At 42.1% G+C, this 54320-nt stretch overlaps 1 pseudogene; it reads right to left on the bottom strand.

Moving 5' to 3' along the window:
* Nucleotides 1-30077: 30077 nt before the first annotated feature.
* Nucleotides 30078-49413, bottom strand: LOC109916975 (annotated as a pseudogene).
* Nucleotides 49414-54320: the final 4907 nt, after the last annotated feature.

Raw genomic sequence — 54320 nt, 5'->3', positions numbered from 1 at the left:
CACCCTCTGTCTCCTACTGTAAAACCAATCTTGTATCCAATTAGCAAGTTTACTTTGAATCCCATGTGATCTAACTTTAACTAATTCAACTACCATGTGGAACCTTATCAAAGGCTTTGCCAAAAGCCAAGTAAACAACGTTTATTGCCTGCCCTTATCAATCTTGGTTACTTCCTCAAACAACTCAGTCAAGTTTTTGAAACACGGGTCCCCTCAAAAACAAAACTATGCTGACTATCTCTAATCATTCCTTGCCTCTCCAATGCATGTAAATCCTATCTTTCTGAATCACCTCCAACAACGTACCACCACCGACGTCAGACTCACAGATCTGTAGTTCCCAGGCTTCTGCTTATAACCTTTCTTAAATAAAGGCATAACATTAGGCACCCTCCAGTCCTTCGGCACCTCACCTCTGGTTATAGATAATACAAATAATTTTGCTAGGGGCCCCGCAATTTCATCCCTAACTTCCCACAACATTGTGGGATACATTTGATCACATCCCAGAGATTTATGTTTCGGCTGATCCAGTACTGACTATTTTACATTATCGGGCAAAGTCAAAATCGCCTCTAATAAATTTAAAATTAATAAACTTAACCAGAACATAAGGAGCTGCCTAATAAACAAGAAACGTCAATGTCCATATCTGTAGCGGATGAAAATAAGTTATGTTAGACACACATTTTCCTTTGATAGAAAATAGATGCCAATCTTCTGAAGTTTCCTCTCGTTTTCTGAACTTAATTTCATGTGATGCCTAATGTCTTGTACATACCCGTCTCCTCAGGATTTATGGTACAGTTTACCTGTACCAAGTTTTTTACTTTGTAGCACCCCATGGCCTTGATATGAACCCCTTTTCCAGTTAACAGTGGGAAGAGGGCAGGAGGTGTTAAGCTGTCCAAAATGTGAAATGGGGACAACAACATACATATTGAGACTTGCTGTCATTTTAATGGTGTTAGGTTGTTATGTAGGTCCCATTTGAGAGGTTTGGGCAGGACATTTTCTTAACATATCTAAGTTGGCTTACCACAGTGCAATGATTTAGGAGTCAGATTTAGATTTCATACGTTAACCATGTGCCCCTAGCTTGGGAAACCCATCGATGAAGCTGCCGGTTGGCTCCCACATCGAACTGTATTCTCTTTTTGGAGTAGGACCAGGAACGCTCTGCACAGATGGACAAGGAAGACTCCAGGTTCCCCTCTGCCAATTGGAGTCCCTCTCTCCCTCCTGCTAAGATCTCTGACTTTCCCCTCACCCAACAACCCCAAATTGCAACCCATACCTCCAGTCGGATCACCCGCATCTCCAACTTTGCTGGGTTCCTCCCTGCATCGGCTTGTTCCCCATATCCTCCTCATCTCCCTTTAAATATCATGCCCTATATTTCACACACGCTTCTCCTGTACCCAAAGTTAACCCCTGGTTTCCCTCAGGAGATACTTTACTGGTATCTACTCTTCGCTTCCTGAATCTCTTGTAAACGTGACTCACTTTTAGTGGTGAAGTACCAGTGAATGGCTGCACCCATTGGTATATGGAGGGGTTAGCCTACCACCTGCTGGTCAGTTTATGGAATTGCAAAACATTCTTTGGTGAAAATCTCTTGTGGAGGTACAGTACATGCTGTTATGTGGGGGAATAATACAAATAAACAAATTGACCAAATGATCCCCAGATAACAAAATAATACCAAGGTTTCCGGTCTTGTAACTTTTTCTTTAAGATAATCAGCATGAATTAAACAAGATTGACAGGCAAATGATACTTCAAATAAAAAGGCAAATTTCACTTTGAACGGTCAATACAACAAAGGTCTATCTGAAAGTGCCACAAGCACCCACATCACTCCCCACAGACATGTGTTACTTCATTGCTATACAGTTCCACAGTGACCAGTTCTTTATTCGTGCGCAGTAGGTCCGAGACCTATCCAGTATCAGCTTTCACCTTCAGGTTTAATGAGTACAATTATTATCATAGAAAAATAGAAAATAGGTGCAGGAGTAAGTCATTCAGCTCTTCGAGCTTGCTACACGATTCAATATGATCATGACTGATCATCCAACTCAGTACCCCGTTCCTGCTTTCTCCCCATACCCTCGGATCCCTTTATCCCTTAAAACTATATCTTTGCCTTCTTGAAAAGATTCAACATTTTGCCTCAACTACTTTCTGTGGCAGAGATTTCCACAAGCTGACCACTCTCTGGGTGAAGATATTTCTCCTCATCTCAGTCCTAAATGTGACCCTTGATTCTGGACTCCCCAGTCATTGGGAACATCCTTCCTGCATTTATCCTGTCTAGTGCTGTCAGAATTTTGTTAAGATGCCCTCTCATTTTGTCTAACCTCCAGTGAATATAGTCCTAACCGATCCAGTCTCTCAGCATATATCAGTCCTTCCATCCCAGGAATTAATCTGGTAAACCACTATTGGACTCCCTTCATAGCCAGAACATTGTTCCTCGGATAAAGAGACCAAAACTGCACGTAATACTCCAGGTGTGGTCTCACCAAGGCCCTCTACAATTGCAGCAAGACAAGACTGCTCCTGTACTCAAATCCTGTTGCTATGAAGACCAACATACCATTTACTTCCTACATCGCCTACTGCACCTGCATACTTACTTGACCAACTGACTAATAAATCCCAGTTAATGGTTTGGTCCCATCTGGGAAAACAGCCAGCTCTTTAGGGTCTATGAGCTGGTCACATGTTTCCCAGGTTTTAGACACTTTTATCCAACTCTGCACAGTACTTACAAGAAATCTACTGTTTCACTGAAGAGAAAAAAACTCTCCCATTCTGGGAAGGACCCAAACTTAAGGAGACTTTAGGGCAGGCAATGGCCTTGTGGTATTATTGCTGGACTGTTAATCCAGAGACCCAGATAACATTGTGGAGACCTGGGTTCGAATCCTGCTATGGCCGATGGTGGAATATGAATTCAATAAGATATGTCTGGAATTAAGAATCTAATGATGACCATGAATCCATTGTCGATTGTCAGGAAAAACCCATCTGGTTCACTAATGTCCTTTAAGGAAGGAAACTGCCATCCTTACCTGGTCTGGCCTACATGTGACTCCAGACCCACAGCAATGTGTTGACTTTGAACTGCCCTCTGGGCAATTAGGGATGGACAATAAATGCTGCCTAGCCAGTGACGTCCTCATACCGTTAATGAATAAAAGACAAATTTCACCATGTAGAAGACTCTCCAAAGTGGCAAAGCATTACCTACATGGCAAAAAAGCAAGACTCCTTACAAATCCGTAACTTGCCACCAAGCACGGTATCCCCATTTTTACCAGGGTGCTAATGAGGTTGACTTGGGATTCACTTTTGCACAGATTACAGGAGCCAGCTGGTTATTTAAAATACCTCAGATAATAAGAACTGCCGATGCTGGAGTCAGAGATTACACAGTGTGGAGCTGGAGGAACACAGCAGGCCAGGCAGCATCAGAGGAGCAGGAAAGCTAACGTTTTGGGTTGGGACCCTTCAGAAATGGCTACACTGGCACTATCCCTCATCTCCTCCTCCACTACTTCGATGACTGTATTGGTGCTGCCTCGTGCTCCCACGAGGAGCTTGAACAATTCGTCAACTTTACTAACGCCTTTCACCCCAACCTCAAGTTCATCTGGACCATCTCTGATACCGCTGTCTCCTTCCTGGACCTCTCTGTCTCCATCTCTGGTGACTGCCTTGAAACCGATATCTATTTCAGCCCACTGACTCCAGCAGCTACCTACACTACACCTTCTCTCACCCACCTTCCTGCAAGAATGTGATCCCCTATTCCCAACTCCTCCACCTGTGCCGCATCTGCTCCCAAGATGGGGCGTTCCATTCCCGAACATCCCAGATGTCCTCTTATTTCAAGGACTGCAACACCCCCCCTTCAGTGGTCAAAAACGCTCTCAACCGCATCTCTTGCATTTCCTGCACCTCTACCCTCACATCCCTTCCCCCCCCAACAAAAACAAGGACAGAATCCCTCTTGTCCTCACGTATCACCCCACTAACCTCTGGATTCAACGTATCATTCTCCGCCACTTCCGCCAACTGCAATCTGACCCCGCTACCAAGGATATATTTCCCTCCCCACCCCTATCTGCCTTCTGTAGGGGCCACTCTCTCTGCGACTCCCTCGTCCGCTCCACACTCCCCACTAGCCCCACCACCCCCGGCACCTTTACCTGCAACCGCAGGAAGTGCTACACCTCCTCCCTCACCTCCATCCGAGGAACCAAAAAAATCTTCCACATCAGACAGAGGTTCACTTGCACATACGCTGATGTGGTCTCCTGCATCCGCTGCTCCCGATGTGGCCTCCTGTACGTTGGTGAGACTAAGTGGAGGCTCGGAGACCGCTTTGTATAGCACCTGCGCTCTGTTCGCGACAAACGAGAACACTTCCAGTAGCGAACGACCTCAACTCCTCCTCCCACTCCCTAGATGATATGTCCATCCTGGGTCACCTCCAGTGTCACAGTGACGCCACCTGCAAACTGCAGGATACAACCCAATGGTCTCAATGTGGACTTTACTAGTTTCAAAATCTCCCCACCCCTGGCCTCATTCTATGACCAATCCTCCCTCGCATCCCTGCCTCCTTGACCTGACACAACCTGTCCATTTTTTCTCCCACCTATCCGCTCCTCCCATCTCACTGACCAGTCCCCACCACTGCCTATCTGCACTCACCTATCACTATCCCACCTACCTTCCCCAGCCCCACCCCTCCTCTCTCTCTTTATTTCTGAACTCCCTTCCCCCTTCCCCATTTCTAAAGAAGGGTCCTGACCTGAAACGTCAGCTTTCCTGCTCCTCTGATGCTGCCTGGCCTGCTGTGTTCCTCCAGTTCCACACTGTGTTATCTCTTATTTAAAATACCTGCTGTCTCCAATGTTGAGGTGCGGGATTTTGATGGGTAGGTGTCTGAAGTGCGAAGTGTGCAGATTAGACGAGGGGTGAGCAGATTTGAATCTTGTGGATTCATTTAGGTAACTAAGGTGCCCTTTTGGAGAAATAAGAGGCTTTTTGGTTCTGATCCTGGGACACATTTAGATGGTGGGGGAAACATGTAAGTACACTTTGGAGGTAAGTCATCCTTTGGGAGAAGTCAAGTGTCCTTTGGAATTGTTAAAAGTAAATATGTTTATAGATTAAAAACTCACTGGGACTAACAAGCTGCCAAAGAACTGTTAAAGCTGCCAAAGAATTGTCAAAGAGACCTATCAAGATATTTAAAACTCCAGGCATTTATGTCTTTATCATAGCCTTCCTTTTTCACAGTTTGATTGACAATGCAGTTTTGGACTCATTGATGTGGGACTGGGAATTATAATATTCTTTGACTTTAGTTACATATTTGTTTTTATAAGGCTTTATTGAGACAAAGGAATTTAACCAAATACTAGTGTTTTTCTCAACATAATGAAATTTTCAATATGCTTGCTAAGTTATTAAAACTTTAGCTTTTCTCATTTAAGAATAGACCCTGAGGTCTGCCCTTTGTTTTATTCAAAGAATCCCTACAATCTGGAAGGAGGAGGCTATTTGACCTATTGGGTTCACACCAACCCTCTGTAGGGTATCCCACCCAAACCCACCTCGCTACCCTATCCATGAAATCCTGCATTTCACATCCCTGGACACTATGGGCAACTGTGGGAGGAAACCCATGCAGACATGGGGAGAATGTGCAAACTCTACACAGACAGTCACCTGAGGGTGGAATTGAACTTGGGTCCCTGGTACTGTAAGGCAGCAGTGCTAACTACTGAGCCACCGTGCCACTCTATTCTTTCGTGGGAGATGAGCATTGCTGGCCGAACCATCATTCATTACCCTCCTTAATTGCCTTTATTATGGTGGTGGTAAGCTGCCTTGTTAAACTACCATAGTCCATGTGATATAGGTACATCCACAATTCTGTTGGGAAGGGATTTCTAGTGACCACATAGGTACTGCCGGTGGTGGAAGGAGCGAATGTTTGTGGTATGGTGCTGAGCAAGTAGGTTGCTTTGACCTGGTTTTGTCGTGAACTGCTCTTATCCAGGCACGTGATCTATCACATTCTCAGCCATGGGACATCTCTACAGGAGTTTCTCAGGGTAATGCCGTAGGCCCAGCCATCTTCAGCTACTTCATCAATGACCTTCTGTCCAACATAAGGCCAGAAGTGGGAATGACTGCATAAAGTTCAACACAATTCTTGACCCCTTAGAAAGCTGAATAGTTTGTGCAAAAGCAGCAAGAGTTTGACAATATCCAGGTTTGGGCTGACAAGTTCTAGAGCAGTGCAAACACATTTAGTACCCTTTATTTAAGAAAATATGTTATTTAATTCTAGGCAGTTCAGGGGTTGCCCTCCCCCTCCCTCCATATGGAGGAATTGTCTTATGAGTAAAGATTAAAAAGGTTGGGGACTCTATTCATTGGAATTTACAGGAATGAGAAGTGATCTCATTGAAACATATAGGATTCTTAAGGGGTTTGACAGGATAAGTAATGAAGAGTGGGAGAGTTTAGAACCAGACAGCATAGTCTCAGAATAAAGGAGTGCCAATTTATGACTGAGAGGAGGAGGAATTTCTTCTGTAAGAGGATTGTGAGTCTTTAGAATTCCATGCCACAGAAAGCTGTGGAGGCAGAGTCCTTGTGTATATTTGAGACTGAGATAGGTTCTTGATCTGTCGGGGAATTGAGGCTTACAGGCAAGATGCAGGAAAGTGAATGTGAAGAGTGTCGGATCAGTCATGATCCTATTGAACAGTGGAGCATGCTTGAGGGTCTGAATGGCCTACTCCTGTTCCTATTTCTTGTGGTCTTAAGCAGCAAGTGGCATTCGTTCCACACCATTGCCAGGCAATAGCCATCTCCAACGAGGGAGAATCTGACCATCACCCCTTGACATTTAATCACTGAATTATCATCACTGAAATCCCCCCTTGTGGGGTTGATTAACAACAAACCTGGGGGATAACATTGAACAGACACTGAGCTGCATCAGCCATACAAATACTGTGGCTACAAGAACAGGTCAGAAGCTTGGAATCTTGCAGTAACTCACCTCCTGACTGTGCAGCATTGTAAAGGCACAAGTCACCCACTTACCTGGATGAGTGAGCCAACAACTCTTGAGAAGCTTGACATCATCAAGGACAAAGCAGCCCGCTTGATTGGCTTTTCATCCACCACCTTAAGCATTCTTTCATTCAACCACCAATGCACCGTGGCAGCAGTGTGCACCATGTACAAAAAGTGATGGACTAATTCACCAAGGGTCCTTTGGCAGCATCTTCCAAACCTCGACCACCTAGATTGACAAGGGCAGCAGAAATATGGGAACACAACCACATGCAAGTTCCACCCAAGTCAGATGTCATCCTGGACTGTAGTTCAAGAAAGAAACTCACTACCACCTTCTCAATGGAATTGGTGATGGGCAATAGATGGTGCCCCAGTCAGTGATGCCCAAATGAATGAACAAGCAAGTATCTATCTAACTCATCTTGAACAAATTAAATGACCAAGATGCTGAACTTCTTAATATTTTTCCACTCACTATGTTTTTTCAGCCAAAAGATCTCCTTAACTACAGCATCCACAACATTTCTCCTTTACGTTTTGAAGACAGATACAAAGTATTAATCAAGAATTCCCACCTCCATATGTAATTTACCTTTTTGATCTGAAATAAGCTCAAGGTTTTCATTTCTTATCCTCTTGTTCTTGATATATTGGTGTTTTGTTTGATCTAATTGCTAATATGTTTTCTGTTCCCTCCTAGACTTCCTTTACTTCCTTATGAATTGCAGCCCTGCACTTTCTAGGCTTTCTGTAATATTGAGGATACTGCAGAATTTGAGATGTCTGGGTTGTGGAATCCTCCCACTTCCAATTATGTTTTGGAGACTATCAGTTGGATTTTAACCACACCAGGTCAACTGTTCAGCACACAAAGGCCTTCTAAATATTGCCTCCTTTACCACAGCTACCTGCTCCTGATCTGCTGCATTCTGAAGGGTGCATATTAAACTAAGAATAAGCATTAGTGCTTCAGGAAGCCTTTTCTTATCCCTTACCATTGATCCCAAGTTTAAACCAGTTTGACCCAATGAAAGAAAAGGGTATAAACATTTAGATGAATCTTGGATGACGGATATCTGGCAGTTACTTTCAGCAATAGGCTAAATAGATGCTCACTGTTCATTTCCTGTTCACTGTTGTTTTATTCTTTTTATCATTTTTGGTTGGGAGCTGAGAGCGGAAAAATGACCTTTGGACTGTGAGCAGAATTTATGTTGTAAAAAAAGAATCAAATTGCTATTTGCTAATGAGGCCAGGCCTGAAAGTTCTTTGCCGGTTGATTCTTGTTAAAATATGCTCACTAAATGCTTCAACTCTGAAGAGGCCTTATACTCAAGCTGATGGTAGATGTTGAATTTTACTGAGACCTTGTGGGGAGACGTTCAGTCTGGCAGGGAGAAGTCAGAGTTTCAACTGGTTTTTGATCTGGGTTTGGATCAGGAAGATTCTGTTTGCGAAAGCTAGAGGATGGAGGTATGATTGCTCCTTGGTTATCCTGTCATTATCAACTCACTGAAAGTTTGGAGAATAGAATCTCAGTGATAAGAATTAAATGAATATTCCTTAGAGCCTACTGCAAGCCAACTGCATACATTGGCGTCGTCAGAAACCAAGTACAATATGCTGGAGATGTTTTGGATCATAGAAACAACTTAAGTGAACTGGCCAATTACATCGCATTTATTTTTCCCTTTTGATTTATTCTTTAACTGTGTCATTTGTCTGTCTTTGTGGAGATTGGGAGTCAAAATTAAAGAGGGTTGCGTTTGTCTTCGACATTAATTAGATTACCTCATGGTTTAACTTTGCCCTGCTAAAGCTACTGCACGTATGTTATTGATACATTGGTAAACCTTTTATTTATAGTAGAAACCTAGTGTCTGGTGTTAGTTGTTCACAAAATCTGGGTACAGGTTGTTCAAAAAAGTCTGGTTAGGAATCATTGGAGTTAGTTTTGAGATTTATTGAGTATTTTAGTTTTAGACAGAGGCAGGGGGGCTGATTTGATTCAGCTGTCTGTCTCTGTGTCGTAACAAATAAAGGACCTTGTCCTCTTCATCTGGTCACATATATGGCAAGTTTCATACACCATAGAGTGTTGCCAGTTAGAGTCATAGAGTTGTACAGCATGAAAACAGACTCTTCAGTCCAACTCATCCATGCTGACCAGATATCCTAAATCATCTAGTCCTGTTTGCTAGCATTTGGCCCATTTCCTCCAAGCCCTTCCTACTCATATACCCATCCAGATGTCTTTTAAATATTATAATTGTACCAGCCTCCAATACTTCCTCTGGCAGTTCATTCCATACTTGTGCCATCTTCTGTGTAAAAAAAAATGCCCCTTAGGTCCCTTTTAAATATTTCCCCTCTCACCTTAAACCTATGTCCTCTAGTTTTGGACTCCCCTGTCCTTGACTATTTACCCTATCCATGCTCCTCATGATTTTATAAACTTCTATAAGGTCACCCTTAGCCTCCGATGCTCCAGGGAAAATAGCCCTAGCCTATTCAGCCTCCCTCTATACCTCAAACCCTCCAACCCTGGCAACATTAATGTAAATCTTTTCTGAACCCTTTCAAGTTTCACAACATCTTTCCTAGAGCAGGGAGACCAGAATTGCATGCAGTATTTCAAAAGAGGCCTAATGTCCTGAACATCTGCAACATGATCTCCCAACTCCTATACTCAATACACTGACCAATAAAGGCAAGTGTACCAAACCCCTTCTTCTCTGTCCTGTCTGTCTGGGACTCCACTTTCAAGTAATTATGAACCTGCACCCCAAGATCTCTTTGTTCAGCAACAGGCCTCAGGACCTTACCATTAAATGTATAAGTCCTGTCCTGATTTGCCTTTCCAAAATGCAGAACTTCACATTTATCTAAATTAAATTCCATCGGTCACTTCTCGGCCTCTTGGCCCATCTGATCAAGGTCCAGTTGTACTCTAAGGTAACCTTCTTCACTGCCCTCTACACCTCCAATTTTGGTATCATCTGCAAATTTACTAACCACATCTCTTGCATTCACATCCAAATTATTTACATAAATGACAAAAAGCAGTGGACCCAACACCGAATCCTGCGGTACACTGCTGGTCACAGGCCTCCAGTCTGAAAAGCAACCCTCCACCGCCACCCGCTGTCACCTACCTTCTAGCCGACTTTGATGGCTAGTTCTCCCTGTATTCCATGTGATCTAACCTTGTTAACCAATCTGCCATGCAGAACTTTGTCAAATGCCTCACTGAAGTCCACATAGACAACATCCACCGCTCTGCCTTCATCAGTCCTCTTGTCACCTCTTCTAAAAATATGCTGCCAATTTCTTAATGATCTATACTATTACATATTATGTTACATTGATGACAATGCACAGCAAATCTCGAGGCACAATGCAAATTCCACCTATAATTTAGAATGTACGCACCAGCACAGTAAATTACTATTTCAAATTATTATTTCACAGGACTCCATCCACGCTTTCTTCACATTGACTTTGCTCTAACTATTATGGTGAAGTCTGGAGTATAAAGAGCAAATAGCTAAGAGTGTGTCATCAGTGAAGCTAGATCACATGGAGCAGGGACCTGAGGGAAGAAGGTTATGAAGCAGATCTCTATAAATAGTTAATAGTTTGCACCAGTCTATTTCCCAGTCCTCATCTGGGAAAAGGATCCAGAATCCCCCAGTCTCACACAATGACAGACTCCAAGACAAAATCTGCCATAAAGCGGTGTTATCTAGTTGTCTTCTTTTTAGCAGCCTGATTTCAGACCAGCAATAAGTTTCTGTTATGATCTGTACAGAATACAGCTCTAAATAGTTCTGTTGAAGAAATTTTTGTTATTATACGTGCACTGTGGTGGAAATTTTGTCCCTCTGGCAGTATAACGTGCTGCTATCATGACACACATCACTCATTTCAAATGCTGATTTTGTCCTCTCTCCAACCATTGCAGCCAGGATCTGAATCTGATTGAACCATTCTGTCCTGTAGTGTGTTTGTAATGAGATTTGTTCTGAACAAAGCTTCAATATGAATATCATGGTTGGACTTTGAAAGTTTAGACAGTGAAGCACCAGGTTTGGATTTCCATTGTGTTCCGTTTTTAGTAAGAATCATATTGGAAACATCATTACAACATAGGTATAGTGATCCATTGCATTAAACAAACAGTAGAAAGAGAGACTGATTCACCCAACATTACTGCTCCAAACTATACAAATATGCCAAAAAGATATACGCTTTTTTTTCTTTTGATATATCACTACTTAAATAATTGTTTAAAATTTACTCTGTCTGATTTGTCTTGTTGGTGTAAATTTAAATCTGTAAATTCCTGAATACTTCAACAGAAAAACGGTCAAAATGGTGATTATCCAGATAGACACAAGCAGTTTTTCAATAACTGGGCAAAGGAATAAAATTAGAATAAGATATGAATCCAGAGGCAGAGAATGAGTACAATGAAATTTGCCAGAGTTTAAATGAAAAAGATTCTAGAATTGTGTTAGTTGAAAAGATAACACGGCTACCTATGTTTCTAGAAAAGTGGCCTTGAGACAAATAATGTATTTGAAAGTGACAGCACAAAAATTAGATATAGATTTTAAACTAGGAATTAATAAGACAGAAATTGTTGTTCAATGCCTTAACATTGAGGAAGAGAAAAGTCCTCCTTACAGCACACAGGTTGTGTTATCCAAAATTCAGGTGCAAATGAAACAATTAAAATTGGCCTGACATCGGCACTAACATGAAGAAAAAAGAGAAATGAAGAAATTGAATCCAAGAAAGAAATGAAAGAAAAACTTGAATTCAAAACAGAGGGAATAAAAGGAAAAGAAGAAGAAATTAGACAACTTGTTGAATGCCAAAGATAAGATAAAAGGAAAACCTTGAATTGCAATGAGAGATGGGAAGAAGCCAGGAAATTTGAACTAGAAAGAGAAACGTTTGATTACATGAACACAGGGTAGCAGGCAAACTTAACGATGTGTCCGATTTAACTCAGTTTTTGGCTTGGCAAGCAATATTCACTGAGTGCCTAAATTCATTGAGGAAGGAGTTGAAATTTGTTTTGTGTGTTTGAAAACATTGCTAGCAAGTTACAATGGCTGCAGGAAAGCTGGACAGTTTCAATGTAAAATATGTTCATGGGGAAACTATTAGAACTGTACTTGTGTCTTTTGCATATGCAGAATGGTGATTACATTATAGTGAAGAATGCTCCAATGCCTGGAACTTATCAAGAGACATACCAACTGGAAGTTTAGAAATCCAAGGAAGAAACAGAATGAGACATTTGTCTAGAGAGAATTAAGTGATGTTTGAAGGGTGGTATAGAGCTATGAAGGTACAACAAGACTTGAAAAACTTGCAGAGAATGACATTAATGCAAAAGATTTGAAATAGTATCTCAATAGGAATAAGGCCCCACCTAAAAGAGCCTAGGGTTTCTAAGGTGAGAGCAACTGTTATTATGTTGATGATTATGAATTAATTATCTTAAAAACATGTTAATAACAGCCAACCATTGTTTGCAAACCCACAGGGAAACTGCAGAGAGAGATCTGATAATGAATTCAGCACCGTGAGCGACATCGTAGAATTGAAAACACAACCTCAGAGTAGTAAAAAATTAAACAGGGGATGATAGATATAATTCAAGGGGATCAATATATTGTCTTTGTTATCAGAGATGACATCTGAAGGCAGATTATTGAAAATCAAAAATCAAGCTGCAAAGACCAAAACCACAGGAATTGTCACACCAGTAGGGGGCACTTGTGACAAACCAACAGCTTTGAATGTATTTACCATTGGAAAACACTAGAACGCAACGGATTGTAAGAATTTTGTGTTCAAAGGGAAAACTGCACATTTTTGCCAGTAAAGCAGGATGACAAATTAATGTTGTTGAAAATGTGAATTAGCTCATTCACTAATGGTGGTGACTGAAGGGAAACACCTAAAAGGTGCTCTATTTAAGAATGTATTTATTAAGGATATTAATGAAACTATAAATGTTTAATTTTTTTATTCATTCACAGGATATGGATGTCATTGACCATGTCAGAATTTATTGCGTGCCCCAAGTTGCCCAGAGGGCAGTTGAGAGTCAATCATATTGCAGTGGGACTGGAGTCACATATAAGCTAAACAACATAAGGATGGCAGATTTCCTTCTCTAAAGGACATTAGTGAACCAGATATTTTCTTTCTGACAATTGGCAATAGTTTTATGGTCATCATTAGATTCTGATTCCCAGATTTCTTTTTTATTGAATTCACATTCCACCATCTGCCATGGTGAGATTTGAACCCGGAACTCTATTGCATGGAGTTTAGTTAAGATGTTGAATGTACTGTTCTATGTTCTAAGAGTTGTGGAAGCAGATGACAACAGCAGCAGTCAAAGCTGGTGATGGAACAAAAGAAGGCAGAACTTTAAAACCAAATGATTTTGCTGTCATTAACACTGACAGCATGAAGCTATGAGAAAAGATAAGTCAGAGAGTCATACAGCAGGAAACAGATCCTTCAGTCCAACCAGTCCATGCGAACATAATCCCAAACTAAACTAGTCCCACCCACCTGCTCCTGGCCCATATCCCTCCAAACCCTTCCAATTCATGTACGTATCCAAATGTCTTTTAAATGTTGTAATTGTGCTCACATCCATCACTTCCTCAGGAAGTTCATTCCACATGCTAACCACCCTCTGTGTAAAAATCTTGGCCCTCGTGTTTTTTTTTAAATCTCTCTTTAACCTTAAAAATGTGCCCCCTAGTCTTGAAATCCCCCATCCTAGAAAAATGATAACCACCATTAACCCTATCTATACCCCTCATGATTTTATAAACTTCTATAAGATCACCTGTCAACTTGTTATGCTCCAGTGAAAAAAGTCCCAGACTTTCTTTATAACTCAAACCTTCCATGCCCAGCAACATCCTGGTAAATCTCTTCTGAACCTTTTCCAGCTTAATAATTTCCTTCCTATAACTGGCCAACCAGAACTGGACGTACTCCAGAAGAGGCTTCACCAATGTCCTGTACAACCTCAACATGACTTCCCAACTTCTATACTCAAAGGACTGAGCAATGAAGGCAGTCGTACTAAGCACCTTTTTAACTACCCTGTCTATATGTGATGCAAACTTCAAAGAATTATGTACCTGAACCCCTAGGTCCCCCTGCTCTACAGCACTACCCAAGGCACTACCATTAATTGTATAAGGCCGACCCCAGTTGTACCAAAATGCAATACATTGCATTTATCCAGATTGAAGTCCATCTGCCTTTTTTCAGCCCATTGGCCCATTTGTGCTTGAAGTGCAAGATGCGTTTGAAAACAAATAAAAACTTCAAAATCGTAAAGCTGTTGCTGTTGTGAAAGAGAAATTGAACAAGGTTCATGCTGAGTGGAAAAACAAACCTCAAATATTTGAAAGCATTTATGAATTAAAAACAAGTATTATGATTTTCTGACTATCACTATAACCTTGGCAAGGTTTTTCAAACAGCTGAGGCAATAATGTGGTGAAAGAAAAACACTGAAAGTTTAAATCATGGGAATGATCTTACGCATAGAATAATCCTGCGTTGAAACAGGAGGAGGACAATTCAGGTGTTTGGCTGAGACTTTCTTTACAGGCATGAATATTAAAACAACTGTGTTGAGGAGTTAAAACTGGAACAGAATTGTTCAGATACTGTGTTAAACCCTGATGATAATGCTGTTGTTCGTCACAAAAACTAATCTGACCAAACCAAGTTTAGTTTTCTAACCCAGGACAAGAAAAAGCTGTAAACTTAACATAACAGGAAAAAGAAGATTTGCTACAAAGAATGATGGAAAACACACCCACCAGCAGCAAAACAAACTCACATGGAACAGAGTTGAAATTCCCAGAACTTGTATAAACTGAGCGGTAAATCCTAGCTGCTACATGAAATTGGGTGTGAAGGGTTATGTCACTGTAATACTGTCACAAAAGAGCAACTTAATGATGAAATGTGAAGAGAGAATATTATCAGTATTGTATATCGTAAGTTAGTTAGTGGAATGTATACAGTGTTACGTTCCATACGAACATACAAATTCCGAGCAGGAGTAGGCTATTCAATTCCGTTAGACAGTTCCATCATTCAGCAAAATCCTGGCTGGTCTGATTGAGACTACAGCTCCACAGTTTGACCTGAACACCTCTGACTTCTTTGTTAGTCAAGGATCTGTGCTATCTCTGACTCTCAGGTTCCTTGCGGGTATACATTTTCTGTCAGACAAAAGGGAGAGCGTTTGAAAATTACACTGGCCATGGCTTGAATGGAAATGATCCCATCTCAAGCAGTCCAAGTCTGTTCAGTGAAATGTCCATCAATTGCAAAGGAAGCAAAACCCTCACCCAATTTCAGTCAAACGGTTGGGAAATTGGTGTACACAGGGCACACAGAAGAGGTAAATCAGCAACAATCATCTGAAAACAAGAAAGAGGATTTCCTTTGCATTTCCTCACTTCTGGCATTTTCAAATTCTATGTTTAAAAATCCGGCCTCTTCCACAATTCGTGTCTCCAGAGTTTCCCCAGCCTAAGGTCCCTCAGTGTCAAAAGTGAAAACTTTCTCTGCTCTTTCCACCAATGGCTGTATCTTGCAAAGACAATATCTGCAGGGGTAAAACAGTCATAGGGATTTATTTATATTATTTTCTATTTTACTTGTTAAGATACATTTGAAAGTGAGGGAACTGGTTAGGTTTACAAAATGTCTGTCGGAGTCAAATTACAAGCTTTAATTTGTAAGTTAAGTACACTCACAGAATCTTACAGGAGTCTGAGTGATTGGGCTCTGGTGAGACATGGGCAGAATCGGGCAAGAAGTGCAGTGAGATATATCTCTCCATCACGATTATGTCACTCCATCTTTTACACTTTTCACAAATAGGATGGCAAAATTTTCAATGGGCAGTAATGAGTTACCAATTAATGGTTGTTATTGAATGTTAAATGCCTTGTTAACAGCCCAACTCACCTCATTAATATTCAGCCTCCCAAACTCTTAACAAACCTTACCAAACTCTCAAAATAGGAAACCCCGACCTGGAAGTCAGAGCAGGTTGCTTCAGCTCGCCATCTGCTCTGAATGACCTCTATGTTGGACACCAGGAGCAAACCTCCCTGGGCACCAGCCACACCCACCCCACAGCTGCAGACATTGGCATCCGACATGTGCCTGTGAGAAACCCCAGGACACTATTCCGATTCACTTACAGATTGCTTCTGCCCTTTACCATTGCACTACAAGCTGCACTGGTAACTCTCACTGGTAAGGCAGCGGCAAGGACACTGTGCACTCAGGACATGCACCCAGCTCATGGGATAGACCATGGAGACAGTAACAGAAGGGTGAAGAGAAGAGAGTGTGTTGATTATCAAGAGATACGAATAAAGTAAATTAGGAATGTTGAATTAGAGCCAACAAAGATGGCAATTCAGTTCAAATAAACCTTCCCGTCCCCTGCCCCAGTTCTGATCCTGTTTCTGAAGATTGCTACACAGAAACCTCTTCTTACACATATATTGCTAAGTTTGGTCGATCAGCAAAATCTTCTGATTTCTTCTCCAGGGCCCATTTGAGAGCTTCATAGCTATTTAGTATCACTGTGTTTGTCCATCCAAGCTGTATCCACACCGCACTGTCATACTCCTTCCACAGCTTACAAGTAAAGAACACAATTAAGTGGAGGCAAAATTGAAGCCTATTATTTTTTGGTTTGACATTGATTACATTGGTCAGATACAGTGTTGATCAGAAATACCACAGTTTGAAATGATTTCAAATTGAATCTCTCAGTATTATTCTGTACTCTGACCCTAGCTAATGCAGGCTTCAGCCTGTGTGGCGTTGTCTGTATGCTAAGAAGTGTGGGACTGGTTTCTTCATCAGCAGTGATTGATTCCATTGGCTAAGCACCAATCCAATCAACCATGAACTGATCACGAATCTGACAAATGATATCATTACCTCAACAATGCAGCTAATGGATGGTGAAGTATCTGAAAGTTGTTAAAGTAATGTGTCACATAAAATTATAACCTTGGAAGGACCCTTGAAGCACAGTGATAATGTCCCTATCTTTCAGCTAGGAGGCCTAGGTTCAAATCCCACATGTTCCAGAGCATCTCTGACAGGCTGGTAAGGAAAATGTAAAAAATTGTAGCATTATAATAAACATAGGCAGAAGCCCCTTGAGTCTGTTTGCTGCTCAGTAAGAGGATCTGTTCCAGCAAGAAATCACCATTCTGCAAACTATGCTCATCTGTTCTACAAGGGAACATGCTGACCCATCTGGTTACTGGAATGAGGATGTGAGAATTTTCACAGTCTGTCCCAAACTGATGCTTAAAATCCTCACTGCCCTGTTTCCATCCGCTGTCCCTGGATTTTGAAAAGGATGTAATTAGCTAAAACTGACCATGTCGTCCTGGTTTGCTATTATTCAGCCTGCTGAGTGTGAGCATTGAGATTACACTGGATTTCCTGAGAATGAATAAAGCATAGTCACTCTGCAGTGGCATGAATAACAGGGGTGTCTGGTACCATTGACTATCTAGATATTGAGGGAATAGATCCCTTCCAGGCTAGGAATTTATGGGGTTTGTGTCTTCATCATGGAGATCGGTGGCTCCTTCCACATGTGGCCAATCATCTAGTCACGGTGGCCACAATACTCTGTTCATACTTGAGCTGATATCAAGTGGGATGCGGGCTGATTGTTGAAACAGGGATATTAAAGAGGTGGCTGTGGAGGGAGAGATGAATCACTCGGGCAGCACGGTGGCTGAGTAGTTAGTACTGCTGCCTCACAGTACCAGGGATCCAGGTTCAGTTGCACCTGTGGGCAACTGTGTGGAGTTTGCACATTCTTCCCTATCTGCGCAAGTTTTCTCAAGGTGCTCCGGTTTCCTCTTGAAGGCCAAAGATGTGCAGATTAGGTGGATTGGCCATGCGAATAGTGTCCAGGGATATGCAGGTTAGGTGGATTAGCTCTGGGAAATGCAGGGGTACAGAAATACGGTGGAGGATGGGTCTAAGTGTGATGCTCTTTGGTCAGTGTGGACTTGATGGGTTGAATGGCCTGCTTCCATACTGTAGGGAATCTGTGATTCACTGAGGAATTATTTGGGGGGGGTTGGTCAAGCGGAGGGTGTGAGTTATCCAACAATGGCTCCCATTGTGACCTCATGCAGCATACTAAGGCAGGAGCACTGACACTTGGGAATCTCATTCAAGACAAAGTCAAGCCTGGGCCTAAGATGGTGATAAGATGAAAGGTATGTTGCAGATTCTGACCCTTGACTGACTTCCAGAATGTGCAGAAACAGCCTGCAATTTGCAGGTAATACATGAGGATGGATGGAGAATTGGTTAATTCGCAGGAACAAGGCATTTTCAAGTTGGCAGGCTGCAATCGTGGAGTATCTCAAGAATCAGTTCTGTGACCTCAGCTCTTTACAGTCTTAATCATCTAAATGAAGATTTGTTTATGATACAAAGGTGAGAAGACAGGGAGAGGGCAAGGAGAGGTAGACAGGTTAAGTGGGCACATGGAGTTTAATGTATGGAGGTGTGAGGGGATTCAATTTTACATAATAATAAAGCAGAATATCTTGTAAAAGGTTTGTTGGTGTTTAGAGGGACATGACTGTAAATGCATAGGGAACACAAAGTTAATATGCAGGTACAACAAGCAGTTAGGTGACAGCAGATGTGGAGAGGATGTTTCCATTTATGGATGAATGTAGAGCTAGGGTTATTGATGAAAAACTAGGGCTCACCCATTTAAAACAGATGAAGCTAATTATTTTCTGAGGATTGAGTCTTTGGAACTCTCTTCCTGAAAAGCTAGTAGAAGCAGAGTTCATAAACATTTTTAAGGCAGAAGTAGATAGATTCTTGTTAAGCAAGGAGTAATGGGGAGAGCAGATATTTGTGGATGTGTTCCAATCAAACAGGCTGTTTTGTCCTGGTTGGTGTTGAGCTTCTTGAGTGTTGTTGGAGCTGCACTCATCCAGTGGGGAGTATTCCATCAGACTGCTGACTTGGGCTTTGTAGATCATGAACAGGCTTTGGGAGTCAGGCAGTGAATTACTTGTAACAGAATTCCTAGCCTCTGACGTGGTTTTGTAGGCACGGTATTTATGTGGCAAGTCCATTTGAGGTTCTGGTCAATGGTAACCCGCAGGATGTTGATTGTTTGGAATTCAGCAACGGTGATACCATTGAATGTGAAGCACCAGTTGGTTAGATTGGTTGTGTTGTTGGGGATGATCCTCGCCTGACATTTGTATGACATGAATATTATTTGCCACTTGCTAACCCAAAACCTAGTTCTGGTCCAGGTCTTGCTACATTTGGACATGGACTGCTCGAGTATCTAAGCAGTAATGGATGGTCATAGAATCACGGAATCCCTACAGTGTGGAAACAGGCCAATCGGCCCAATAAGTACTCACCGTCCCTCTGAGGAGCATCCCTCCCAGACCCATTCCCCTATCATTTTCCCTGCAGCCCTGTATTTCCATGGCCAATCCGTCTAACTTACACACCCCTGGACACTACGGGCAATTTAGCATTGTCAGTCCACCTAACCTGCATATGTTTGGACCATGGGAGGAAACCGGAGCACCTGGCGGAAGCCCACGTAGACATGGGGAGAATGTGCAAACTCCACACAGACAGTTGCCCGAGGGTGGAATCGAACCTGTGTCCCCGGCACTGTGAGGCAGCAGTGCTAACCGCTGAGCCACCGTGCCACCCCAAACATCCCAAATTCTGGCCAAATGATGGAGAGAAGATCATTGATGAAGCAGCTGAAGGTAGGGCTAAGGACACTATCCTGAGGAACTCCTGCAGAGATGTCCTGGAGCTGAAATGACTGACCTCCAACAACCATAACCATCTTCCTACATGCCAGAAATGACTTCAATCAGTGGAGAGTTTGCCCCCTGATTCCCACTGATTCCAGTTTTGCTGGGGCTCCCTGATGCCACACTCAGTCAGATGCAGCCCAGATGAGAAGGGCTGTCACTCTCACCTTACCTCTAGGATTCAGTTCTTTTGTCCATGTTTGAACCAAGTCTGTAATGAGGTCAGGAGTTGAATGGCCCTGGCAGAACCCAAACTGGGCACCCCTGAGCAGGTGGTGCTTGATAGCACTGTTGATGACACTGAAATAACTCATCACCAAGTCACCCTTTGTTTACATGTGAACAGTTCTTGATTAGTACTGCCTAACGCCAAGTCAAGTATCTCTGACGCTCACCCTTTTCGTATGTCAGCCCGGTATCCCTAATTGGACCTGACTAACTGCCGCAAGCAAGGAACTCATTTTCTATGAGGTCCAGCAGGCTGACCTCGTTACAATCACTCCAGACACCTTCCATCACGACTGGTGATCGGGAGTAGACTGATGGGCTGATAATTGGCTGGGTTGGATTTGTCCTGCTTTTTGTGTACGGGACTATCTGGGCAATTTTCGATGTTGTCAGGCAGATGCCAGTAATGTGCACTGTGCCATCATTGCAAGTTTGCTCTGGGGTCCTAAAGTCCTGACAGGTCAAAGGGCATACTCTGGTTCTGGGCGGGGTTGCGATCCCACGCCCAGCACTCCTAACTTGGATCACTCCATTATGGAGATAGGCACAGTCTACTCCTTCATAATTTTTATGGCGTTGGTCCAATTTTAAACTGTCCTGGCTCATGGCATCTCAGAGATGATAGATGGTTGAGTTCTATTCCATCAAGGCCTGTGCTGAAATTGTAAATGACTCAACATGCCAAAAGACTTTCTCCTCATCCAATTTCTCCTGCTCTTATCGTGCTATTATGCTTTTACAGTCCATAATCAAACTGTAAAACTAAATGATAACCTTGTCATAATACTGAAGTTTTATAGCTTTTCCAAGGCTGTGGGTTAGAGATCTACTCTAGAAGTTAAACACAAAACTCAATGCTGACACACCAGTGCAGAACTGAAGGAGTCCCACACTGAGTCAGAGGTGCCTTCTTCCAGATGGAGAACCCTTTTCTGCCCTCTCTTTTTCATTTGGCTATTTTGAGGAAGAGCAGGGACGTTATCTCCAGTGCCTTGCCTAATATTTATTGCTCAATCGCCATCATGAAAACAGATAATCTGATTATTAGTACTTAGGCTTGTTTCCTCCATTCTGCCCATCATTCCATTTCACAATGCAATAAAGTCATTTACGACATTCTGAAGTCACAAAAGGCACTTTTTAAAATATCAATCTTTCTGTTTGTTCTTTTAATATCCTTTTTTATAACGCTCTCTGCATTTTGTATACGTTCATTTATTTGCAACTTTACTGTCGACCTGGCATTTGCTGAATAAAATAAATTTATGTCATTATGAGCAAATTGAGCCAATCCCCATTGGAATTTTGAAACATGACAAGGTGAATACTCACAGGATGGCTCCCTTGATGGGAGAGACTAGAATTGAGGGGCACAGCTTCAAAATAAGAATCCCATTTAAGATTGAGATGAGGAGAATTGTTTTCACTCGGAGGTTGTTTCTTTGTGGAATTCTTTTCATCAGAGAGTTCAGTGAATACAAACAAGGCTGAGTTAGATAAATTCTTGACCTACAGGGGAGTTAAGGGTTATGGGGACAGACAGGAAGCTGGAGATACAGCCACAATCACATCTTATTGATTAGCCAAGCAGATATAAGCATTTAAATATAAAATTCCTACTCTTGTGCATGAATCAAAATTGTTAATGTTCAACTTGGATTATAAATAAATAATTCAGCAAGACCATGATCTCATGCTGCACGCTCTAGAGAGTTTAGTGATCATACTGATTAGACTATAATGAACATTATAATGAGATATATAGTCTTTAAGCTACTAATTAACATGTCTATCAGCGATTCTGTCACTGGTGCGCAGACTGATGTATTGTTAGATAAGAGAATAGATCTTAATCATTGCTGCTTTTGGCAATAACATCAATTACCATCAATAACTGAATCTAAAACAGAGAGGAAAGTCTTCCCCAGGAGAATCACATGCCCATTGACAGAACCAGCTTGATCTTGCTTCTGCTTAATGGGATTTAGGTATTGCAGGACATTCCATTTTGGACCACAGCTGTATGAAATCTGAAGCTGAGCACCCCTGGTGGAACACAACTGGAGCATCATTGATTGATTGTGGCTGATTAAGTATCACTTTCAAAGACCTTTTCCATCACTTTGTTGATGATGGAGAGTAGACTGATGAAGAGGTAAATGGTTGGATTAGATCTGACCTGTCTTTTGTGGATGAGACATACTTGGATAACTTTCCCACATTGTCGGGAAGATGCCAGTGTTGCAACTGTACTAGAACAGCTTGACCAGAGGCCCAACAAGTTTTGGAGCACAAGTCTTTGGAAAACAAGACTAAAGTTGTGATATTGTCAGGGCCTGTAACCTTTGCAATATCCGGTGAGCTCTACCTTGTCTTAATATCATGCCGAGCGAATAGCATCGGCTGAAGACTGGCTTCTGTGATGATGGGTACTTGAGGAGGAGACCAATATGGATTGGTCATACAGGATGTCATTGTAGAAGCTGGATGCAAATGCTTCAACCTGTTTGGACTGGGTCATATTAAAGTTTGAGATGTTCTTGGAGCTTAATTGTCCAGCACAATTCTATTTGGATATAACAGAACTGCAGAGCTTTGATTTGATCATTTGTTTATGGGATTGCTCAGGCTTATCTGCAACATGCTGGTCCACCCTTTGGAACATTTTCAGTCCCTTGTATCGTTAGCTCAACGAGTGGGGGCAAAATACTGATGGAGAAATACAACTGTGTTTTGCTGATTTTTGGAATGTAAATTTAACGATATGATGGTGATTTATGGTTTGTGATCTCCTGCTGTGATCTCCCCTGGAAATGAAGTTGTCATTATATTGAAATGGATGACTTAGATTTCTGGGTAATGGCCTGACTGTAGGAGATACTTTACTGAAATGTGAAAATAGGGATCCTCCCTTTTCCTAAATTGAACCTTAGTTTTTTGCTGATTGTTAAGCCTACCCTCTTGGCTTCAATGGCTGTAAATCTTTATTGAAAGTGGCCTTCAGATTTTACTAAGCCTCTGGATAGATTTTAAGATGCCAGTAGGCTTGTATGATACTTTTTGCTGTCTTGACTGCTACATCTATATTAAAAGCCCACATACATTGACTTGTTCAAGTGTCCACAGTGTTACAGGGCTGTTCCACATCAATCCCAGTGATCTGTGGAACAATAGTGTGGAATGATGTGACTCTGAACTCCCTACCAACATTCTCCTTCATTTATTGAAAGGCTGTAAAGAGTAAGGAACCACGGGGCAGCAGTGTGATCTTCCACTGAGACTTTATCAGAGGCTGCATCATTACAGTGCCTGTAGTGTTCACGTGGTGACCATGTCAAATACTTCACACAGGTTGGACTCTCTAATATTTTCCCGGATGACCACTAATACACTCTACACAGGTTGGACTGTCTAATATTTTACCAGTAGACCATTCTTGGCATCTTGTGGTATGTGCCACCTTTACCAGTATGTGGTACAGGGTAAGGGATTTTTGAGATAGATCACTTCTACCAAACCTCCTTTATCTTTGCTTTATCTTGGGCCACTCCTCTTCTCTGTTCAGTTTTCTTCTGCAAAACAGTATTAGTTCTTGTTTTAAGAAACTGTCATTTTTCAATTCTGTAGCTATAATTCAACTTAAACCTGGAAAAATAGTATACTGCATTACATACATAAAATTGAAGAATGTTTCTGTTTACTGCAGGTGTTAGAATATGGGAATAGAGATGTTTTACAGTTGTATAGGGAATTGATGGAGTACTGCATACATACAGTTTTGGCTTCCTTATTTAAAATGGATATAATTGCATTGGAAGCAGCTCAGAGAAAGCTCAAAAAACTGATTCCCAGGGAGAAGGGATTATCTTATGAGGAAGGATTGAACCACATGGGCCTGTGTCCATTGGTTTTCTGAAGAATGTGACAATCTTTTGAAATATATAATTTCTTAAGGGAACTTGACTGGGGTGGATGCTGAGAAGATGTTTCTTCTTGTGGGAGAGACATGAAAGGGGGACACAGTTTAAAAATAAGAGGGCTTCCATTTAAGACTGCACTGAGAAGAATATTTTTCGCTCAGAGAGTGACGAGGCTGTGGAACTTTCTTAAGCAGAGGTTGGTGATAGTAGAATCATTGAATATTTTTAAGGCAGTTTAGATAGATTCTTGACTAATGAGAGTCAAACATTATTGGTGTAGACAGGAAAGTGAAAGTGAGACCACAATAAAAACTGCCATAATGTTATCAAATGGCAGAGTTGAGTATAGGGAACGATTGACCTACTCTTGTTCACAGTTTGTATAATCATATAACACGAAAATTATGGTTGGCCTTATTAAAGAGAGAGTATAGAGAGGCAAAATGGTCTGTAAATACGATACCGTAAAACATCTGATGGAAAAGAAAAACAATCAAGATGGGAACAGAGTGACATGGAAAAGCAACTGGGAAAACAAAGAGAGAACAAGAAATCGATGTATTCTCCAGGTTTCACACAGTCCGAACCTGGAACAAGACCATCCTGAACATAAAAATTAGACTCCACTCCATTAAGGAAAACAACATCTTAAAAATCAATCAATAAAAAGATAATTGAGTAAAGAAAAATTGTGGTAAAAGAGAAGATGGAAAGAAAGTCAGTCAGAATTAATAGGACAGAAAAAGGGAAAAAAAATTTAAAAATAAATAAATAACAAGGAAAGAGAAACTGAGATGGTCAAGTGTGCTCCACAAAATGCAGACCTTAGCTTTAGCCTGCCCCATTCATTCCCTGCCATCTGACCATTTGTACGAGACAAATGACAAGTGGGGGTTGCTCCAGTCCACCTGAAGAATGTTCGCAAAGAAAGGCAAACTCCAGGGGCCCAGGTGGGTAATTCTGACACTTGTGTTTCTTCATGAAATCAAAGACCAGGGCAAACACCGTGAAGAACATGGCCAGCACAGCAAATCTGTCAAATAGTGTGAAGAGAAACCCAGGGAGAGCTGAGAGCTTCATGTTTCCCAGAGAGACAAACACTTGTCCAGCAGCCAGATAACAAATTCCACCTGTCAGCTGAGATTGAGTGAGGCCTGCTGCAGAGTTTTACTGGGAGTGGCCACCCAATCTTATTTGATATTCCACACTCCACTATAGCATCATGTGACTTTAGCTTGCATATTCAAGTGTCTATTAAAAACTACATGAAATAAAACACCGACTAAAAGTCAATCTCAGCCCTGTTCTTGTTTAAACTCAGACCTTTCTTTGAGTATCAAGGTTTTCAGTGTCACTGAATTCTTTGTTGGGGGTTTTGTAAAATCAACTTCCACACCCTAACTTGGTTCAGATTAAACTCTACACAGGATAGAGTTATTTACAAAGACTTTACTAATTTTTATGATGATCCTTTATTTGCTTTTGCAACGTAGAGTCAAACTGCGAGGTCCTTTGACCCATTGCATCTATGCCAACATACAGTAATCCCATTGTTTGGCACTTGGTCCATGGCCTTGAATGTTTGGACACTTCAAGTGCTCATCCCAGTACTTTTTAAAGGTTGTGATGTTTTTCTGCTTCAACTACCCTCCCAGACAGTGCAATCTAGACTCCCACTGCCCTCTATGTGAAAACATTTTCCTCAAAGGCCCTTTAAGCCTCTTGCCTTGCGCCTTAAAATTATGCCCCCATCTTTATACACTTATACCAGGTCCCCCTCAGCCTTCTCTGCTCTAAAGAAAACGACCCAAGCCTATCCAGTCTCTCTCCATCACTGAAATGCTCCATCCCAGACAATATCCTGGGGAATCTCCTCTGCAACCCCTCCAGTGTAATCACAACCTCCCTATGGTGTGGTGACCAGAACTGCACACAGTACTCAAGCTGTGGCTTCACCAAAGTTCTGTACAGCTCCAACACAACCTCCTTGCACTTATAATCAACTGATAAAGGCAAGTGTCCTGTTTGACTTCTTAATTAGCCTATTAATCTGCCACGCACCTTAAGGGATCTGTGGACAAGCGTCCCAAGATCCCGCTAGTCCTCTGAGCTTCCTAGTGTCCTGCCATTCATTTAGTATTTCCATGTCTTATTTCTTACGTCCAAACAGTTCCTCCCAGGGAAAGGAAATAGTTTCAAAAAGTTAGAAAATGGGTTACCTTAGTGTGAGGATGTTAGTGTGAAAATTTCAGATCAGAAGTGTTTGTTTAGAATACTGAAGGGATGAGTCAAAGCCAAGAAAGTTTAAGCTTAGTTGTTTGAATACTTAAGGAAGAAGCTATCAAACTCACAAGATGGAGGAATGGCATTTTAGTAGGTCCTGGAGAGTGTTGCTGAACAAAGAGACCTTGGGGTGCAGGTTCATAGTTCCTTGAAGGGTAATGAAGAAGGCATTTGATACACTTGCCTTTATTGGTCAGTGCATTCAGTATAGGAGTTGGGAGGTCATGTTGCGGATGTACAGGATATTGGTGAGGTCACTTTTGGAATACTGTGTTCAGTTCTGGTCTCCCTGCTACACTAAAGACATAATGAAACTTGAAATGGTTCAGAAAAGATTTACAAGGCTGTTGCCAGGGTTGGAGGGTTTGAGCTATCGGAACAGGCTGAATAGATTGGGGCTATTTTTCGTGTATTGTCGGAGGCTGAGGGGTGACCATATAGAAATTTATAAAATCATGAGGGACATTAGTAGGGTGAACAGTCAGTGTCTTTTCCCCAGGGTAGGTGAGTCTAAAACTAGAGGGCATAGGTTTAAGGTGAGAGGAGAAAGATTTAAAAGGGACCTAAGGGGCAACTTTTTCATGCAGAGGATGTTGCATGTATGGAACGAGCTGCCAGAGGAGCTGGTGGAGGCTGGTACAATTACAACATTTAAAAGGCATCTGGATGGGTATTGAATAGGAAGGGTTAAAGGCCAAATGCTGGCAAATAGAACTAGGTTAATGGAGAATATCTGGTCGCATGGACAAGTTAGAATGAAGGGTCTGTTTCCGTGCTCTGACATCTCTATGAGGAATTGAAAGCAACAGTCAAAGCAAAGGTATAGGTATGTTTGAAAAGTGAATTCTCTCTGGTGTTTGAATAAAGGGATGCTGTTGGGAGAGATGGGATTGTTTCATTACGGTATGTTTCAAAATCTTTCAAATTGTGTAATATGTAAATAATTCAATTTATTCTATTTTGTCTTCTTTTGAGTAATAAACTTCTGTTTTATTGTTAAAAGTAACTCTGCAGCAATGTGTGCTTGTGTTTCAGTGAAAGACCACCTTGTTAAATAAAAACAAAACAAAATATGATTTATTAAGGCAGATTTCAGACTGGGGCTCTGACTTGTCCAGTAACAACAGCTGGGATCATAATAGCTCTCACCAAATGTAACAATAAAATCAGAGAATGACTTCTACAAGCATATGAATTAGGAGCAGACCATTTAGCTTCTCCGGCCTGCTCCACCATTCTATAAGGTCTTGGCTGATTTCTTTGTGTTTCAAATTCCATATTCCCATCTACCCAATTTTAACTCCTGTACCTATCAATAATCTGCCTTAAAAATGTTCAGTGACCATGCTACCATTGCTTTCTGAGGCAGAGAGTTGCAGGGTCGCTTGGAGAGAGAACATTTCTCCTCATCTCTGTCCTGAAAGAGTGACATGTAATCTTAAAAAGGTGCTCCCTAGTTCTGGACTCACCACAGGAGGAAACATCCTTTCCATGGGCACCTTGTCAAGACCGTTCTTATACACTTTGTTCAAGTCGCTCCTCACTCTTCTAAACTCCAGTTTAAAAAAAGCCCAATCTGCCCAGCCTTTCCTTTTAAAACTAGCTGCTCATTCCAGATGTCAATCTGGTAAATGTCCCCTGAACCACATTTACAGCCTTCCTTAATAAGGAGACCAAAACTGGACATAGTGTTCAAAATGTGATTGCACCAATGCTCTGCATAACTAAAGTATGAAATCCTCACTTTTATGTTTAATTCCACTCCTAAATAAAGGTAGCATCCCATTAACCTTCTGGATTATACACTGCACATTAACGTTTTGTGACTCATGCACCAAAAACCTGGATCCCTCTGCGCTTTGGAATTTGGTAGCTATTCTTCAGTTATGTTTTATTCCACTTTTATTCTTCCTGCCAAAGTTGCTGACTTCACAATTTTCCACATTCTAATCTGTGATAACCCCTACAGCAGATGGTATACAATGTCACCTTCAGAATGCAGGTGATGCATCTTAGAAGGAATTGCCCTGCATATAAGGCTGCCAAAGCCACACCACCATGCCTGCCTCCCCCTCTAGAAGGTAACAGCCGGAGCCACACAAACAGGGCCTGAGTGGGAGGTCGCTGTTGTCACAGCTTCTGACGAGCTGTCCAGGTGAATAAAAGCCACATTGGAATTTGAAGCACCCAGAGGAGGCTACTCCGGGATGTTTCCCCTCACACCCCGGAGCCAGTTGCATTAGCCCTGGGCTCAAAGTCCCTGCTGGCTCATCCCAACGCAAAAATGCCCCTGTGGCCATGCTGGTGTCACCCCAGTGTGGTGATCCAAAGACCAGTCTTTGGTGATGGGGAAAGAAAACAATGTTCAGTTGTGTGTAAGAGCACTTCTGGATAGGAAAAAAAATGCAGATCTACTCATCTTTGATGGTTTGCATTGCTTTTAATGGGCTCTGCATGCAAATATCTGATTAGCTGCAGGGGTGATTTGCTGGAGGTGCATAGTACCAGAATGGTGGGGAAAACAAAATGTTCAGTTGTGTGTGATTAAGCCTCTGGAAAGAAGAAGAAGGAAAAAAAAAGCATGAAAGCAGACTCAGGGAAGAGCCTGCAGACCTGTCTGGTGTGGGATGGGACTAGTCTTTATATTCCATGAGTAGTGGCTCTGTTGTTCAACAATAAACCAGGTTCCTTTCCAGTCGGGCTTCCTGTGTTGTTGCAATTACAATAAATAGTTTTTTTCCTGTTTCTAAAGAACTTGGTGTGATTCGCTTTTAACCTCCATAACATAGGAACCTGCCTGTGTCATTCATTGTGATCATGCTGAATCAGTCCCTTATTCCCGCCTTCTCCCCATACGCTTTGATCCCTTTAGCCCTAAGTATGATATCTAACTCCTTGGAAACATTCAATGTTTTGGCCTCGACAGCTTTCTGTGGCAGAGAATTTGAAGGCTTACCACTCTCTGAGCGAAGAAATGTCACCGTTTCTCAGCCCTAATGGTCTGCCTTGTTATCCTTAGGCTTCTGGACTCCCCAGTCATTGAGAATATCTTTCCTGCATTTACCCTGTCTAGTCCTATTCGAATTTTATAGGTTTCTGTGAGACCCCCCTACTGCATTCTTCTACATTATGGTGAATACAGTCCCGAACCAATCTCGTCACACTTCATGTCAGTCCTGCTATTCCAGGAATCATTCTGGTAAACCTTAATTGTATTCCCTTCATAGACAGAACATCCTTCCTCAGATAAGGAGACTGTAACTCCAGGTGTGGTGTTACCAATGCAGCAAGACATTCCTGCACTGCGGCTCGCAGCCCACACGCTGCTGCAGGGCTCGCTGTGTTCTCGGGCTGGGGTGTTAACTGCTCTGGAGTTGGCTGCCGGCTCTGGTGCTGAGGGGAGCGAAGAAATATATAAAAAAAACAAGGCAAAAAGGAGGAAAAAGAACAGGTGAAGCAGAGGAGCTCTGACAGGAGTGTCCTATTCTGTCGCAATCTTGCAGGCAGGCATCTGATCAAGATCCCTCTGTAATCTTTAATAACCTTCCTCACTATCAATGATACCTCCTAATTTTGTATCATCTACAAACTTGCTAAACATGCCTTGTACATTCACGCCCAGACCATTTATGTAAATAACAAATAACAAAGGTTGTGCTATATGACATGATGATGAGTGTCCTCAAGTAGGACGGTGCGGTCTTCAGTCCTACCAACACTGTCACTGACAAATGTATCTGCTACAGATAGACTGGGGAGGACAAGTTCAAGTAGGATATTCCCTTTTATTTTCACCACTTGGTGCAGACCTAGTCTGGCAGATATGTCCCTCTGGGTCAGTTGTGCCACCCATTGAGCCTTGGTGACGGGCAATGAGGGCCCCCTATCCCCAACCAGAGAATGTTTTGTGCCCTTGCTGCTTTCAATGCTTCCTCCCAGTGATGTTCATCATGGTAGAGTACTGATTCATCAACAGAGGAAGGAATTAAGTGGTGATCAGCAGGAATGTTCTTTGTCCCAATGCCACAAGGCATCATAGGATTTGAATCGTACTTCCAAAACATCAGGGTGTCTAGATTCCTAGAGCAGTAACTCCACATCAGTCTCCACCTTCTGGCAGGTGGGTCTTGTCTGGATCAGAATTTAGACCCCAGAAAATAAGGGTCCGTGCTCCAGTCTGGACAAGACACATTGCTGTGAGAGCTGCACTTCATAACTAGATACCTCTGTTAGAATTTCATACAGAAAAGAACAGAAAAACGATTAGTGATGGGATCAGTTCAAATTGAAGAAGGTGTGTGACTCCTCACTGCTCCTGAAGCTCCCCCTGTACCTCTTATCTGAGTTTAACGCACACACAATAAGGACCAGGAGAATGGAAGATTCCAAATTTGGATTCTGTGTAGCTTGGTCTTGGCTCATTTTCTGGGAGATGGAAAGTGAACTGTTGGAGCATGGAGGTGAAGAACAGGAAGAGTTCAGTCTTTGCCAGCTGCTCCCCTGGGCACATACGGCGACCTGCACAGAGAGGAACAATGAATGGTAGAGTCTGCAGGTGAGAGGTTGGAAGGTCACTGTGGGGTCATACTGATTGAACAGTGAATGGTCACTGTCTTAAATACCCAATGTCCCTCTGGTAGCACCCCACCCCATCTACACTCAATTAATCAGTTCCAAAATTTTACAAACTCAAGTTTAATTAATGTTTACATTGGATGTAGAAGCCACTGGCAAGGCCAGCATTTGTTACCTATGTCTGATTATCTTTGTGAAGGTGTTGATGAGCCTAAATTGCTGTAGTCCACCTGACAATCTTTCTACAATGGTCCAAAAAACCCAAGTGCCTTGCGAGGCCATCTCAGACAGCAGTTAAGCATTTAGCAATTTGCTGTCGACCTTTATTGGAATGTAGGACTGATCAGGTAAGAATAGCAGAATTCCTTCCCTAAAGTACAGTCCTTTTTACGACAATTTTTGTGGTTACTATTACTGAGATTAGCTTTCAATTTCAGATTTTATGCATTGAAATCAAATTCCACCAGCTGTAGTGACCAGAGTGTTGGCCTGGACCTCTCAATTATTGGTCTAGTGACAATACTACGACACTACCACCTCCCTCAAATACCCTCTTATTTTACTTTATTCAATCAATATAACATTAATTATTTCAAAACTGTGTTGACTACAAAGGGTTTTGAGGGCCAATTTTAATCTAGATTGTGATTAGAAATATTATGAGATCAAGGAGGAGAATAAGACTCGGAACCCTGAATTGAGAGGTGGCTGGTCATCATTACAAATCTGCAGCTGTATATTTCAGTTCAATGAATGCTTCCTCGAATTGTACATTACCTGCAGAGAATGGGATGAAGGATTCTGGTTTCACAAACCTCCGCTTTGAGTTGAGGAAGTGACCCGGATTAAACTGGTATGGAGTTGACCAAACGTTCTCATCAAACAATGTGGAGGAAAGGTTTGGGATGATTGTTGTTCCCTACATCTTTAAAATAGAGACACATTCATCAAGAATATGTTTGTAATCAGCCATCAGAGCAATAAGGAGGAGGCCACCCCTGTTTCTGGGAGGGAGATATAGACCTGCCTGGGTTAAGGAACATTATCCCCGGTTGCAGACGTTTGTCTCTCTTGTCAAAGACAGAAACACTTTCAGACCAAGCTCTGAGATCAAGACCAGTAATAGGTTTCTGAATACTTAGATATATCTTTCCTGCTCAAGAGACACAGAAGTAAAATACCTCCCCAAAATGACTCTATTCCTCAACATGACCTGTTGCCTGTAATCCATGAGCAATGCCATGGGAGTCCTCATATAAATCCAAGTGGTTGAGCCCTCTACCTGACCGGCACTAATAAACTTCTGCATTAACAGCATCGGTTTTGAGAAGCTTAACTGTTTAAGCAATTAGTTAACCCAGAATTTGTGTCTTGGGTTGGCCACTTATCTCTGAAACTTATTCTGCCATTCAGTGGGATCAGTTTGCTCACTCCACATAAACACCTTTGTTCCACAGCCTTCGCTTCACAGAAAACTGTGCTTTTCAGTTATAAAATTACTTACAGTCCTAGTGTTGAATGTCATTACAGAAGAGAGTTTTAATAGTCTAATGCCCATTACTTGAAGAAGTATTTTCTAAATCCCCACCTGAAAAGTCTGCCTCGAAATTTAAGCCATGTCCCCTAATTCTGGGCTGCCTAACTATCAGAAATAGTTCCTCTCAAATCAATTCGGTCAGTTCCCCTGAATCTCTTGAAAATATCAATCAAAACATCCCATGACATTCTAAACACCAGGGATTACTGTACTGTAAGCTCTCCTTGTAGTTCAACTGTTGGAGTCCAGGTACCACTCTGACAATTCTATGCTACACTCCCCCCAAGGCATAAATATCCTTTTTGAAAGCACAGTGCCCAGGCCTGGAACTACAACTGGCTAGTTATCCTTTCATCACTGACAGTGTTAAGGTTGGAGTTGTGGATGTTCGCTGATGACTGCACAGTGCTCAGTTGCAGTTATGACCCCTCAGATATAAAGCAGAAAGACTGGGATGACATGAAGGCTTGGGCTGCTTAGGGACAAGTAACAATCCCACCATGCAAGTGCAAGGTAATGAATATCTCCAGCAAGAGAAAATCTGACCATCCCTCCCTTGGCTTGGTGGCATTATCACCACTTTAGACTCTCACCAACCACATGCCAGTGATTACCATTATCTAAAAACTGTACAAAGCCTGTCATATCATGACTAACTCACTTCTTGACTCCCAAAGCCTATCCACCATCTACAAGGCACAAGTCAAAAGTGTGATGGAATACTCCCCACTTGCCTGGATGGGTGCAGCCCCAACAACGCTCCAGAAGCTTGGCACCATCCAGGACAAAGTAGCCCGCTTGACTGATACTGATCAACAACAATAGAGGCTACCATTAATTCACAGGGGATCCAGTGAGATACCATCTACAAAACGCACTACAACAGTTTGCCAAGATTTCTTAGACAGCACAATCTAAAACATATTCCACAAGAGCTGCATATCTAAGATTATGCAGTCTGTACCTTAGGAATTGTGTAGCCCATGACCTCTGTATCTCTGTATGTTTGATGAGGAATGAAATGGGAGCAATATTTCCCGCCTGTTGGGTTTCATGGATAACGGCATTAGTGTATGGCATTTCCTCAAGGTCTTCCACCCTTGGCTTTCTGTCCTTGCCAATTACACTGTCAATCTCCTCCTGGATTTTAGCTACGGCAACAGAAGAACAAATTTTGTGGATCTATTGAAATAAAGAAATTTTATTTATTTATCAGTATTTACAACATCAAATGTACACGGAGCTTTAATGCCAAGAAAATACTCTTTGAAAAAATTTGTTCTTGGGATGAGAGTGTCGCTGGCTAGGCAGCATTTATTGCCCATCCCCAATTGCCCAGAGGGCAGTTAAGAGTCAACCACATTGCTGTGGGTCTGGAATCACATGTAGGCCAGACCAGGTAAGGATGGCAGTTTCCTTCCCTAAAGGACATTTGTGAACCAGATGGGTTTTTTGTAACAATTGACAATGGGTTCATGGTCATCATTAGATTCTTAATTCCAGATTTTTTAAAAAATTGAATTCAAATTACACCATCTGCCGTGGTGTGTACCGGTTGGTCATAACCAGATAAATATACCATTGTTTTAGTGAATGGAAATCTGATGTTTGAAAACCTCTCTTCCTGATCATTTTTGGCCAACAGCATCATCAACTTATTTATTTACCATCTTCAACAGAACTCCTCTGAGAAACTTTATAAACTGTGGCACTGAGGTACTTACAAGATATTAGAGAATGTGACCAAAGGTTTAGCCAAAGAGATAAATTTTAAGAAGTGAAAGCAAAATACCAGGGTGCTGGAGCTCTGAAACAGAAATGAAGTTCTGGAAATGCTCGGCAGGTCAGACCTGTTCTTTTGCTCCACTTGCCTTTCTTAACAGCATATAACTCATGCCTTTTCCACCTCGCTTCAGTTCATAGAATCCCTACAGTGTAGAAGCAGGCCATTTGGCCAATCAAGTCCACACCAATCCTCCAAAGAGCATCTCACCCCCTGTTGCCAATCTTTGTATTTCCTATGGCCAATCCACCTAACCTGCACATCTTTGGACTGTGGGAGGAAACCAGAACACCTAAAGGAAACCCACGCAGACTTGGAGAGAATGTACAAACTCCACACAGATAGTTGCCCAAAGCTGGAATTGAACCTGGGTCCCGGGTGCTGTAAGGCAGCAATGTTAAGCATTGAGCCACCATGCTGCCCTTAGTTGCTAATGAAGACACAATGGATTTAAAATGTTGACTCTCTTTCTCTCTCCATGCATGCTGACTGATCTGTTAAGTTTTTCCAGCTTTTACACATTGTCAGCTGTGTCTTATGGGATGATAAAGAAATAGAGATAAACAAGTAGATTCAGAGAGGGAATTCAATGGCTTTGGGCTCTGATAGCTGAAGATACGCCTCTGATGGCAGATTAATGTTCAAGAATATACTGTAGTGATTGTAACGAGTTCAGCCAGCTGGACCTCATAGAATATGAGTTCCCTGATTGGGGCTGTTAATCTGGTCCAATCAGGGAACCCTGGCTGACAGATATAAACAGGAGTGTCAGAGGTTCTGCTCACTCTGAGAGCTGTCTCTGAGGAAGCTGGATCAGTGTCTAGGACTCTTCACGTGTAAATAAAGGGTGACTTGGAGATGGGATACCAGTCTTTGTGAAGTTATTTTAAATATAAACACATGAACAAGAGTAGGCTCTCAACCCTTCAAGCCTGCTCCAGTAGTCAGTAAGATCGTGGCTGATCTGATTTTAACCTCAACTCTGTAAATTCCTGCATATCCCTGATAATCTTTCATCCCCTCAGTAATCAAGAATCTACCTATGCCTTAAAAATATTTAAAGATTCAGTCTCCACTGCCTTTTGAGGAAGGGATTTTCAAAGACTCACGACCCTCTGAGAGAAACGTTTTCTCCCCATCTCTGTCTTAAATGGGCACCCTCTCATTTTTAAACGATGACCCCTAGTTCCAAATTCTTCTACAGGAGGGACCATTTTTTTGAAATTTACCTGGTCAAATCCCCTTTAGAATCTTATATCTTTCAATTTAAGTCACCTCTAACTCTTCTAAACTCCAGAGGATAGCGAGGCTAGAATTAGAAGACCTTAGAAATCTCAGAGGGTTGTGTGACTGGAGGAGATTACAACGATGGACAATGTTATGGAGGGATTTCAAAAACAAGCATAAAAATTGAGGATAAACTGCAGAAGTGCAGATCTGCAAGCGTATGGGTAATGAGTAACTGGAACTTGGTACAAGTCAGGAACGGGTAGAAGAGTTTTGGCTGATGTCATGTTTTGAGAGGGCAGAATGGGTTCTACTCCTGATAGCCAGTCAGTGAAGCAAGAATTCTGAGCCAGTTTTCCTTGGAATACATTTATTCACTGCCTGAGACATTACAGGTATGCAACTCCTGATTCCCTTCTACTCCTGGGTGGTATATACACCTATAGTGGTATTTGGGAGGCAGTTCAAAGATTTTGACCCAGTGGCAGTAAAGGAATGGTCATATAATTCCAAGTCAAAAAGGTGGATAGCGTGCAGGGGAACTTGCAGATGGTGGCATTCCCATACATCCGTTGACCTTGTTCTTCTAAGGGAATTGCTGCCTCTCATTGCCAGGGACCAGGTTCGATTCCACCCTTGCCCATGTGGAGTTAGCGCATTCTCCCCATGTCTGCGTGAGTTTCCTCCGGGTGCTCCAATTTCCACCCACATCCAAAGATGTACAGGTTAGCTGGATTGGTCATACTAAATGGCCCATAGTGTCTAGGGATGTGCAGGCTAGTTGGGTTAGCTGTGGGAAATGCAGAATTACAGGGAAAGGGTAAGGGTGTGGATCTGGGAGGAATGCTGTTCGAAGGGTCAGTGTAGTCTCAATGGGCCGAAAGGCCTGCTTACTAACTGTAGGGATTCTGTGATTCTAGGTGGTGGAGATCAAAGATTTAAAATGTGCTGTCAAAGGAGCCTTGGTGAGTTGCTGCACTGTGTCTTGTAAATGGTACACACTGCTGTAACTAGGCTTTCGTGGTAGAAGGAGTGAATGTTTAAAGTGGTGAATGGGGTAACAATCAAGCAGCTTTGTCCTGGGTCCAGATCAGTTTCTGGTCAATGGTAACCACAAGGATGTTGGAGGCTAGTCTGAGAGCAAGATGGAGAATTAAAAATGATAAGGCACCACAACACAGGATTATGCTTTTGGACCGAACAGAGCAGTTCTACAATGTGGACCCTCAAATAATATTTGGTCTCCCCAGTGTAGAGGAGACCAGTGTGAGCAGCAAATGCAGAAGACTAGATTGAATGAAGTGCAGTAAAGCACTGCTTCAGCTGGAAGGACACCTTGACAGTGAGGAGGGGAGAGTTAAAACACTGGACATGACACCTCATGTGTTTGATTAAATACCTGCAGGCCAAAATAGAAATTAAAGGCCGAATGGGAAATGGAAGTGAACTTTGATTTCCATTCAGAATGATAAGGGTTTGGGACCCTTTCACATCTAGCCAATGAGTCCCACACACAAGTAAATTTTAAAAACCACTTTGTTCTACAAAGGTGCCAGAAGCTGGTTCCACAAATAATTTCAAAATGGACTTAGGGGGTACTTCATTAAGGAAAAATACATATGGTTACAAATAAAAAGTTGGGACATGAAACAGACCTCCTGCTCCACTTTGAAACATCCAGCACAGTAACTACAGGCTGAATGGCCTTCTTCTGGCTATAGGTTTCTGTGATTCTACAACATTATGGAACAAATACATTCAAACCCACTAAAACTTTTCTCCTCTCTCCTCATTTATTACTGGCCCTCTCCTCCCTCACACCTCCATCTAAGTTTCCACTGGAATCTCTGTCCTGCCCACTCCCGTAGTTCAGAATGGTAACCATGGCCCTGTCAGGTATTGAAGGCCTATCTGTACTTACACTGCACGTCTGGATATAGTACCATAAAGAGCAGACCCCAGAGCAAGGGTGGTGGAGGTGGTCTCAGTCCCACCGGTAAAGAGATCTGAAACTGTCCCCAACAAATTGGTTTCCAGGAAACTTGATTGAGGGATGTGTTTCATCTGAAATCCAGTTACGAAAAGAATCAGTGATTAAGGTATGGAATCATAGGAATAAGAGGGCACAACATGAGCCCTGTCAGCCCACCCTGCCTGTGCCAGTTCTTTGTTAAAATGATCCAACTAATTCCGCTCCCTTTGCTAATGGACCCTGCAGCCATGAGAAAGTGTTTCCATACTTAGTCTATCCAATCCCTTCATTTTCTTTGAAAACCTCCATCAAATCAATGTACAATTGTGCTGTATTTACTTTTGTGAATTTGTTTGCTCCTTTGGTTAGCTTGTGTGTCCACTCATACAGAAGTAAACAAAGCTCTCGAAAAAGCTGGAAGCTGAAGCTGGAAGCATGGAGTAGACACCTTAAAGCTCAGTGAATAAATCTTGTTGCACACTTAGAAGTCAGTGCATAGACCCAAGATATAAAATATACAGTTCAATGAATTCCATTCACCTTGTCTTTCCAAATGACCCTGTAAATTTTTACTTATTCAATTCCCTTTTGAAAGTTTAAAGCCAGGTAACTTTATTTGTATAGTCATTTACAAAATGCTGCCAAGACCAACATCTATTTCCCAGTCCTAAAGTCCACAGGTGTGCAGGTTAGGTGTATTGGCCATGGGAAATGCAGGGTTACAGGGATAGGGTAGGAGGGTGGGTCTGGATGGGCTGCTCTTTGGAGGATTGGCGTGGACCTGATGGGCCAAATGGCCTGCTTCCACACTGTGGGGTTTCTATGAAATGCCCTTCTTGAAAGTTGGGTGGCTGATCAGGCTATAGCAAGGAAGATTTAGGATATTACATATGGACTACGGATTTTCAAACTCCATCATCAATTTATTATGCACTGAAATGGTCTTAAAGTGACCGGAGGCACCATATCATTGCACAAGTAATGCCAAGTTTCATGAAACCAATTAAGCAAGAGACCGCTGAGTTGAAATTAACATTTTCTCTGAAGGAGACTAAATGGCCTCTTGGGGAGTGAATGAGTGTTGATCATCAAAAGATTATCAAAGGAGAGCAGAAAATATCTTCAAAAGAGGGAAAAGGAGGCCAAAGACTTTTAATATGGCCAAATTATCTTCTCTTTCCCTGGAGATATTCAAAGATCATGGATAGATTAAGTATGGAAACACTGCTTCCCATTGGCTGCAGGGTCCATTAGCAAAGGGAGTGGAATTAGTTGGATCATTCTAACAAAGAACTGGCACAGACAGGGTAGGGTAACAGGGCTCATGTTGTGCTTTCTTATTAAATAGCTGCACAGAATGTAAATTTAGACCGTCCCCATGACACCGTCTGGAATAGGCCCAGTTTCCATCTCATACCTTCTCCTGCTCTGTTAAGAAAGCATCAATGAAGTCCCTGGGCTCATTCGGATCCCATTGTTTTTTATGCTCCACGACTCTTTCCCGAACAAATTGGATGAGTTTATCTTGATTTTCAAATATCTTATTGTGTGGACCCGGGAAGTGACGAATGAAGGGGAATGTATTCAACAACTGCAAAACAAAACAGAGTTTCTGATTTTGTTGGAAATAGTCTCAGAGAAATTCATCTCAATATATTTGTGGAGATAATGGTGACATTTTACCATATTCTAAAGCCATTGATATATCTAACAGGAGACTGATACCTCCTGTATCTGCATGGATTATTTCACTGCTTTACTCCAAAGAAAATTAGCAACTGTAGAAAAGAAGGGTCTTTCCTACAGAATATTTCCCATCTCTGAGTTAATTACTTAACTACTTTATCCCAAAAAAAGTTGGAAACAGTAGAATAAGAATGGTCTTGCAAGGGAAGCAGAGGTTTGAATCAGCTCATGTTTACTGAGGCTGCAAGGTCAGAGGTCAGCTGGAGAGCATTGGAAACATGGTTGAATCCATAGTCCACAGATGTACCAAGCGAGTGATGATATCTCCCATCTTTGAGTTGATCACTTAACTAGTTTATCCCTAAGAAAATTGAAAGCATTTTCAAAAAAAAAATTTAAGTGTTCTTCAAGTCGACAGCAGTATATTGGTTGTCCATGTGACCCCGTAGACTCCTGTTACAGATGGTGGATTATTCATGTCCAGTCACCCCATACTGCAGCTTGACCATGACCAATCAGGACAGGGTTATGCCACTGAATTCTCTTTTCCCTGGCCACAACCATGCATCTTTGAAACTAATCCACTCTCCCACTTTACTTGACCTAGTAGGAAAACGGTGAGGTTACTTCCTCAGAGACCAACTCTGCCCTCTGGAGCCTCAGTTCATGACACCTCTGGGACAGCAGTTTACACCGACCCCTACTGATCACAGATACAATGAGCTGCAATCATTGATCAGATCATCATCAAACACACCACAGGAGTAGTAAAGTATTGCATCAGATGTGAGGGCAGATGAAGATTGTTGAATACTTCTTAACTTGCCATTGAATAAAACATACATCTGGAGTTTCTGGAGAAGAAGGACAACTAGAGAGGTAATGTCAGTCTAAATGTTCAACTGTGTGTTAGCCAGCCTCTGAATGGATCATTCCATTTGTGGTGGAGTAGGCCAGAAACACAACCAATTTTCACTCAGGTAAATCTATCTTTTATGATGATTTATAAATTGTGGTCGCTTCACTGAGATAATGGTAGCCGATCAAAAATAGGTAGGAAGATAAGTTATGAAGATACAAAGATATTACCGACGAATAGAGATAGATTGAATGAGTTGGCAAATATCTGGCAGATGGAGTATAATGTGGGAAAAATGTGAAGTTCTTCACTTTGGGAGGAAGAATAAAAAGCACAGTGTTACTGAATTGGAGGACAATTGTAAAATTCTAAGAGATTTAGCTGTTCTGGTGCATGTGTCACAAAAATATTGGAATGCAGTCAAGAAGGCTAATGAGATTCTATCCTTCATTATCAGAGAACTGAATAGAAGAGTTAAGATTTTCTGTCTCAGTTATACAGAGCATTGGTTAGACTACATCTCAAATTCTGTGTGAAATTTTAGTCTTCTTATTTAATGAAAGATGTAAATGCGTCAAAGGTGATTCAGAAGCAGTTTAAAATATTGATATATGGAACGAGTGGGCTATCTAATGAGGAAGTGTAGGACAGACTAGGCTTGTTTCCACTGGAGTTTAGAAGAATGAGGGCTGACTTGTATAAGATCCTGAATGGACAACACATTCAAGCACCCCCCACCCCACACTACCACAAGAGTGTGGATCATGGCAACTTGGAGAGGGAGGCCTTTGAGAAGTGCAGGTAGAGAAGTGGTGGATGTGTTGGGTAAGTGATGGAGGGGGATGAGACAGATAGACCGACTTTATTAGCCCGTATTTGATTCAATACAAATACACGACTTAGGATCAGACGTAGCCTGCTCGGTCCCTCAAGCCTGCACTACCATTCAATAAAATCATGGCTGATCCAATTGTGGTCTCAGATTCACATTCCTGCCTACCCCACTAATAATCAGAGAGACAGATAGCAACCTTGGGCAATCAATGGAGCATGCTGCAGGAGGATGCTGACCGAAACTTCAGGCCAAGGCTAGGCCCGGGGAAATAAGGATTTAAATCTAGACTTTTTCGTTTTCTTTTGGATAAGGACTGTAAGATCTGGATGATTTTCTTTATCTTTTGGCTCTGTTTCTCTTTTTTTTAAAATCTGGTTTTGTATTTTAATGTAGAACCATAGAATGGTGACGTTGTACACTTTTCGCTGTACTCCCTGTATTCCTGTACTTGAGTACACATGAAAATAAAATCTAGTTCTAAAAATTCTAAGTTCTAAGGTTAAGAGTCCCACGCAGTTTATTGCCTGCCAGATGTCAGGGAAAGGGACATGTCAGCCTAGTTTGAAAGGATGTGGCAATGGAAGGAAAAGACCCAGTCATTATGGTCTACTTTGCGATCAACAACAGAGGGAAGAGTGGGCAAGAGATCCTGTTTAACAGACCACCGGAATGAATGGATAAGTTAAAGAACGGGACGTCAAGGGTTATAATCTGTTGTAAGGCCCGAACCATGTGGAAATTGGTGTCAGGATAAGCAGATTGGAGAGATGGACATGTGCTGAAGGAATAGTGGGGAAAGAGGATTCTCTTTCATTAACACTGGCACTAGAATTTGGGAACGTAAAGCAGCAACTCAGCAGTTAGCTTAGAGATCGCTGTGATCTAATTCAATGACAAAATAGGCTTGTGGGGCTAAATGGCCTATTCCTGTTCTTAACTGCCTTTGTTTGTGGGCACAACAGCATTTTATCAATCCTTTCTCCTACACATTGGAAGAATGTAATTCAACATTGTCTTATATCATTTGAGACTGACATTGATGTTTAGAACTCTACAATACTCAGTCGTTTACTTACTAATTACCGAATAAATGGCCTTACCTGAGCCCAAACACCAGTTTCCAATTCAAAACTTGTTTCAGTTACCTCTAGAAATCCAAGAAAACTTTTATCTTGGTATTCAAAACGTTCCCCAAAGACAATTGAACAGATAATATTGGAGACTGCGCACATTACAATTAAATGTGGATCAAACAGGAGTCCTGTATAAAAGACAATGAATTATAATATTTTTCAGAGAGATGATCTGAATAACAAGCCACACTTTGAATCTCTTACAAATTGAAATGAGGGATTTGGTAGCATGTTGGATTTTCATTTCAGATTTGAATCCTTCTGTTCTGATCTATGTAAATCCAGCCATCGGGTTTGAGACAGTTGGGGAATGGTGGCTTGATGGTAATGTCACTGGACTACAGCCCTGCAGACCAAGGTTAATGTTCAAGAGGGCTTTAGATGATTATTTAAATATAAACAATATTAAGAGTTATGGGGAAAAGGCAGGAGAACTGCTGTAAGTCATGATGCTCACTGAGACAGCCAGTGAAGACATGGTGGGCCGAATAGCCTCCTTTTACACTGGAACAATTCTGTGATTCTATTTCCCCTTAACAGGGCACCCATGATCTTCCTTTCATTGAAAATGCCAGTCAACAAGACAAATTCTACTACTAAAACATTGTCAGCTTCCCATTTTCTACCAAACATCATTCCAGCTCTTACATGTTCCACTCCCATGTCCTGGTATCCAAATGCAAACCAAGTCCTTTCATCTATATGCTACTGACCTACCTTGGCTGAATGCCTCAGTGTTGAAGTTCTTAGCTGTGATCTGATCCCCCCATAGCCTTGCCCATCCCTGTCTCTGAACACTCCTCCAGTAGCAGAATCCCTTGGGGGAGGGGGAAAGTGTTCCTTCAACCCTGGCCTTAGCTACATCTCCTCACTTCCTTCATTCCGCTACTAATGACTGCCTTTACTTGACAAAGGAGCAGCGCTCTAAAAGCTTGTGATTTCAAATAAACCTGTTGGACTATAACCTGGTGTCATGTGATTCTGACCTTGTCCACCACAGTCCAATACCAACACCTCAACATTCAGGAGCCTAGACCTCAAGAACCGTAAAGCCGTGTCTTCTTTCCCATGGGAGTGGAAATGTACAGCTGTAGAAAATTTTCCCAAACACTCTAGAAATACTTGTTCCATGTTTGCCCTTTCCACTATATTTGAATAATTATAGTCACTCATTATACTACTCAATGGTTCTTTCACTTGTAATCCCCTTCCAAATTTCTTCCTTTGCATCTTTTCCAGCTGGTCTAAGCTCTACACCAAGCAACATAATTGCACCTTCTTTTGATCCTGAGCTCTTGCCAAATACATTCTGTCCTTGATCCCTCGAGAACAACCTCTCTGTCCCTAGGATTGCAATGCTCAACTTAATCAATGCTGCCAGCCCTCGTTCTGTCCTGTCTTTCTTGAACACCCTCGTGAACAAAGTGTCAGTGATCATAACAACCTCATATTTCCAGGTGGCAATCTGCGCCACTGTAATAACCACACTCCGTACATTTGATTATATACATTACTGAATTACCCTAAATTAGACTTTATTATTTTCCTTCTTACTGAAGAATAATTTTTACTTATTCACAGGATGTTTGTGTTGGCAGTAATGTTGCCCTTGCAAAGGTAATGGCCAGTTACCTGTTTCGACCTCTGCTATCTGTGCAGTATACGTACAGTCAGTGCAATTAAACAGGAGAATCCAGTATTTTAACCAGGGAAAGAGCAGTGCTATAGTTTCAAGTCTGGATGGTGTGTGACTTAGAGGAAATTTTGCAGGAGGAGGTATTTCCTTGTGCCTGCTGCAACTTAATTTTCTCGAGGGTAGAGGCTGAGGATTTGAAAAGGTGCTGTTGAAAGAGCCTTGACAAGTTGCTGCAGTGCATCTTGTTCATGGTTCGCCCAAGTGTCCCTGAGTGTCGGTGGCAGAGGGGCTGATTGTTGAATTGATGGGTGGACTCAGTCAAGGGGTCTTAAATGGTATGGAGTTTTCTGAGTGTTGTTGGAATTGCACCAATCCAGGCAAGTGAGTGTTCTATCTGTCCTGACTTGGACTTTGTTGACAGTGGACAGGCTTTGAGGAGATAATAATTGAGTAAAACCAGTCTCAGTGCATACGACATAGCACCAGTAAGCTCTTTGGAATCTGCTCACCTTTTACACTTTCAAACTCTTTGGTTAAAAATCCAGCCTCTTCTATGATTCGTGTCTCCAGAGATTTCTTGCCCCAGCCCAAAGTTTCTCAGTGTCGAAATGGAGAACCTTCCCTGCTGTTTCCACCAAAGACCGTATTTTGCGAAGACTATACCTGCAGGTGTTTAACAGAGACAGACGGTGCAATCTTATAGGGGTCTGGGTGATGTGGGCTGTGGGAGAGTCAGGTGACAATTGCAGCGAGACCCATCTCGACAATGTGATTATCTCATTTTGTCTTTTCATGAGCGCTCTGGTGAGAATCTCACTGGGCAGTGTTGAGATGTATTAATACTTGTCAAACATCTTGTTAAAGCCAGTCAATTAATATTCAGCCTCCCATCTTACTGAACTCACCAAATAAGCTCAATATTAAGAAAACTCCACAAGGAAACCAGAGTAGCTGGTTAGCGGATTCAGCTCACCACTTGCCCTGGATGAACTCCATGTTGCCTATGCCCAAATTGCAGCCCAGGGCATGATCAATGGGCATATGCACATATCCTCCATGGACATTGGTATCTGCCAGCCCTTCTTGACCATCCTGGTATCTCTGCTATTTACTGGCAGTGCACTCTGGAAGCACAGACTAGCATTGAAGGGCACACCAGCAACTAGCATTGAAAGGCAGCGGGGCAGAGATGGGCAGCCAGCTCACAGGCTGGATCAGGCTGCATTTTATTGCTGCTTGGATGCTGTCTTAGCTCTCACTCACTCAGCACCTCCCTCACCACACAGTCCAGCCACATTTTACAGTGTTCTTGCATGGAGACTGCAGATAGGCCTGGGTGTGCCAGCACCTCTGGCACTGCCCTGTCTCCATGTGAGGAGGGGCCACCTCCTCCTGTCCCCCTCCCTGCCACCATGCCTTTGGTCCTCAGGACCAATGGATGGGGCAATGGAGTGCATATCCAGCAGATGCTGAGGATGCTGGTCTTGTCTTTTGAGGCTTTGCTGAACCTATACAAAACTGTTCAAACCTGCTGTGACTATTGTTCCCAATTTTGAAGTGAGTTTGAGGTTTGTGAGGGGTTTGTAGGAGGAAGCAGTGGCAAAAACAGGAAAAACAGTCCCCTTGATTGGCACCACATACACAGGCGTGTACTCCCTCCAACACCAAAGCTCAGTAGCAGCAGTGTGTATTCTTGTGGGAACAATTCATCCTATCTTTCTCAAGGGCACACTGACATCGTTCTCTCAGTTTCCACAGAATACCCTGTAGGCTGAGAAGATGAGGGAATTTTGATTATCCACTGTTTCGAATTGATTGCAATTGACTCTTCCACATAAGGAAGATATTCAGGCCAAATAATAACCAACCGAACAGCATCTGGTTGCTGAGATTGTATCTGAACCCTGCAACGTAGCTACCTTCTCCCACATGTTTGGCGAAATCTTCATAAATTGCTAAGTGTGGGCCGGTCGGCAAAATCTTCTGATTTCTTCACCAGTGCCTCATTCAGGGCTTCGTAGCCATTTAGTATAACTGTGTTGGTCCATCCAAGCTGTGTACCCACCACATCACCATATTGCTTCCACAGCTTAAAAATAAAGCAGAGAATTAAATGGCGAAAAGTGCAAGTCTATTATTTTAGTGACAAGATTCATCAAACGACACGAATCATTGGAGTCACTCTGTTTGGGAGTTGTTCTGTACTTCTAAACCAGTTAGTGCTGGGCTCCATCCTAACAGATGGAGACAGTGTAGAAGGGTGAACTATTTTCGTGCTTTTCAGAATCCTCAATTGGTCATAGAAAAGGTTTAAATCCCTTTCTGCATGCGGCAATGCCTCTCTCAGATTAAAATACAAATATTTTTTGAGTGAGCAATAAGGAACCAATCGACAAGGATTTCTCGAGTGAGTGAAACAGCTAATTTTTTAAGAGTTAAACTGAGGAAAACACTACGTGATAATATAAAGCAAACAAGCTTTGTGGAGTTCTGTGAGCCCGTGGTGTGGCATGGTGGCTCAGTGGTCAGCACTGCTGCCTCACAGCACCAGGGACACAGGTTCGATTCCACCCTCGGGCCACTGTCTGTGTGGTGTTTGCACATTCTCCCTATGTCTGTGTGGGTTTCCTCCCACAGTCCAAAGATGTGCAGGCTAGGTGGATTGACCATGCTAAATTGCCTGTACTGTTCAGGAATGTGTAAATTAGGGAGATGGTTCTGGGTGGGATGCTCTGAGGGTTGGTATGGACTTGTTGGGCCGAAGGGCCTGTTTCCACGCAGTAGAGATTCTATGATATGCATACGAAAATAAAGGAGAACAGTGTCCAATACAAAGGTAGATAAAAGAATATACAATTTAAAGTAATTTGATTGTCTGAGGCGTGAGGCTGGTATTGATTAATTGGTTTTGTGAATGCAGTCAGTCATGGCGCATGTTATCATTATTCAAAATTCTCTTGATGGTTTTCTCTGTAACTGTTACTGTGGGAACCAGGGGTCACCTTCCTCAGACAGACAGAGGGAGAGCGCGAGAGAGAGCGAGTGACAGAGAGAGAGAGTGTGATAGAGTGAGACAGTGCAAGAGACAGAGAGAGAGCAAGACAGTGAGAGAGAGAACGAAAGAGACAGTGAGAGAGAGCGTGAGAGACTGCGAGAGCGAGACAGCGTGAACAACAGCGAGAGGGCGTGAGAGAGCAGGAGAAACACAGACCGCGAGAGAGAGTGCGAGACAGAGCGCAACAGACAGTGAGCCAGAGAGACCATGAGACAGAGGGCAAGAGACACAGAGAAAGACAGTATGAGATACAAAGAGAACTAGAGAAAGAGTGCATGAGACAGAGAGAGTGCAAGAGACAGAAAACAAGACAGTGTGAGTGACAGAGAGAGCACGCAAAATACAGAGTGAGAGAAAGAGAGACATCGTGAGAGAGAGCGGAAGAGACACAGAGCGCGAGAGACAGTGAGAGAGCGCATGTGCGAGAAAGAGAGAGAGAGTGTGTGCGTATGAGAAAGATAGAGCGTGCAAGAGAGAGCAAAGCCTAGGACATACAACATAGAACAGTACAGCACAGTACCGGCCCCTCAGCCCACGATGTTGTGCCGACCTATTATCCTACAAAGATCAAACTACTCTATACTATCAACCAAGATCTCTTCAAATATCAGCCAAAATGCTCTCAGAATTTTATGTGAAATATCAGTTCTAGTGTGTATTTCCAAGAGATTCCTCAGGTGGGGTTGTTTATGTCAGCCATTGTGTCAATGTTCAGTACATTATTAACATCTTCCCAAGACTGTGATAGGTTTTGATGGGTAAAAACCTTGTTTATCTTGATTCTATTGTTAAAAGCTGTTGCCCCTTTAAACGTTACAGGCTTGTGATCATAGGTGGTCTTCCTGTCAAAAAAGGGTTCAGTCTGCTGACACCACTTAAAGGTTGGATCGTGAGGGGGACAATCCATTTTTACAATGAGTTTGAACTGTCCAATGTCAGAGTTCCCTGGTTATCCTTTGATACAGTTGGGATTGTATTAAGATCTCCTCTTCACATAACAAATTTTGAATGTAAGTCTTTTTTCCAACATTACCTGTTGTCACAATGTAAAATTTGAAAAATATTATCAGCATCAGAAATACCAGAGATTTCATTCTTAAGCCTTCAGTGCCCAAGACAAGAAGAGGGTTCATTGCTTGTTCTTTGTCAGCTATCTGCCACTTCATGAAGTAAAAATTGATTCTTCTTTTAAACAACTGAGGGTCTGATAGAATGTCAAACGATTGCTAGTCTATCTTTAGGTGCTTGTTTTCCATTTTATTGCATAGCCATGTGCTCTCCAAAATGCCAGCGTAAAAACCTATAGTGTAGTGTAACACTTTTCGGTTTTAAATTTGCTGTTAGCTTTTTGTTTATCTTGATTCTATTGTTAAAAGCTGTTGCCCCTTTAAACATTACAGGTTGTGATCATAGGTGGTCTTCCTCTCAGAAAGGGTTCAGTCTGCTGACACCACTTAAAGCTTAGCATAGGGCTTGCCAGTGTTATAGAATTCCTACAGTTGGAAGCAGGCCATTCGGCCCATCAAGTCCACACCAACCCTCCAAAGAGCATCCTACCTAGACCCACTCCATCCCTGTAACCCCACATTTCCCATGGCTAATCCACCCAACCTACACAACACTGGACACAATGGAAAATTTACCATGGCCAGGCCACTTAAGCTGCACATCCTTGGACTGTGGGAGGAAACCCACGCAAATACGAAGAGAACGTGCAAACTCCACACAGATATTTGCCCAAGGCTAGGATGGAACCCAGGTCTCCAGAGCTGTGAGGCAGCAGTGCTAACCACTGAGCAACTGTACCATCCCAAAACTCCAGTGATATTGCAAAGGTAAACGCTTGGATCCTACATCTAGTGTGTGGTTATAATTACCACTCCAAGGTGGTGCATGTCCACTTATTATTTAATTCTGCATTAAATCTGTTGATGCAGTAATCTTTCATACAACATGTCAATCCAGAGGGATTCTGTTCAGCAACACGGACTTTGCTATCTGGATATCTAGATAAGATGAAGATACCCGGGGCTATATTTAAACTGCCTGTCTTCAATATTCGCTGTTAAGAAAACACATTAGCTATACGTTTTTAAGAAATCATATTAAATCTGAAAACTGTGACTGTAACTCCACTTAAACTTCAAACGATTGCATGACGAATATAAACGTTACTAAGTTTGGTGAAAAAAAAGCAATATCTTAAAAGCAATGCATTTGAAGAGAAGTGAGTAAAGAAAATTTGGAATAAATGAGGAAAAGATGGGTCAAAAGTTAAACAGAAGTAATGGAACAGTAATAAAGAAAAATGGATGAAAACCATATGGAACAAAAACGAAGACAGACTGAGAGGGTTAAATATGATTGACAGAATGTGGTCTCTCACACTCTCTGCTATCAGACCATTTGTACTTTACCTTGGCAAATGACAAGCAGGGGTTGTTCAAGTCCACCTGAAGAATGTTTCCAATGAAAGGCCAGCCCCGGGGCCCAGGTGGGTAATTCTGACACTTGCGTCTCTTCATGAAGTCAAAGACCAGGGCAAACACCGTGAAGAACATGGCCAGCATAGCAAATCTGTCAAACAGTGTGAAGAGAAACCCGGGGAGAGCTGAGAGCTCCATGTTTTCCAGAGAGACAAACACTTGTCCGGCAGCCAGAGAACAACAAGAGAACAAACTCTACCCAGTCTGTCTGAGAGTGAGTAACGTCTGCGGCAGAGATTTTACTGGCAGGGGTCACCCAATCTCATTTAATCCACAATCTATTACAGCATCGTGTGACTTGAACTATTAACAGCATGCACAGGGATATATTAAGCCCCAGTTTGGGCCTTTGTGAATATTTCTCATGCCTATGATGAAATTCAAACATGGCCCCACTCAGAACGTGATTTGAAGTTTAAAAAATCCCCAGAATGCAGAATATAAGCCAATTTCTGGCTCTCTGCACAATGGATTATTTTATGTCATAGCTTATAATAAATGTCCGAACAATTAAACTAAAGCTAAACTAAAATGCTAAAATAATATCGTTCTGCTTGTTCCTCGTTTATTACAATTTTGCTTGACCTATTTCTCTTTAAGTGCATTTTAAAAAGAACGTAGCTTTCTTTAATCAGAGACAGTAAGAACTGCGGATGCTGGAGTTAGAGATAATAACACAGTGTGGAGCTGGAGGAACACAGCAGGCCAGGCAGCACCAGAGGAGTATGAAAGTTGACGTTTCAGGTCGGGACCCTTCATCAGAAAAGGGGCATCCCTAGAAGACGCTTCACAGTGGGGTTATAACTCACTCAGAGATAGTAAGAACTGCAGATGCTGGAGTCAGAGATAACACAGTGTGGAGCTGGAGGAACACAGCAGGCCAGGCAGCATTAGAGGAACTTCAGAAAATTTCTGAAGAAACGTCAAATTTCCTGCTCCTCTGATGCTGCCTGGCCTGCTGTGCCCCTCCAGCTTAACATTGTGTTATAGCTTTCTTTAATGTAGCTGGGTATAACTATTGTTTTCTGGCTTGTCTTATTCCACGTTCTGACTGCAAGATGTGAAAAAAATGAGAGCGAATAGCCCCCATTACAGAAATCACATTTCCCAATTTAGATTGATTTCCCTCTATTTGTATATTTTCTGGGTTGATTATCCTATCTTCATCTATTTCTATGTTGTGTGTCTCTTTCCTTGTCTCAAAATGGTGCTGGAGTGTGGCAACACATTGCGTTTTGCACATGAAAAGCACTTCACTGTATTTTTATATACACGGGACAATAAATCTAAGTCTGAAATCTTTTATTATTTCATTTTCTCTTTGCATATCCTGCTTGTACTTAGACTAAAGCAGAATGTGTGTCAGTGAGCCGTTTATTGCTGAACAGGTCTTGATAGCACTGTCAATGGCACCTTCCTTCACTTAGCTGATAATCGAGAGTAGACTGATGGGATGACAATTGGTCAAGTTGAATTTATCCTATTTTTTTGTGGACAGGTCACACTTGGGTGGTTTTCTACATTGCCAGGTAGCAGTGTTGTAACTGTACGGGAAAAGGCACAGCTGGTTCTGAAGTTCAAATCTTCAGTGATATTGTCGGGGCCCACAGCCTTTGCAGTGTACAATGCCTTCAGCTATTTCTTAATATCACGAGTGAATTGACTAGGTGAAAACTAGCAGGAGGCCAAGACTGATCAGCCACTCAGCATTTCTTGCTGAAGTTGTAAATGATTCTGCCTTATCTTTTGCATTGATGTGCTGGGTACATCATAAAACAGGAAAAAAGTGTACTCGTGACCCAGAAGGCTTAAAAAATATAGATACTGCTGTTTACTGACAACAGTGACTCCACAAAACTTACAACAACGCTCAACACAGAAGAATATTTCAGAGAATGACGCAGTGTGCATTTCAGACTTGACAACAGACAGAAGGGATCTACAGAGAAACAGATTACATGATCCAAGACCATGCTCTGGGTGCCAAATCCAGATTGAACTGTTGGTTTGACTGCACATTGAGGAGTGTGTGATTCAAAATCAAAAATCCCTTGTACGAAAGGGGAAAACCTTTAACAGTGCAGTGATTAAGGCTGAAAGAGGAATTTTAAAAATCAAGACACTGCAGGGGAAAATTAAGAGGGATATATGAGAAAACTCATACTTAGGGAGCAAAAACTGGGGAATTGCTAGCCAAACAACTTAAAGCAGACAAGCGTTTGGCAATTTAAAGATTCTGGTCTAACGCAGAAATGTTTTGCGAGACACGGAAAATGTGGTGGGTGTCTCAGTAAGGGTCAAAATGTAGGAAGGTGGCTATCATGGCAATGAAAAACAGGAAACAAAACTCCAGAACAGCAACGAAGTGTGGCAGAATTGGTACCAATGCAGAATAAAAATTGTTCAAGATAAAATAGCTAATTCTATTAGGAAGCTATGACATCAGAAATAGGACTGCCAGAATTTGGGCCAAATGGAAATCAAAATTGGACAGCCTTGAGAAAACAATTCCTGGGATATAGAATATCTTGTGAACTGGAGAGCATAGCACAAGTAACTAGTAAAAACATTTATGTGCTTGCTTGGAAATATAGCAGATGATATTATTATTTATCAAAGGACAAATGCAAAGAGGTATTGAAAGCCTTTGGTTATATCTCAACCTCAGAACTACCAACATTTTTGAAAGGGCAACTGCAATAAAAACTGCCATGCTCAGATGAATCCATAGATTAGTACATTAATGGTTTCTACAGGGTGGAGAGATGTGACTATGGTGACTTAAAATCAGAGTTCCTAAGATAGTGGATTGTCCTAGTCATTACTGATGAGTCTTTGTCAGATCTATAACAGTTCAAAAAAGACCTCACTCTAGGGAAAGCCATTTAGATGATGAAGGAAGTAAATGTCTGAAGCAATCCTAAGAGGGGAAGATAAAACCCAGCACACAAGATCTATGGAATCTATTCATCTCTTAAGGTCAAAGTCACCATAGAGACAACAGATCAGCCAATGCAGTGGGCAGGACAGACACCAAACTCAAAAATTCAGGCGTGAACAGTGTCCAAGTTTAAAAACTGAATGCATTTAATGTAACCACACTGTTATAACATTTCAAAGACATTTGGCTAAGTACAAGAGTAAGAAATCAACTTTTTAATACAAAAAAAAGGTAATGGAATATACTAAGAGGTAGCCAGTACAATTGACAATAGAATTCAAACAGTTCTTAGAAATAAGCATGACTTGAAAGAGGACAGCCAATAACCTTGGAGTGCAACATAGAAAGATCCGAAGGCCTAGAGATTACAATAACTGTTAAACATCATAAAAAAACTAGGAACCTAAGGCTGTCTATAGGAGTATCCATCATTGATCAGGTGTTTTACAAGTTTGGTCCTGCAGAAGGGAAGAGGAGTGTACAGTAACCACATTGTGTATGATCACTGTAACACAAAATGTATAAAAATACTGTTTTTTACTGTAGAAATCAGAGTGTATCATTGATCTCTCTTTTGATCTGAGCCTAAGATTAAGGAAATGATTGTGTTTTCATGTCGAAGCCAGATTCGGGGAATATCCTTTGTCCCTCTCCCTGCATTAACCGGTTTTTGCTTGAATAAAAGTCCATTACATGCCTGAATCCTGTCTGTCTCCTGAGTCTTTTCCCCTAGTTGGGGGTTTCTTGCTCCTTCAGATTGGTGAGCCAGCCAGGACCCTCTGCTTGAAGCCAGCATACCTCGGGCAACAATTTGGGTGAGTTTGCTTATTTAAGACCCTTTTAAGTAGCATGGCACTCTATCACTTCTATCAGACAAGGCAAAAAAACTTTTAATTGGAGTGAGCAGGAGAAGACAGAATTACAGCTGTGGTGGAAGGGGGTGCCTGGCGCGAAAGCACAGAAAAAGGTGAGGCTATAAGCCTCGGGTGCAAGGAAGTGCAAGATAAAGAGAAACCAAGTTTCTGGTGTGCAAGAGCGTGAGAGCGTGAGAAAAAGAGAGACCAAGAGTCTGTGGAGCGAGACAGTGCGAGATAACTACAGACCGAGAGTCTCTGGCACAAGAGAGTGCGAGATAAAGAGAGACCGAGAGAAAGTGCAACGTAAAGATAGACCGAGGGTCTCTGGTGCAAGAAAGAACAAAAAATTGCAAGGGGGGTCCTTGGACACAAAAAGCACGTGGAAAAGAGCTTTGAAAATCCTCGAAAATAAACAAATAAAAGAAGTAGAGACAGCTGGGAGAGAGTCTGGGTCAATGGCTGAAAAGGACAGGTAAAGCCTGCTAGGGTTCAGACTGGTCCATTCTGCAGACTGTGTTCGAGAAAAATAAAACCTTAATTAAGCACATGGAAAGAAATGGACAAATAGTGAGGACACTGAGTCAGAACAGAAAGCCTGGTGGCTAGGTCAAAAGAAAGAAAAGGGGTGAAGGGGTTAAACATCCTTGTGATTCTGTTTAAGCAGAATGCCAAAAAGGCACAGAAACAAGCTAAAACAGCTGCAGTGTTCATAAGTGAGAGAGACAGAGAGGGAGACTGAATGCGCAATGCTGGTTCACTGAACCCTGTAGGAATGTTAACTCTTTGCGGTCTGATTTGAATGCACCTGTGTTTATTGGTTGCTAGATGTTGTCTTTGTACAGTTTGTATGTTTTTATTCCCTGGAGCTCGAAAATCTAGGGATGCCTTGTAGTTAGTTTGCATTTTGGAAATGTTTGATGATTTAAAACTGTGATATGAGCCATGTGTGAGCCAGTAGGGAACATGTATGGTTAATGTGATGTCCGTTTGAAACTCAGTAAAAGCTTACCTTTTCGAATTGGCGAGAGATAGCAGGAACTGTAGATGCTGGAGTCAGAGACAACACAGTGTGGAGCTGGAGGAACACAGCAGGCCAGGCAGCATCAGAGAAGCAGAAGAGGGGAAAGAAATGGACAAATAGTGAGGACACTGAGTCAGAACAGAAAGCCTGGTGGCTAGGTCAAAAGAAAGAAAAGGGGCGAAGGGGTTAAACATCCTTGTGATTCTGTTTAAGCAGAATGCCAAAA

The sequence above is a fragment of the Rhincodon typus genome, chromosome 26 (assembly GCF_021869965.1).
Source record: "Rhincodon typus isolate 14 chromosome 26, sRhiTyp1.1, whole genome shotgun sequence".
Taxonomy (NCBI): Eukaryota; Metazoa; Chordata; class Chondrichthyes; order Orectolobiformes; family Rhincodontidae; genus Rhincodon; species Rhincodon typus.
The sequence above is the reverse complement of the archived record's forward strand: the minus strand, read 5'-3'. Positions and strand labels throughout refer to the sequence as shown.